Source organism: Pinus tabuliformis, chromosome 4_1, assembly GCF_031772625.1.
Source record: "Pinus tabuliformis cultivar Carrire ecotype Pingquan chromosome 4_1, CPIR1, whole genome shotgun sequence".
Classification (NCBI taxonomy): domain Eukaryota; kingdom Viridiplantae; phylum Streptophyta; class Pinopsida; order Pinales; family Pinaceae; genus Pinus; species Pinus tabuliformis.
The window spans coordinates 378955276-379027364 of NC_142303.1; the positions used below are offsets into that span (position 1 = coordinate 378955276).

Sequence of the window (72089 nt, forward strand, 5' to 3'; positions counted from 1 at the left end):
TCAGATCAAAGTGAGATATCCAAGACCCAAAAACCAAGACCAAGACTACCACAATGTCCCCAAGTCAACCCTTCTCCAAGTCAAAGTCAACAAAAGTCAATGTTGATCAATGCTCTAAACTTCTGGTCAAATCACAGAAAATTTTGGGTTTGCAATGGAGGCCAAATTTCAGCCCTATAACAATTTTGAAAAATTGTAGGAAGCTCACATGTGTGGACAGAATTAGGGCAGAAAACAAGATATTTCTCTCTCCTTTGACTTTGCTCTCTCTTTTGCATAGAAATCGATGTGATCGGTTGAGAGATCAAATGAGATCAAACTGCCTTCTATTTATACATGTCCAGAAAGTCGAATAACTGCCACTCTAGGCCGACTTGTCTAAGGAGGGCCAACTTGACTTGTGGATGACAAAACTGACTTTTTGACTCAATAAAAATTATTTTTCATTTTCTTACAAGAAGTCCAAATGGGACTTTGACTCAATTACATTTCTTTGACTCATAATAAAAAATTGACTTAATTAACCCTATATACATGAAGAACATGCTTTGATTAGAAATAAAAATAATCATAATAATAATTTATTTTTCTTCTTTTGTTTTTACAAGTACAATGATAATTATGAAGATCGAACTTCGTTATATTTTCAACACTCAGCTCAAATATTTCCAGATTCAGAGGGTTAAAATACTTTAGTGATCCAACATTTCATCCAAACACTTGTATAAGTCAAATTGATAATAGAACCCTTGCAACGACTTGCAAGTGAATGGTAGCTGTAAATCTGATGTATCTTTTGGTTCTTAACAATCTAAGTAATGCATGGATGCTCAAACCTGATGTAAAAGCTTAACATTTTGTTTCCACTGCTGGAATTTTTTGCTATATGCATCTATTTTTCGAACAATTTATTTTATTCAAGTTCTATATGCATTTAATGGTTAAATCGATGCTTCATAAGCTTGAATGAGTCACCTTAATTGCACTTCGTCATTGTTGGATATCATCTCTGCTTTAAGTTCTGAGCAGCAAGTAAACTTCGAAATTAAATGATTGTTGTGACAGCAAATCCAAACTTGACTTAATGTGGCCAAACATCATTATGGTGAACACATGTTAAGTTTGTCGTATACAGAACTTAATAAACGGTGATCACATAATTATTGAAGTTGTTTGACAATTATTTTATGAATATCATCCAAACGTGATACATGGCAATTTGGCTACTATGGGAATAATCTAGACGTGTTTATTTGTTAATCACTTAATTTTCTTTTTTCCAAAACCACTGTGGCAGCTGCTAACTTTTATAATCGTATTTATCATGGTTTACTCAAATAGGATTCTTAATCCACTGCAAATAAAACATATCTCAATTCATTTCATTAATAGCTTATGAGTTTGTTAATATAATCTTTGATTGCGTGGTGATATTGATGCCGTGTTGATTAGTAGATCTTGAAATATATATCTAAATAACTTGCAAATTCAACTTGATGTATGTAACAATCTCTTCATCGCAACAGTTGAATATTTTTTTATGGTACGTGGTGAATATATCATTTGGGTGATGAAGTAAAATCTGCTCATTTTTAGTCATTTTTCCAGCACTTTCATACACAAATACATGTTTGAATCATATTCTATTTGGAACTTGTGTTATAAATTGTTAATCATGCAAACACTTTGCATATTTGCTTTCACATTTCAAAACAATGGTGATTGTTTGATTGACAATTCATTATCAACCTAAACTATTTGACCTATCACTCCTATGTGATTAGGCTAGACTAATCTTAGGATTCCCCCTTGGACCAAGATACTTTATTTTCCTTGGTTTGAAGAGAGGGACAACACCAGTAAGGTCACAATGGCTGGCTTGCCCAAGAACTGTTTCTTGGCTCTCCTGTTGAGATTAGTACTTTCCTCCTAGTTGAGAGTTTGTAGAGTAACAAGGACAATTTATATGTAATTTATCGAACAAACTAAGCACACCTCTTCATATGCCATCTTCTATCTTCAATCCAAAATGATATGATGTTGAGTAAATAATGGAAAGGTCTCCTTGAAGTGATAGAGAGGTCATGAAAGGATTCATGGCAGCTTTATGATCCAAATTTAGAAACATCCCTTATCTAATCTGAACTTACTCAATATTCAAATGGGCAACGTGAATTTGGCACTATTGAGGATATGTCATAGGGATCCGTGCAAAGAGCTAGTATGACAGTGGTAAATGAGCATGTCCAATATCTACAAGCATTTACTATGCATTCACTCTCACAAGTAGTGAGTTCCTCATACTTCAAGAGGAATTGGAGCACTTATGGAGCATTAATTGCCATGATCAACATCATTTCTCTTCAACTTCTTATCATCCCAATGATACATATAGCTTGAGGTTCAAAACATCAACTAAATATCACCGATGGGTTTTCTTTTGAACATCTTATGAATTGTTTATGGTATTCATTCAATAAAGAGAAACCAATTGAAGCCTAAGAAAACAAAAAACTTTATTTACGTTCATAGTATTCTTCATCTTCTTAATCATAAAGCCCTAGGATATAGGAGTGGTCTTTCCAAGAAATGGGACCGATCCATAGATGATGTTATGTGTGGGTGATGAAAACCAATCAGATGGCCTTGTTGAGATAACCACAATGAAAAACCCAAAACATAAACCCCAACTTGAGAGCAATGAAAACTTGTAGAACGTTTTCACTAAGGATCTAGAAGGTGTAGAACATGAATAAGGCTTTGGCATTACGAATTGCTGACCAAATCACTGGTGATTTAGGTCTTGTGAGTAAATGTCGTTGAACATGTTCTGTAGTTATCTTTAGTCTAAAACTATGACTAAAATATTTAGGCTTGACTAAAGTATTTAGGCTTGAATCATTGATAATAGAATTTCAAAATTAAATCACGATCATCAAACTGGAAGTATGACTGTCCCATTACCATTACCATATTTTATATTGATTTATTATTTACATTTTAATTCAAAATTTTACATTTATAAATTCTTAATTTTGTATTTCACTACTTTCCTAATATATATATATATATATATATGAGTGATGCAGACTCCTCACATGCACCTGCACAGTTAAATTTCAAAGTTAACACAGCTGTACCCATATGCGCACCCACACACCCTAGCTACCTAGTCTAATAATAAGAGATAAAAAATGCATCTCTATCCCTAAATTTAATTTCAAAAAAGGATTTTACTAGCATCCTTATCTTTATGTTTTTGTTTATCCAATATTCTTAAGCTCCCTAACCCTCAGTTTGAGCAGCTAAGCAGCTAAGGCTCATTACTTTTGATTTAGTGTCTTGTAACAATGGGAAAGAGTACCTAATTCATTTGAAACGCTTGAGAGAACACAACTACATAGGTGCCAAGACAGTTGCATTCTCGTTTTGCTACAGTCATTAGAAGGTTAATGCAAAATATAAGTGGCAGTCCTTTGTAGGCTGCACATCTAAAAGTCTCCCAGACAAAGAAATGGTGCAAAAAAATTAAAAAACTGGCATTTAATGTTCGTATACAGATTAATAATATTCAATTGCAAAATCAAAATAAAGTATCAGTCATTTAAAATTTTCAGGCTGTATATTTGAAAAAGCTTTGTCATTCGATTAACTCCCAAGTATACGAAAGTTTCATAATGTTATGACAGCATAATCACCAAAAAGAAAAATTCAACATTCTTCGGGCTGCATATTTGAAAGAGATATATTTTTTAATTAAATTCAAAAATACAAAAAGTTCATACCGTGATGAAAACAGAACCACAAAAAGGCAATGCCAAAAGATTGTACGAGGAATAACTGCATGAACCCTATCACTTAAATACACTCTGTAAATACAATAGATCTGAACTTCAATGATCTAATTTCTTCAGCAACCTCCGAACTAGACGTCGAAAACTTTTATTCAACGTAAATCCCACAATAACACCAGCAGTAAAACTTGCCAGTACAAGTTTCGTGCAAGCCCCTGCTGAAACCATATACCTAGTCAAAGAATTGAGAGTAATTAAATAACAATTGTGAAGCTACTGCCCATCTAAGTCCTCTGAATTTTACAAGATGGAAAAAAAAAAGCATATAGAAACCTCCAATTTCCCTTTTTTTTCTGGTAAATGGCAACAACACCATGATACAGTCTATTGTAAGCTAATGGAACTAAAAGCATTCCTCTAGTAACCATAAAATAAGAAAAATTGATCTGATGACCACACACAAATACAGATGTTTTATCCCAGTAAAATATAGATTTGTTTAAATGCACCATATAATCAAGAAATCTGGGCCACATTTACTACATGGAAGTAAACAGCTTATAATACGAGCATTACCAAACAATCACAAGAAAATCAGAACTGTTTTAGTTAAGCAAATAGACAGATAAGCTCAGGTATCAACAGGCCAAGTAGAGTTCTGTATGAAGGCTACAGTGACTGAAATGCAGAATTTTGGCCCTTGTAAGACGATGAATTTGACAGACATAAAGACCATGTCTTAGCTTTTGAAGAATCTAATAGAAGAACTAATGCTGAATTAATTCCAGTTAAATCCCTCTTCGATTCATATTTTACAAAAAACTACCTTGTTGGAGACCTCTGTTTACACAAGAACTAATGCTGAATTAATTCCAGTTAAATCCCTCTTCAATTCATATTTTACAAAAGACTTACCTTATTGGAGACCTCTGTTTACACAAGGGCCAATAAAAGAATCGCTAGTTTGATTGGGTGCTTGATGAATCACAAGTCAACAATTAAATTTTTCACTATTTCAGCAGCCAGGTCTCTGAGCAACTTGTTCAGAACATCAATATCTGGCCAAAGATCTAGGTCTTATACGATCTGAAATGGAAAAGACCTATGGTGCGGTTGTAGTGATAGAAATAGTTGCCAAACCTACACATTGTCAGTATTTTAGTTCAAACAGTGCTATTGCGTATGTCCTTCAGAGAGGAAGGATCTGTGACAAATATTTGTAGCTTATTGTTTTAATAGAAATTTTGGAACTTAACTCTTTATTGGTTCAAATAATGAATGGATAAAGGAAATTCAAATTTAAGGAATAAAAAGAGATATCCAACTGTAAATACCACACTAAAGTTCCTTGTTATTATATGCTTTTACTCTCTCCCATTAAATATCCCCGGGAACTTGGGCCTATTAGTTCTATGTTTGATGATACGACCTCTTAACCATCAGTACGATAAGCTTCAGCTTCTACCGCAGGACACTTTGCAATCAAGAAGAGATGTTATAAAAAAACTGTCAAATGAGAAGTCAGTTTCTTGAAGTGGAACTGAAGATTGATATGAAAATCTTGAATAATCTATGGTGATCCAGATTCCGTACTCAAAAAAGAATATCTTTTGAATGCATGTTTGTGTTATCATTTTTTGCAGATTGTTTTGCTTATTTAGAAAACTGTACTGTCGTTTAGCAACTCAGATTCATTTTTCCCTTTCATATAACAGAATCAGGTTCAACTCTCCCTTTAATACAAGGAATTCTTCCCGCCTGGTTGATCTCATTCTTGTCCTTTCTCATTTCATAAATACGTAGAAGTTAGACAAGGTGTTACAAAACAAAGGCTATACCCTTTAGTCTTTTAAGCTTTTCCTTATCATGTCTTCTCTTACAAGGAGCAATTTTTATCATTAAAACACCTTGAAGATATGTTTTGTAACAATGGTAATTTCAAAACAAAGCTGGAATCAAAGCATAAAAATAGGTTTGTATCGCTAGTTTAGCTGCATCACAAGGCTGACATGCAAAATCCTAGTCACACTTGATAAGTTTAAAATACGTACAGCAACCCAAGACAGAAAAAGTACAGAGTTTGAAATAAATAAGGCAGATTGAATATTAAAAACATAAAGTGGAAATCAGTGTCCATGACATTTTACAAACAATATAGATCTGATATTTGCATCAACTTTCAATAAGTATGATAATTGGTCCCCTAACTCTTGTCTTTGTTCTTGAATGTAATGTGATCATTTATGGAGGTGAACTGTTTTGGGAGGGATATTTTTGCATTGAGAGACTCTTTGGCATTAATTGAAGTGATTTTTGTTGGAATCGTGTAAGTTTAATGTCATTTTCTTCATTTTGAATGCTATATTTCTGAAATTAGGGTTTCTATGTGTGCGATATTAGAAGGTCCAACATCCTTCCTTGAAATATTGATTCTTTATGGTATGTAAAATTTGTCTTGCAAAAATCCATCAAAGGAACTTAGTTCATGCATCCTTTGACCTTAAGATCTCCCTAAAAAGAAGTCAATAGGGTTTCTAAGAGAGGAAATGCATTCCTCCACCCTCTTCATCCAAGGACCTCTATCATTGGCCTTGCCCTAATTGACTCCATTTCCCAGAAGATGGCACTAGTCAAGTGGGTGTTGATAAAATTAAATTTCTCTTTCTTCTTTAATTCTATGGTAACTAGAGTTAGGGTTAGCTTTAGACCTGTATTTTAAGCAATTTTACGTCAATATGTTATTGCTCTATTGGGAGGGATTGCATTTAACAAATATTAAAAAGCAAAATCACGCATTAATTGCATATTTTAACCATAAAATTGTTAATTTTTTCTTAGGGCTATATTGTTCTTTGCTTTGATAATTTTATTTCTTCATTTACACATTAAATTCACCCCATAACATCATTACATTATTTAGATTTACATCATTATTCAGCAGCATATGAAACCATGTAGAAAGAACAATATCGTCATCATCATCAATGCAGCAGAACATAAAGGAACAATAGAAGAAAAGCATTCACACATAGAGATACCAGGATTGGTCAGAGAACAAGGCAAAACCAACTATGGGGAAAACACTTTCAAATTCTTCTTGTTATTAGATTGTCATCAAATGATTTAGCAACAGAGAGTACAATGATCCATATCTTCATCCATACAACTATTCAGCAAAAACAACTACACAATATCCATGAAATGAACCCAACAATGCTTATACTCAATATTATGATTCTAAAGCTTGTGATGAGCTGTCCCTATCTACAGTCAACTGCCAAACACTGTGGTCACTGAGCAAAATCTTCAAACTACTAAAATTTCATCATTTAGGTACTAGTCGCGTGGAGTCATGCATGCGACTGGGAAGGTTCCAATCGCTCCCTGGAGCCTACAAGCTAGCGTCTGCAGTCTACAACTAAGACTCAAAAACCCTAGATGTCGGTCGCATGGAGGAGGCACTGAGCGTGCGACTGAAAATCTTCAGCCACACAGATGAGTTGGTTAGCGTGCAATTGTGGTCAAGTTCTTCCTATGTCATGCCTGCGACTAAGGCCCAAAACCCTAAAACAGAGATGCAAGCTTCGGACCCTGCAATTTCGTCTTTCGAGCGAACCCATTCCTCCGCGGACATGCCTCAAACCTGTGCGAGCCAAAAACCAAGAAAGAGAATAGAAGAATGTCTCATGATGATATCCAAATGAGGTTAAGGTCACTTGAATTTATAGCCTTCCAAGGGTGTCCAATTTGCTTTAGGATTGACCATATCAAAATTGCACATGTGGGCTTTTCTTCATAAGTACACTTTCCCTTATCCGATTTGAGTGATCTTTAGGTCGATTTTGGTCCTCTCGAAAAGAGGAATTCAATGCAATCATTATCTCCATCAAATGAGTTGTCCAAAGTGGAATTTGACCATAGTTGCATATTTTAACACTCCCTCTCAACTAGGGAGAATTCCACCTGCATCATGTCATGTGTATCTTGTCATCAAATCATATCCAATCTCAAGTATCTCATCATCTCATATCATCATTGTTCATCTCAATTCATCTCTTGCTTATTCCTGCTTATCTCTTGATTGTCCCTACTCATATGTTGAATATTCTCGAATCTAAAAGAAGAAGAATTTGTCATCGAAGGGGAGCCTAACCTAACACTCTCTATTCATTGGGGAGCCATTACTACAACCTGAAATCTCCGCCAACGCGGAGCCCAATGCTACCACTCAGGAACATCGGCGGGGAGTCAGATCTACGACCTACATCAACATCGAAGAGCTTAGCTCAATCTAGAACAACATCGGAGAGCATATCATCAAGGAGCACATCTCAACCTAGAACCATATCAGGGAGCATATCTCAACCCGAAATCTCATGGGGGAGCTAAACATCTATGACCCCATATCGAGCAATAGGTGATATAGGGGAGCTACTACTCAACCCATCTTATTGCCTACCAATCTTCCCAACAATGACCCTCAAGAGTCATGTGGTAGAACACCTGCATCATAATCAACTTGGGTTGTACAACCCCAAGTACACTCTCAACCCGTTGACCAGACGAGGAGCGGTAATCCCAACAAGCCTAGCTTGTGGGTATGATGCCAACTAGGGTATACTCTATAAAGACCAAGATAGGGGAGCAACATCTCCAACCCTATAGGTAACAAATAAGGGAGCAACATCTACGACCCTATTGTCTAGAGATCCCTCAACCCCAGGAGCCCTCCATCTCAATTCCACACCTTGGGAGCTTGAACAGGGGGGAAGGGTTGTTGTAGTGTCCTCGATCAGCATGCTCTTTGTAGATCAGCAACACATCATCATGCTCATCTCTGGTAATAATCATGTCTCAATAGCAGTTGTCTCTTGTTCACACAAGACATCAAATCAAATATCATTTTAGAACAAAAAATAAAAATATCATAAAAAAGATACCATAGCCATCCTCCCTCTCAAGGATGTTGAATTTCCATGATCTTGGGTCTAAGATAGAATCTTAAAATCTCTGACGCTACCAAACCAAGAATCTCAACGATACTACTTTGCACAGTGGAATATAAACAACAGTAAATCACACATGCACAAAATATAGACAACTTTTTACATTTTCAACCCAACTTCTTTACATTAATCAACATATAATACAACAATCTAGGGCTCCCGTACCAAGGATAATGGCTCTCATACATCCACTAGTACAAGATACAAACTGGGGCTTGGTGTCAGTATATTGACAACCAATCTTCCCTCAACAAGATACTCTGACCATCTGGTTGATGAAGTCGACTCTCTCATCTCCCCTCGGTCATACTTTGTATCTGCCCCGTCCTTCGGCTCCCGATCTGTAGCTCCTGCCTCTATCAATGCTCCAAGGCCATCTGACCACTGAACCTCGACTATCAATTTGCTCTCTAGTTGTGCCTTAGTCCATCAAGGCCACAACACATCGAGACTCTTGTCGAGTTGTTCACAGTTGCACTTGTGAACAACTCTCAACTGCCCACTGTTGCTCCTCAGCTACTCAAGGACTTCAGCCCACTATGGTCTTCCTGTGCTACTTCGATGAAGACCAACATAGGGCACGAAGAGCTGCCACCAATCACTACAAGATGTACATCTCCTACAATGAACACAGGCTAGGAGGACTACCAATCTTCTAATGTAGATGTCCTTCTCCACACACAAGTCTCAGGCTACTCAAACTACTCCTGGTTGATCAGACCGTTGAGCTCATCAACTGCCACTCTAGCAACTACCTTTGTCCATCAAGGTGTTGCACACCAAGCTTCAACTTGGACACTATCACGTTGTCCTCCAGCAGACCATAAGTGCCCAATATTGTTCACACTTGATCCACTCTCACACTACCCTCTAACAATCCACGAGTGACCAAGTCCACGTTGTAGCATCTACACGTAGTTTGGGCACCCTCACACCTAGGAGACCCTTACACACGATTGCCCACAGACTTTTCATCAACAACCCTTTCCTTCTGCAATAGAGGAGCTATTGCACAAATCTAGGCTCCATCATGTCCTCACCTAGGACATCTATCTCATGAGTTGATGTGTCACCGCTGCTAAGTCTGCAATCTGGATAGGGCTTAATATCAATCCACATCAGCCCTAGATCCTTGCCTCTAGCTATGGTTTTCTTCTCACTGTAAGATGCTCCCTTTGCTGTCACCTGGGGACAGGTCTTAGGTAGCTTTGGCTCCTCCAACAACCACTACAACTTCTAACCTCTCTGCAATCATACTAGGGATCTGCTGCAAAGACAAATCCACACCAAAACTTGCACACATACGAACCCAGAATTATCGTACACTAGGACCTCATCAAATTGTCCTCTTCTAGGGCCGATCCATCTAGCAAACAATCCAATCTTCACCCAACAATATCATCATGATTGACTGTACATGTTGCTGCAATTATACTTTTGGTTAGGGCTTCCTTCTCAGTCACAAATACTGTTGTCACAACCCACCAAATTACTCCAATATACCTTCAAGAACTGCGGCCTAGTCTCCCACTCACTCATTGTCCCTTTAGGCCACCTGTGATGGTTGTTCCAGGCTTGCAACCTTCACACAACAGACCTACAGGTATGTGGCCTTGTCTACAGGGAGGAATAGGGTTGCGGCCCTCCACACAGTGGTCAAAACAATCCTTAACTCATGCACAGTCACCCAAAGACAGTCCCTAAGGCCAACGGCCTTCTTTGCTCCAACTCAACCTGCGGAAAAGGAAAGAACAACCCTGAAACAATACCTTATTCCACCCTCGATCTCTCTTCCTGAGCTGCAGCTATCTCAGAGTGAAGAATGCTATGAATTGTGCTCTTATGGATGTCAAATGAATACTCCTTCAGTTTGTATTTATACCAAATCCAAGGGCTCCACGAATTTTTTGAAGAGACATGTCTCTTGGACCAAGCCTAAATGACTTGACTGTCCATAATTAATTGTCAACTTCAAAAATTCATATCTCAAGTTCTAGAGCTCCGATTTGGGTGATTTTCCAAGTGTTGGAATCACCACGCCAAGCTCTATCACCTAAAAAATTTTCATGCTCAACTTCATCATGGTTTTGGCCCAAATCCCGATAGGTGCAAAACCCCAAGCTTGGGTTTCAAGCCCACAAACCTACTTGTGGTGCTTTGCCCTCCAATCCCTGGACACTAGGGCTCGAAGTACCTCCCAAGCTACACAAAAAACAACACTCCCTCTTAGCGAGGGGAGGTACTTCCAAGACTAGGAAGTAACCATCATCATCCGGTAACGACACTAGCCCATCTGGAATCCACCACCGCAGCATATCTTGTAGAATGAATCCAATAATCTCGGTAATGCCTCTGCCTCATCACATCCAAACCTGAAGATCCAAAACCTCCATAGGGATGCTTCCTCTGAGCCTACACGATCTCCACTGGCTCAATCCTGCAAGCACTCATCCTCCTGGATCAAATACCACTCCTGCAAATCCCACCAATCTTGGATATGAAACATCACGATACAATGAAGATTCTATCCTTCCAATTTGTAGTCCATCACATGAAGCCATCTCGATCAATATGATCTCGTCCAAGCCAAGGAAACCCTCGAGTTCTCCCAACCATCCATGGCAAATCATCTGAAGTCCATGATCAACAATCTGCCCTACAACAAATTGTTGTTCACCGGGCTCACCGTGTTAAATTATAGTATGTTCTATGCCTAGATCAATTTACTTCAATTTATTCTTATTAGCCCAATGTCAATTCTCAGTATAGCAATCACATTAACATATAAGTAAAATGTTGATAAAACGTAAATAAAATCGACAAAAGCAAGCCAAGACAAGAGACACAAGATGTGGCAGCTAGCCAGGGGCAAACCCCAATGCAGGGAAACCCTTTGATCAATTCTTCTATATTCTTCAATAATTCAGCAGAGAGAGAGAGATAGTACAATATCACAAATTTGTAATTTTATATCAACAGCAATACAACACCAACCAGCAAAATCAAAGCTGGTTAAACAACGCCAATTTGACCTTAAGTCAACCTTGAAGAACTTGGTCTTCAACAGCAAACATAGGCAGCCCAAAACAGCGCACAGTCAATGGTCAAACAGCAGTCAACGAACAGCAGCCTGTGGTCAACCCTAACCAGTCAACGCTAGTCAATGTTTGACCAACACTGGTCAACGTGGCACCCAAAATAGAAACGTGCAGATCAAATTTGGTCAACGCTGGGTCAACACATTCCTCAGCAACTCGATCAATGGTCAACATCCCTACACCTTGATCAACGTAGCCCTGAAAGTCATCGTAGCCCTGAAAGTCAACGCAACCCTGAAAAGTCAATGCAGCGCTAAAAACATAAATTCGTCCTCCTAGCACGTGTGAGAGATCAACGACTCCTACGCTTGCCCAATCAAATTAGGAGAGAGAAGATGAAGAGATGAGTGATGGTGAAATGAGGCACAATGTCCCCTTCCTTTATATGCAACGTTGAGGTTAAGTTGGGGGTGTGCCACACACTTTATCTTGCTAGCCGACCTTGACAAATTGTCAAGAAATACAAATATATTCATATCTCCATGAATACATGTCGGAATCGGATGATCGTTAGATCAATTCTACACCTCTCGACGAGAGGAATCCAAGAAAAATATTAGTTGCCATAAATAAGATGACCCACATGGAGTTTGGCCCTAGTTGCCAATTTTAACACTCCCTCTCAACTAGGGAGAACTCCATCTGTTAATCCATCTGCCTATCGGTATTATCTCTGCCATCAAATGCACTGCTCGGCTCTGCTCTACTGAACTATGAAGAAGAAGAAACGATAGAGGATGTATCATACCATCCTCTACTGACCCGAAGTCAGTCCCAGACAAAAGAGAGTGCTCAATAGTGCTCTTACTGACCCAAAGTCAATCCCAATGAAAAGAGTGTGTCATACCACTCTTACTGATCCAAGATCAGTTCCAAAAGAGAGTGAGTTATATCACTCTTACTGACCCGAAGTTAGTTCCAATTGATCCCAAATCAATGTCATCCTAGCATAGGGAATACGATAGATACATGATGCATCCATCAGTACTACTATGGTCCCTATCCTCATTTTCCTACTCATTAGCCAGATGAGAGGTACTTCCCATGAGTCCCAGACTGCATGGGTAGGATGTCTCGGCAGCAGAAGGATGAACCACTCATCCTGCCTACATGTTGCCACAGGGTATCACAAGGGAAGGCTGAACCATTCACCCTGTACACAGCGCACCACTAGGGGAGGGTGAGTCACCCTATGGTCGCTCATCACTCCAAGAAGTACCCAAGCTCCCCAGAGCTCCCAGAGCTCAATATATGCATCATATAGGATCCTCATAAGAGGGTCTCTCAACGACTCCTAGTCATTTTCAGAAAGTCAAGAATTTGACCTTTCCCAGGGGCTTCGTCAGAATGTCGGCGCCCTGCTCATCTGTACCGATATGATGGAGCCTTTTGCTCCTCGTTGTACCATATCCCAGATAAAGTGGTACCTGGTATCAATGTGCTTAGAGCGATCATGAAATACGGGATTCTCGAACAAATGAATCCCACTCTGGTTGTCGCAAAGGATCACAATAGTATCCAATGTATGTCCAAACAGCTCACTGAAGAGCTTCCTCAACCAGAGAGCCTCACAGGAGCCCATACTCGCAGCAATGTACTCTGCCTCAGCAGTGCTCAAAGCCATCAACTTCTGCTTCCTGCTCATCCAGGAGATCAAGGCAAAACACAAAGAGAAACAGCACTCGGAAGTGTTTTTTTAGTCCACCACACTCCCTTCCCAATCAGCATCAGAATATCCATGTAGCCTCACATCTCTAGCTGTGCATCTCAACCCATGAGTGATTGTGCCCCGAAGATATCTCAAAAGATTCTTAGCACCAATCCAATGTGAATGATGAGGCTCAACCATACACTGGCTCATCGTGTTGACTGCAAAACATATATCCGAACGGGAGTTCACTAAGAACATCAATGCTCCTATGAGTTGACAATACTTGGTAGCATTTCCCAAAGCAGGTCCGACAGCACTATCGCATAACTTCTTGAAGTTAAGCTCCATCGGGGTAGTCACGGACTTGCAGTCCACCATACCGAATCTCTCCAATATCTTCACCAGTACTTTCCTTGAGATAGGAAAATATCTCCTGGCTTTTGCCAGACTTCCAGCCCTAGGAAATAGTGCATCAATCCTAGGTCCTTCATCTCAAATTCGGAAGCCAACTCCCTCTTACAATTGTGAATGAGAGGGTCTACATCTTTCAGAAAGAGGTCGTCAACATACAGTACCAATATGAGAGGCCTATCATCCTCGACCTTAAAGTAAAGTTTTGGATCAGCTTCACTCCTAGTGAATCCCAGCTTCATTAAGTAGCTATTGATCCTCTCATGCCAAGCTCGGGGGGCTTCCTTCAGCCCATAGAGGGCTTTCTTCAACCTGCATACGTGAGATTCCCGATTATGAATCTCAAACCCCTCAGGTTGTTCCACATAGACTTCCTCTTTAATTGAACCATGCAAGAACGCGGTCTTGACATCCATCTGATGTAGGTTCCATCCTTGCGAAGCAGCAAGGGCTATGATCGAGCGGATGGTGGTGTATCGAGCAACAGGTGCAAATATCTCGTCATAATCTATACCTTCCTTTTGAGAGAAGCCACGAGCGACAAAGTGAGCCTTATACTTTTCAGCACTCCCATCAGCTCCATGCTTTATTTTGTAAAGCCACTTCGAGGTGACAACTGTTTTGTCCTGGGGTTTGGGGACCACATCCCAGACATCGTTCTTCATGATGGACTCGTATTCCTCATTCATAGCATCCTTCCATACTTGATGCTTCACGACTTCTTCGAACGATGAAGGCTCATTTTGAATAATGGTGCTCATAATGGTCAAGTATCCTTGATACCTGGTCGGCTTCTTACTTTCACGGAAAGTCCCTCTGGGTGCAATATGTCCTTCGGCATCATCAAGTGTCCCCCTAAGCCATGAGGGCCTCTTCCTAGAAGAGGAAGGCTCTTGTGAAGGGGGATCAATAGGATCCATAGGTTCTTCCACATCGGGCATTGTCTCATCTTCCTTCTCATCCGGCTTCCTAGTGTCAGCGTCTTTATCTTTTCTCAGAATAGGAAGATTTTCAACCTTGCTAAGAGCCATATCTTCGTCAAAGGTGACATCATGACTTATCTCGACTTCCCTTTGACCAGCCACATAGATTCTATAGCCCTTAGAAGTTTTGATATAGCCCACGAAGATTCCCTTCTTTCTAGATGCACCCAATTTGTTTCTTTTCTCTTTCGGCACATGAAAATATACAGAACATGAAGGCCACCTTGTAGCCTTTGTCTTCCATTTCCGAAATGGACACCAGGTTCTTCTTGAGATCAGGTACATAAGGACTTCTTGCAAATGAATTGTGTTCCCCTTATTCAATTGAAGAGTAACATTCCCTACACCCTTTACGGCATAGGTCGAATTGTCGCCAAGAATAATCTCCAAGTTTGTCTCCTTCTATATCAAATTAGAGAGAGCTTCCTTGTCACCAATGAAGTGCCTAGAGGCACCATTATCAATAAGCCAATTGCCCAACGAGTCCGGAGGAGAGGTACTGGAGAGGGCCGATATCAAATAATATTCATCTTGCTTATTGTTAACAACATTTGATTCATACCTGGAGTTCCTTGCTTTCTTGGAGGGTTGACAACTTCCTTGATTTCCGGCATTCCTTTTTCCTTTGCCATTGAACCTGCCATTCCTTTGATTGTGGTTGGAGTTGCCCTGGGAGTGATTTTGATCATCGTCATGAGATGTGTCCTTCCTATTTGGACACTCCCTCACATAGTGGCCAAATTTATTGCAAGCAAAGCATCTTCCCTTTCTTCCACCCTTCGATCCGGCCTTTCCTTTGAATTTAGACCCAGAATTATTTCTCCTTTTAGCATGAGAGGAGAAAGCAGTGGGGTTGCCTTTGAATGAAGGCATTTCTTGCTTTACCATCCTTGTCTTTTCTTGAATGCATCTCACCATCAATTCCTCAAATCTCGGAATTCGATCATTGTTGAGAAGAGTGGTTCTAAATACATACCATTCGGATGGGAGCCCTCCAAGAGTAGTGATAGTCAGTTCCCTGTCAGCAATGACTTCTCCAATCGATAGGAGATCATTCTTGATCTCAGTGATCCTTAAGAAGTAGGATTGAATATCCTCGTCTTTGCCCTTCTTAATATCCTTTAGCTTATTCTTGAGGAACAAAACTTGATTTGCATCACTAACTTTAAACAAGCTTACCAGTCTATCGTAGATCTCCTTGGAGGTGTTCAACTCGAAAACGTAGGCTACCAGGTGCTTGTCAATAGAGTCCCAGATGATCTTCTTCTCTTTGACTTCACCCTTAGTGCACTTGTTCCTTGTAGCAGTCGATGCATTTGATGGAGGCTCTGTAATTCTACCTCTCAAATAGTCCAACACTTCCTGCTCTTCCAATGTCAGACCAAGAGACATCTTCCATCCGTAAAATTAAGACTTATCACGGAGCTTGTCTTCGGCAAGGAAGTGTGATGAGGAACCCATGAAGTCTTTTGACATTTTCCAACAGTCTTCAGTGATTGCTCTTGCTCTTGCTCTTGCTTGGGCTTTGTCTTCACCTTAGCTCTGATACCATGTTAAATTATAGTATGTTCTATGCTTAGAGCAATTGACTTCAATTTTATCTTATTAGCCCAATGTCAATTCTCAGTATAGCAATCACATTAACATATAAGTGAAATGTTGATAGAACATAAATAAAATCGACAGAAGACAAGCCAAGACAAGAGACACAAGATGTGGCGGCTAGCCAGGGACAAACCCCAATGCAGGGAAACCCTTTGATCAATTCTTCTATATTCTTCAATAATTCAGCAGAGAGAGAGATAGTACAATATCACAAATCTATGATTTTATATCAGCAGCAATACAACACCAACCAGCAAAGTCAAAGCTGGTCAAACAGCTCCAATTTGACCTTAAGTCAACCTTGAAGAACTCGGTCTTCAACAGCAAACATAGGCAGCCCAATACAACCCTCGATCAACGGTCAAACAACAGTCAATGAACAGCGACTTGCGGTCAGCCCTAACCAGTGAACGCTGGTCAATGTGGCACCCAAAACAGAGATGTGCAAATTAGATTTGGTCAACGCATTCCTCAGCAAATCGGTCAACGATCAGCAGCCCTGCACCTTGATCCACACAGCCCTGAAAGAACACAGCCCAAAAAAGTCAATGCAGCCCAGAAAAGTCAACATAGCCCTAAAAACAAAAATTCGTCCTCCTAGCACATGTGAGAGATCAGTTGCTCCTACACTTGCCCAATCAGATTAGGAGAGAGAAGATGAAGAGATGAGTGATGGTGAAATGAGGCACAATGTCTCCTTCCTTTATATGCAACGTTGAGGTTAAGCTGGGGGTGTGCCACACACTTTATCTTGCTGGACAACCTTGACAAATTGTCAAGAAATACAAATAAATACATATCTCCATGAATGCATGTCGGAATGGGACGATCGTTAGATCAATCCTACACCTCTTGACGAGAGGAATCTAAGAAAAATATCAACTGCCATAAATAAGATGACCCACATGGAGTTTGGCCCTAGTTGCCAATTTTAACACCACCAATCCACCAGAACTCCCAACCAATATTGCTGCCAAACCAATCAAGACCACATCTCCATGTCTTCAGTTGAACCCTCTGCTCCATGATCTAGACACCGACAACTCCCTCTGAGTTGTTTCATTGTGCACACTCTGATTCACTGTCCCTCAAAGTAGCTCAAATACGCTCTAATACCATGTTGAATTTCCATGATCTTGGGTCTAGGATAGAATCTTAAAATCTTTGACGCTACCAAACCAAGAATCTCAACAATACTACTTTGCACAGTGGAATATAAACAGCAATAAATCACACATACACAAAATATAGACAACTTTTTACATTTTCAACCCAACTCCGTTATATTAATCAACATATAATACAACAGTCTAGGTCTCCCGTACTAGGGATAATGGCCCTCATACATTCACTAGTACAAGATACAAACTGGGGCTTGGTGTAAGTACATCGACAACCAATCTTCCCTCAACAAGATACTCTGACCATCTGGCTGATGAAGTCGACTCTCTCTGCTCCCCTCAATTGTACCTTGTACTTGCCCGATCCTTCGGCTCCCGATCTACAGCTCTTGCCTCTATCAATGCTCCAATTCCATTTGACCACTGAACCTTGGCTGTCAATCTGCTCTCTAGTTGTGCCTTAGTCCATCAAGGCCACAACACATCGAGACTCCTGTCGAGTTATTCACAGTTCCACTTGTCAACAACTCTCAACTGCCCATTGTCGCTCCTCAGCTACTCAGGGAGTTCAGCCCGCTATGGTCTTCCTGCGTTGCTTCGATGAAAAACAACATAAGGCACGGAGGGTTGCCACCTATCATTGCAAGATATCCATCTCCTACAATGAACAGGGGCTAGGAGGACTACCCATCTTCTAATGTAGATTTCCTTCTCCACACACAAGTCTCGGGCTACTCAAACTGATCCTGGTTAATCAGACCGTCGAGCTCATCAACTGCCACTCTAACAACTACCTTTGTCCATCAAGGTGTTGCACACCGGACTCCAACTTGGACACTATCACGCTGTCCTCTAGCAGACCATAAGTGCCCAATCTTGTTCACACTTGATCCACTCTCACGCTGCCCTCCAACAATGCATAAGTGACCAAGTCCACGTTGTAGCATCTGCACCTAGTTAGGGCATCCTCACACCTAGGAGACCCTTACACACGGCTGCCCACAGACTTCTCATCAACTTCCCTTTGCTTCTGCAATAGAGGAGCTATTGCACAAATCTAGGCTCCATCATGTCCTCACCTAGGACATCTATCTCATGAGTTGATGTGTCACTGTTGCTAAGTCTGCAATCTGGCTAGGGCTAATATCAGTCCACATCAGCCCTAGATCCTTGCCTCTAGCTGTGGTTTTCTTCTCACTGTAAGATGCTCCCTTTGCTGCCACCTGGGGACAAGTCTGAGGTGGTTTTGGCTCCTCCAACAACCACTACAACTTCTGCCCTCTCTGCAATCATACCAGGGATCTGCTGCAAACAATACTGAGACAAATCCACACCAAAACTTGCACACATACCAGCCCAGAATTGTCCTACACTAGGACCTCATCAAACTGTCCTCTTCTAGGACTGATCCATCTAGCAAACAATCCAATCTTCACCCAACAATATCATCATCACTAACTGTACATGTTGTTGTAATTATACTTTCGGTTAGGGCTTCCTTCTCAGTCACAAATATTGTTGTCACAACCCACCAAATTACTCCAGCATACCTTCAAGAACTGCGGCCTACTCTCCCACTCACTCATTGTCCCTTTAGGACACCTATGATGGTTGTTCCAGGCTTGCAACCTTCACACAACAGACCTACAGGTATGCAACCTTGTATACAAGGAGGAATAGGGTTGTGGCCTCCCACACAGTAATCAAAACTATCCTTAACTCATGCACAGTCACCCAAAGACAGTCCCTAAGGCCAGCGGCCTTCTCTGCTCCAACTCGGCCTGTGGAAAAAGAAAGAATAACCCTGAAACAATACCTTATTCCACCTTCGGTCTCTCTTCCTGAGCTGCAGCTATCTCATAGTGAAATGTTGGACGTGGAATCCCCCCCAAGGCATGTTTTGGGGCTTAAAGCCCAAGTTTTGACTAAGTCCATTGTAAAGACTCCGCGAATTGTGGGCACAAAGTGAGAAGTCGTAATAGAGTCATCGGGTTGTCTGCCCTTGTTTTTGTAATGTAATGTCGGTTTGAAAGATCTACCCATGGTCTGCGGACCATGGGATTGTATAAATAGAGCGAGGCTCTAAGAGTAGAACAAATCTAATCTAAGGAAGCATGGATGGATCTAAGGAATTGAGGAAGCATTGAGTTGAAGTGTAAGTCATGTCTTTGGGTCGTACAGTAGGAGAAGGCTCTGCAGCTGAGTGCGCAAAGGCCTAGTAGTCCGTAGCTGAGTGCGCAGACAATAACCATTGAAGCATTAATAAAAAGAAGTTTTACCATATTTCTGTGTATATTTTCCTGTTTTATGTATTATTGGGTATGAATTGCAAGTTTATTGTCCATTTATTGCGCGAACTCATATGAATGTGCTGAATAAGTGAATATAATATAAGGCATCTGTTTATGCGAAGATAATTAACGGTTATAAGAAGATAAGTAAGATCTCGGGTGTGACTTAGGGAAATAGTGCAGATCCCTGCTCCAGCAGCGCGAAAACCCCACAGCCCCTGGTTAGGGCTGCACGAAGGCGGATATATAAGGGCGCGAAGGCCCCGCAGGTCAGGGAAGTGTGCGAAGTAACCTGCACGAAGGGACTCATTGTTGGACCAAATCAACCCCTCAGACATCTCAAGGGTGCGGAAACCTGGTTCCAGCACCCCCCCATACTACTTCGAGTGAGACCTCAATCCGCGCTCCGCGGACTGTTGCCAGGAGGGCCAGTAGTACCGGGATTTGTTTGGCTAATTAACTCTGAACCTGGGCCAGGCCCCAACAAAACAACATGAAGAATGCTATGAATTTTTCTCTTATGGATGTCAAAAGAATGCTCCCTCGCCTTGTATTTATACCAAATCCAAGGGCTCCACGAATTTTTTGAAGAGACATGTCTCTTGGACCAAGCCTACATGACTTGACTATCCATAATTAATTGTCAACTTCAAAAATTCATATCTCAAGTTCTAGAGCTCCGATTCAGGTGATTTTCGAAGCGTTGGAATCGGCATGCCAAGCTCTATCGCCTCAAATTTCCTCACTCTCAAATTCATCACGGTTTTGGCCCAAATCCTGATGGGTGCCAAACCCCAAGCTTGGGTTTCAAGCCCACAAGCCTACTTGTGGCGCTTTTCCCTCCAATCCCCCAACACTAGGGCTTGGAGTACCTCCCAAGCTACACAAAAATCAATAGGTGCCAACCACAAGCCTGAGCTTGTCTCGTACAGCAGCACTGTCTCAATATATGAAGGTATCTCAGTCCTAGCTATATATGGGATTTTCTACCAATTGGATCCACTCGTTATTATCACAATGTATCCCTGTCATATTCAAAACTTGCCTAAACAACTTTCTAAGGAACCTTTTTTTATCTTGCCTCACAATTGATCATGTTAGCTACATCGTAGACAATCTCAGTCGTACTTAAGGCTATGAACTTCTCATCCAAAACATCATGGCAGATCTCATACTAAGGTAGCATTTGAATGTGCTCGACAATAACGATCCCAATCATCATCAATACATCCATGCAGTCACATATCACAAGAAGAATATCTCAGATCAGAAATTGTTCATCCCATGCAAATATCTCGAAGGGTGCTCGGCGACAACTCAATGCGTATGAAGCGGCTCAATCATGAATTCACTCAGGTTCTATGCTCAACATATGCGGACGGGTGTTCAAACGGAACATCAATGCTTCAATCAACTGTCAGTTGCCAAGTCAAGTTCAACAATACCTTTTCATAACTTCTTGAAATTCAATCGAAGTGTCCAAGGATTTGCATTTCCACTTTCCAACAATTCTTTAATAGCTTCACAATATAGATTTTCTTTTCCCAATTTCAGAAATCGATTCATCATGTCATGATTCATTATTTCGAGCTTCAGAAGCCAACTCCCTCTTACTTTGATCATCAGAGGCTCATTACCTGTCAAGAGTAGACCATCAGTATATAAAATCAAAATCAAAGTTGTACCTTGGACCACTTTTGAAGTAGAGGTTTGGATCGACACATCATCTTGGCTTCACCAGATAACTGTCAATGCGGACATATCAGGATCAGGGATCTTGCTTCATATAATGCTTTCTACAATCATAACACTTGACCAAAGCAATATGTTTAGCCTTACACAAATCAATATTGTGCAATCAAATCAACTACGTCAGCTTATCAAAGTTTAGATGCCAGATCAGAACTAATATCAAAATCATCAATATCACAGTATCAATTATTTAGACCAAGTGACAAGTAGAGGTTTCATTTTTTATCATGTCAAAAAAATGTCATCAAGTTAACCTCATGATCATAATATAAGTCACTAGATGCAAATGCATACACCAAGAATAAGTCATGCAAGTTCCATCCATTTATTGTGAGATTGCTTCATACTAAATCACAATTATTTATACTTCAACCAATGTGTCACAACTAATGATGTCAACATAGAATACCAATATGGATCACTAAAAGTCATTATGCCCATATAGCATTGTCATCAAGGCAAATCATTAGTCACCAACTTACTTATCAGGTCAAATCCTACATTTGCTATCACAATGAGATCTATAGACGAAAACATATCTCAACATCAAGTCAAAGTTCTAAATTATTATCAATCATCATGTCAAATACTGCTTATCTATATCAATCAGCCAAAATCATAATGACATATTGATATGCATATCCTGGTCACCTGCAAACACAAGTTTAGTCAACATATTCACATTATAGTAAGTCAAACATTTAATCTTCCTTGCTCATAGAACTTTCTGTTGTCTGCTCCATGTCTGTAGGACTGACATCCTTCAGGTGTACTTCTGATTTTATGCACAAAGCTTCATTCTTGTGTCCTATAGGCATAGTCGCACCCATAGGCCTGTTGAAGAATCTAGGGCAAATAGGATTAGTAAGATTCTTCTAGTCTTGATAACAATGTGTGAAGTGTTGTTACAATTTATCTTTAACTTGATCTTCTTCATATTATAAGAGAGTGTGTTTATTTCATCAAATTGCTACCAAAAATAAAGAGACAAGAACACACGATGTTGGCATTCTGCCAGGGCCAAATCCTCTCCCTCTTGGAGAGGAAAACCCTTCAATCTCTTCTTATAGATATCTAATTGACAAATACCAAGACCCTTAACAAAATTGCTTGACCCAGACTTACTTCCAAGACACTTGTCACTATCTCATAGATTTTGCACAGTCATTCTTCTTGCATACCTCGAAGATCCTTCTCCTTCTAGCTATTGTAGTACTAGAGAATCTCGACCTCTAAAACCTTAACACTGTCCTGTTCTCCTCCTTCGCAATATATCCCACAGTTCAATATTCTCGCTTGACAAGAATGCTCTATCTTCGGTCTTCTTTATCACTGCAATCATGCTTTATATATCTCCTTGTATGGATATTGTCCTAAGACAGTGGCTGGTTCATTTGTACACGTGATGAGACAGAGTATACTCGAAACTGTGATGAAAATCTTCTTCGTAGTGATGAAACAGAGGTTGCCTTAACCCGAGACAAAGATATATATATTTCATAGTTTACTTCATATCACTGTGATGAAACAGAGATTACTTTAACCCGAAACATGTGATAGATATGGTTCATATTCGATTGCCTTCGCATTACTTGTGAGATTCGTAGAGATATTGAATTCTTCTTCTTTTCCTTTTGGAGCGAGATTACTTACATACTTATAGTGGCTCATGCGATAACTTGTAGGCCAACATAAGATCCTTGGGTTGGGCCGACATATCCATATGGAGACTATTTTGTTCGTTTAGCTGAGAGAGATAGTGACAGCGTCTTGGAGTATGGGTTTTACTTGTGTAACATAACATTTTGTAATTATATTCATAAATCCTAAAGACATCAAGAAGAAGTCTTTGACCTAAGTAAAACACTTCTTGCTCATGAAACCCATGATGCAAGGAATACAATAAACATTTGTTTCTTCTTTATAAAATCATAATTACCACTTTTTTGAAAACCAAACCTAGTTACACTTTCTTCAACACTCCCTGTTAACTAGGGAGGTTTTCATACATGGTACATGTTTATTCTCAATATAGAAGAGACCTATCAAGAAGAGTTGGACTAGTAATACATTTGTATAGCATCATATAACCAACATTGTCACATAGCAAGGCCTTGACTAACAGCGCTATCTCTCAATAGATCAGAGCACAATGTTGGCGAGACCAATGACTTATAGACACCTTAGTCATTGTCTCTCAAGGTACATACCCACCCGGGTGTTCACTGAGTATGACCTTTTAGGACTATTCTTGTCTTGGGTTCCCAACCCTCAAAGAATATCGGTCCTCTTGCCAATTCTTGTCTTGGATGCCCTACACATCCTCAAAGAGTATCGGATGCCAAATGATTACCTAATCCTCCCATTCTTTCTTCCCGAGTGAAGACAAGAGTGTTGTGTCTATCATGTGCCCTCATTTCCATCCATGGCCTTCACCTAGACTTACGACATAGTCCTGGTCTAGTGCATGTCACATGAAATAGAAAAACACAACTGTCACTCCTTTGTAGTCGGGGGTGATCTAATCCAATCTCCCTCTTGATCAGGGACTTGTCAGAACTCCCTCTTAGCTAGGGACTTTTCTATACATCAGCAACTTCTTCTTCGTGGGTCCTTCAGCTACTAGATCAATTTTTTCTCCTTGATGTCATGAAAATTAGTTGACCTTTCTTGTAGGGCAACAGTCATCGATCACTTTCCTCCTTAGTTCGCCATGTCATTCCTTTCTTCATGGAAAGTGGCCTTCTTCATATCTGGAACCTTCGTCATATGACTACTTTCTCATCATGCTTCTTCCATTCATCACATGAATGCTAGTTGTACTTGTAAGTAGCCCTACATGAACTTATCCGAATATTATTTAAGAAATCAAAATATATCATTAAATCAAATCGTACCTTTTGAGATGGCTCTTTATCATGACATCCTTTTAGTAAGTATCAGCATCTTGCATACATGTTGACACATTTCCCAAAGATATCTGTTGTCAAGGGTCTCCATCTTTTTTAGACTTTCATCAAAGTCTTCATACCTTTTCGGGAGATTTCCTGGTCAACTCTTCTTGGTCTTTTGGATGTTGATCGTCTTCATCATGGTTGCATAGTTTACAATCTCTTCCTTCCTCACACATTCCATTCTCGGGGGTTTCTAATCAAAGTTTTGTAATCATAATCAACCACCTCATACTTCATATGAGGACATATTATGTTGATTTCATGTAGTGTGACTTATGCCTTTCTGCATCCTTTCAGAGGAGGAGATCCTTTTCCCTTGATCATGCTTCTTAAGATAGAAGTGATGATCTATATTACCTGCAACCATATGACATGACATTATAAAAATTAAATACAAGCATACATACCTCATTTTATCTTTAGGTCATCTAGGCTTCTTCCAACAGCTTCCCTAATTGAAGTGTCTTCAATCCCTTGATCTGCTTCATCTCTTATGACATCATACCATCATCCCATAAATTCCATAAGTTCGAGTTACTGATGAAACATTTGCTTCCTCTCTTGATTAGTGAATCCTCTGACTATGATTCTATCAGAGAATTTTGCGGATCTTGTATATCCTCATACGGTAAATGTTTCCCTTTGACTTGATGTATGATGAGACCTGTCATGGATGACTTCTTCCTTTGTTTCAATGTCCAATGAGGGTCCCAAGAGTTATGTCCTTAATGTTTGACTGTCATGGATTTTGTTTTCCATGATTTCCATGGTGATGACACGAGCTCTTGCTTCTAATGCTTTCATGATGCCACAATGCATCTTAATATCATGGCCATATCTAAAGATTTAGGAGCTTATGATAGGACCCTTTTTGTGAGGGATACTATCTTACTCATAGGAGAGATTTGTTACTCCCTCTTTCCTTGGCCCTTTTCTTCAGCTTCCTCCATCTTTCAGTGGTATGAGCTTCCAAAATATTTCTATAGCATTTAATCTTAGCTATACTTATTCTTTCTTGCTTTGCTTGAGGACTAAGCTTTTGAGTTGGTCTAAGTGATGTGACCTTCTTTACTATAATTTTAGAGAATATATCTTCTAGAATTTCATATATCCCTCTTTATGTCTCCTCTTTTTAGCATGTGAGGACCTTTGAGTGATTTCATATGATTCCTACAAGTCTCTTGATACATTCAACTTTCAAGCAATGTTTGACCTTCAGAGACCTTTCCATAGACATCAATGATTTTTCTTTTCTATGAGGGTTATGACAATCCTCCTTATTTTATGCAAGGACCCTTTTCATGAGGATTATGACTATCCTTCAATATTTCTATTTCCTTGCAAAACAAAGTTATTAAACCAAAAACATGAAAGATACTTACTTGGCATGTGAGGAGGAGATCTTCACCATATTGCTTCTTTTGCTTAAGCTTCCCATCATGAACCACTGGTATCCTTTTACCAAAACTTCTTTAGAGACCTTCAGGCATCATGACTTTAGTGATCTTGTCATCACTGAAACTGCTTTATGATCTTGAAATCATCTTGATTCCTAATTCATCTTCTTGGTTCTTTTGACTCCTTCTATACTGAACACATTGTTGACATGCTCGTGATACTGCCACCCCACAAGTGGACCTTATTATACTTCAGCATTAGCAAATTCATGCTCTGATCCAAGCATCATGCTACAAGATTCGGAACTGTGACAAGTACATCGCTGTAATACTGCACCGAGACAGTGATGTCTTATGAGTTTTGTTCATTCGAATTGTGCATTGTGTTGTGAGCCCGAACTTGTCACCGAATTCATCACTGTGACTTTATTGAGATGTGTATTGGAGATCCGCCTTTTGAACTATCGAGATCATGACTGTCTCTTCATAGTTTTTACTAAGATCATAACCTATGTTAGGATCATGACCGCTCCTTGACCAAGAATGCAATTGTGTTTATCATCGAGATCTTACTTGTCATGGCTATGCGGAGAATATATATATATATATATATATATATATATATATATTACTGTAGTATTGCTAAGTTTCTTATTCGACAGTGAGTATGAGACTGTTCACTATTGTGGGATTACGATGATTCTTTCCATCGAAACTGAGTGGTGTTATAGGATCTTTGAAACCATCATTCTTATGCTGAGAGATTACCGAGACAGAGATACCGAGACTTGTTAGTATCTCTTCATCATGAGCATGCTAATAATATATTACATGGTGACATCATTTTGTATATTGAGGATTGTGATTATGAGGAGGTCGAGACAGTGATTATATTGTAATCACACGAATGCTGAGATATCATACTTCGTTGTGCTCATTGAGACTGATGGAGGAGAACTTCATCACCAAGGTCATGTACCTGTTTGTACCATCTGAAGATTGTTAGGGTTTGATCCTGCAATGTAGATCTTGATATCCTTTCAGCTTGCTTTGATGCTCTGCTAGAAACTTGGTCCTTGAAATGTCTCTTTTCTGCCCTTCCTTTAACTGCAACCATAGCTCTGATACCATGTTGAAGAATCTAGGGAAAATAGGATTAGTAAGATTCTTCTAGTCTTGATAACAATTTGTGAAGTGTTGTTACAATTTATCTTAGCTTGATCTTCTTCTTATTATTAGAGAGTGTGTTTATTTCATCAAATTGCTACCAAAAATAAAGAGACAAGAACACACGATGTTGGCATTCTGCCAGGGCCAAAACCTCTCCCTCTTGGAGAGGAAAACCCTTCAATCTCTTCTTATAGATATCTAATTGACGAATACCAAGACCCTTAACAAAACTGCTTGACCCAGGCTTACTTCCAAGACACTTGTCACTATCTCATAGATTTTGCACAGTCATTCTTCTTGCATACCTCTGAGATCCTTCTCCTTCTAGTTGTCGTAGTACTGGAGAATCTCGACCTCTGAAACCTTAACACTGTCCTATTCTCCTCCTTCGCAATATATCCCACAGTTCAGTATTCTCGCTTGACAAGAATGCTCTATCTTCAGTCTTCTTTATCACAGCATCATGCTTTATATATCTCCTTGTATGGATATTGTCTTAAGACAGTGGTTGGTTCATTTGTACGCGTGATGAGACAGAGTATACCCGAAACTGTGATGAAAATCTTCTTGGTAGTGATGAAAGAGACGTTGCCTTAACCCGAGACAGAGATATATATATTTCATAGTTTACTTCATATCACTGTGATGAAGCAGAGATTACTTTAACCCAAAACATGTGATAGATATGGTTCATATTCGATTGCCTTCGCATTACTTGTGAGATTTGTAGAGATATCGAATTCTTCTTCTTTTCCTTTTGGAGCGAGATTACTTACATACTTATAGTGGCTCATGTGATAACTTGTAGGCCGACATAAGATCCTTGGGTTGGGCTGACATATCCATATGGAGACTATTTTGTTCATTTAGCTAAGAGAGATAGTGACAACATCTTGGAGTATGGGTTTTACTTGTGTAACATAACATTTTGTAATTATATTCATAAATCCTAAAGACATCAAGAAGAAGTCTTTGACCTAAGTAAAACACTTCTTGCTCATGAAACCCATGATGCAAGGAATACAATAAACATTTGTTTCTTCTTTATAAAATCATAATTACAACTTGTGGTGAAAACCAAACCTAGTTACACGTTCTTCAACAAGGCCTTCCTCCGAACGATTGAGAGGCTACAATCGCACCCTTAAGCTTGCTTCCATGCGACTGAGGCTTAAAGTAAGGAAAAACTCTCTCTTCTCAGGTCATAACTTCGCTACAGACCAACAATATCAGATATTTGTCTATTCATGTCCATAAATCATACTTCAACGGTAAAGAATATACATATAATGCAAATGATAATGGGAGTAAGAATGTTATGGAGAGATTCTCCCTCTGAATGGAAGTCCACTTCAGTCATCTTCATTCATGCCATCAACCTGCCTATAATTCTATTTAGATCATAAAGTCAAACTATATCATATATTTATCATGATCATATCATGTTAGCATCAACTAATTCACCATTACATCATGACATCAATCTTTCATCAAGGATTAGTGTCAAATAGCTAATAGGAGTATACTTCAAGAGTCATGATCACAACATTACTTCTTTGTCACATAACTCAATCCATCAAGTCAGGGCATTCAATTTTACCATATGAAATAATTACTAAACACATCAAAACATAACCATGGTCAACAAAAGATCCTGAATACAAATCTCATTGTTATACTTCTATCATCATGGCTACCATGATTTTCACAAACAATATCAATAGTGTCAAGTTGCCATTTACTAGAATCAAGGTGCTAACCTTCTTTATGGGATCAAGATAGATGTTAGCCAAACATCAAATATAACACTATATCAAATATCAATATTTAATAGCTTCAAAGAATCAAGAAGTTCACCATATCTAAAAGGTAAGATACTTGTTTACTACCAAGTGCAACATTTCATTATAAGAACAATGAATTCAAATCACTTTCATATGCATGAACCATTTTTGAAGGAGACATTCTCATCATACCTTAGGGTTTACCTTGTCATCAATATTGCAGCTGAAACATAACACCATACATACCTTGTAAAGTTTAGATATTTTTTCACCTTTTCATTAGGTGCCTCTTTACTTTTTCCAACGCTAGTTCTTCTCTTCCTACACTAGCCATGATCCTCAAGAAGGATCCACTTATCACAACTCATCCGGAGGTTAGAAGCATCCAAATACTCAAATATACACGAAGGAAGCATAAGTAATAATCAGATCAATAAGTCTAAACAAAAGTAAGGACATAAAGTAGCATCAAAATCGAAAAATACTTATCTTCAATGAGAGGTGATCATCTCTCTTTTGAACCAGCCTTCAAGAGTCATTACTATCCATTGTGTTAAATTTTAGGTATGTTCTATGCTAGAGCAATTTATTTCAATTTTCATAGTTAGCTCTATGTCTTTAGCAATCACATCAGCATAAAGTAAACTGCAGATAGAACATAAATATAAATCGCAGAAGACAAGCCAAGACAAGAGGACACAAGATGTGGCGCTAGCCAAGGACAAACCCCACAATGTGGGGAAACCCTTGATCAATTCTTCTTTTATGTTTTTCAAAGTTCAGCAGAGAAAGAGAGAGAGAGATAGTACATTTACAATAGAAGTCAACACTTTGACTTTTGATATCTGCATGAGATCAGTTGAAGATATATTGCTTCAACTGATTCTCTAAGGTGACTTCTTCACCTATCATAGTGTTGCATCTCGTCCATTTGTTACACCTTACCGTGTAGCACCATCATGTTGCATCATGCATCATCATGCTGCTCATGATCACTATGCTGCCCATACATCATGCTGTCCATGATCTCATACATCATGCTACCCATGCATCACGCTGCCCATGATCTCATCTATCATGTTGCCCATGATCATTATGCTTCATGCTGCCCATGATCTCATCTATCATGTTGCCCATGATCATTATGCTTCATGTTGCCCATGCATCATGTTGCCCATGATCTCATCTATCATGCTGCCCATTCATCATGCTGCCCATAATCTCATACATCATGCTGCCCATGCATCATGCTGCCCAGATCATGATAATGTTGCTGAAGGATTTCATAGATCCTCTTTGCCACAGGAATACATTGATGATACATAAGCCAAGGATCTCCTCATCAAATCCTTATGTCATCATCGAGTTATAGCAAATCAGTAATCCATTTGACTGTGACTTTGCTTGACTACGGTTTCATGCCTTTACTGCGGCTCTATGCATTGAATGAAGCTTCATGTATTGACCTAATTCATAGATCACAGCTACGTCTTTATCCTATTGAATATGATTGTACCTAATACGTCTTCTTTGCCTGCATATAAGGTATCTTCATTTACCAGTGTATATGTCTCTGTTTACTGTGAATAAGGTGTCTACATTTACCTGCGCATATGTCTCCATTTACAGCGGAATAAGTGTCTACATATACCTGCGTATATGTCTCCATTTACATCGGAATATCCTCATGATGAACAGCGTGTATTTTCTCTTCATGAGCTGTATATAGGTCTTTATGATTAGCGTAAGAATGTTCCATTTACTGCGGATAAGGTGACTCCATTACAACATGTATATATCTCTATTGCTGTGAATATATATATCTGCATATGGACAGGTGTTCCATTACAACATATAAATTCCTTCCTTAATTGCGTGTAAGGTTTATGCCCTGCGTATGATAGTCTTCAAGACAGTGAGAGCGTGATAAGTGTTTCCATGCCATGCGTATATATATATGCGTATGTACAGGTGTTTCATTACAGTGTATAAATTCCTTCTTGAATTGCTTGTAAGGTCTATGTTGATCTGCATTGAAGGAGTCTTCATTGACTGCGTCGAAGGAGTCTCCTTGTCCCTGTGTTGGATCAGCATATGTTGGCTAGGGCATCACTGCAACTAGGGCTCCTTCTACGCCAACATATTCTTTAGTTCTCTCCTTCTCCAAAAACCCAAGACATGGAGAGGAGATCACCTCAAGAATACCTATGTAAAATGACTTCAAGTCCTCACCAATTTATACTAAAACGTGGATGATGAATAGACACGTCTATTGGACTTCTGAGCCTACTCAAGTTGCTGGCCAACTTGACAATTTGATTTATAAATTCATAACTTCATAAATACTTATCTGAATCGGATGATCTTTAGATCAATCCTACACCTCTCGATGAGTGGGATCCAATAAAAATATCAGCTGCCATAAATAAGATGACCCACATGGAGTTTGGCCCTAGTTGCCAATTTTAACACTCCCTCTCAACTAGGGAGGACTCCATCCGCTGATCCATATGTCCGACTGTACTATCTCTGCCATCAGTGCCCTGCACTGCTCTGCTCAGCTCTTGTTGGCTCTGCTCATCTCTGCTAGCTCTGCTCAACTTTGCTAGCTCTGCTCAGCTCTGCTGGCTCTGCTCTACTTTGCTCAGCTCTGCTCTGCTCTGCTCAACTCTGCTTAGCTTTGTTGGCTCTGCTCTGATCTGCTTAGCTTTGCTGAACTATGAAGAAGAAGAATTGATCGAGAATGTCTCATACCATTCTCCACTGACCCGAAGTCAGTCTCAGAGTGTGTACCACTGGTCCCAGACCAGTTTCAACCGACCCAAAGTCAGCGTCATAGTGGGTACCACTCCTACTACTGGTCCCAGACCAGAATCATCAGTCTCAAAGAGTGTACCACTGGTCCCAGAGCAGTCTCAACTGACCCGAAGTCAGCGTCATAGTATGTACCACTCTCACTGGTCCCAAACCAGTCCTCCACTGACCCAAAGTCAGTCTCAGAGTATGTACCACTGGTCCCAGACCAGTCTCAACCGACCCGAAGTCAGCGTCATAGTGGGTACAACTCCTACAACTGGTCCGAGACCAATATCATTGATCCCAGAGCAATGAAGGTCATCCTAGCATAGGGAGTACGGTAGATACAGCGATGCGTCCATCAGTACTACTACGGTCTCTATCCTCATTTCCCTGCTCATTGATCAGATGAGAGGTACTTCCCATGAGTCCCAGACTGCATGGGTAGGATGCCTTGACAGGAGAACTAATCAATTCTATCTTCATAGGAGAACTAATCATCTTGCTACACAATCGTCATGGAGAACACATCATCCAGACCTCACAGGAGAACTAATCATCCTGCTACACAAGAGAGCAAATCATCCTGTCCCACAAGAGAGCGAATCATCTTGTTCACAGGAGAGCGAATCATCCTATCCACAGGAGAGCAAATCATCCTGTCCCACAAGAGAGCAAATCATCTTGTCCCAGTGTGCACCACCAGGGGAGGGTGAGTCACCCTATGGTCGTATGTTGCTCCAGTAAGAACCGCAAGCCCCCAGAGCTCCCAGAGCTCAATGTATGCAACATGCAGGACCCTTTTACAAGGGTCTCTCGACGACTCCAAGTCGTTCGGGAAAATCACAAATTTGATCTTTCCCCGGGGCTCTGACAAAGTGTAGCGACCTGTACATCATCTCAGTGCGATGGAGCCTCCTTACTCATCAACTTACCATATCCCAGATAAGGCAGTATCTGATGTCTATTTGCTGGAGCAATCATTGAATACGGGATTCCTCAATAATCGAATCCCACCTCTAGTTGTCATAGAGAATCACAGTGGTATTCATCATGTGTACTCACTGAAGAGTTTCCACAACCAGGAAACTTCATACGAGGTCATACTCGTAGTTATGTATCTGGTCTCGACGATACTTATAACAATCGACTTCTGCTTCCTGCTCATCCATGATATCGAAGCAGAATCCAAAAAGAACCAACACTGAAAAGTGCTCTATTGATCCTCCACACTGCCTGCCTAGTGAGCATTCGAATAATCATGCAGTTTTCATATTTCCGGCAGTGTATCTCAATCCATGAGGGATTGTGCCCCAAAGATATCTCAGAAGATTCTTGGCACCAATCCAGTGAGGCTCAACCAAATATGAGCTCACCATGCTAACTGCAAAACATATGTCCGAAATCCAACTCCCTCTTACTTATGCAAGTGAGGGTCTGCATATGTCGTCCTCATAAGGTGCTAGTATGAGAGGTCTATCATCCACAACCTTCGGATGGTTTGGATCTGTTTCACTCCTAGTGAATCTCAGCTTTATCAGACAGCTATCGATCCTCTCATACTATGCCCAGGGTGTTTTGCTTCAAGCCATAGAGGGCTTTCTTCCACCTGCATATGCGAGATTCCTGATTATCAATCTCAAACTCCTCGAGTTGTTCCAAACCTATGGACCTGCTGTATGAGGGGAATGGTCCCCTTATAATATTTTCCTTCGGTACATCTCAGACATGTACCTTCATGCTCTTTTTGAATCCAGGCATCCCTGTCACCATCTGACTCACGGGCCTGATGGTCCCCAGTGGATTTCCTGCAACTTGATACAACCCTGGACTCAAAAACATCTTTTGAAAATCTATTTTCAGACACGTACCTTTCCATTGATGAGTGCCATCCTGAAACCTTTGACTTCCATTTTCGAGATGAACACCAGGTTATTTTTGCGATCAGGTACATAAAAGAGATTCTGAGGTTCCTTGCTTTCTGTGAAGAGTCGACCATTTCCTTGATGACCTGCATTATCAGTCATGTCCCTGGAATGATTGTTATCTTCATTAAGAGATGCGTCTCTGCCATTCGGACACTCCTTTGCATGATGGCCGAACTTATTGCAACCAAGGCATCCGCCTTTACTTCCACCCTTAGATCCGAACTTCCCAATGAAGTGATCTTTAGATGGGCCGTCAGAAACTTTTTCTACGCCATTCTGATAATATGCTCGGCTTCGACTTCACCCTTTGTGAACTTAGAATAGGGATGTGGAACCCATTGATCCTTTTGTCTTGTCCCTATTGTCTTTGGTGATTGCTCTTTCACTCTTGCTTGGGCATTGTCTTCACCTCACCTCTGATACCATGTTAAATTTTAGGTATGTTCTATGCTAGAGCAATTTATTTCAATTTTCATAGTTAGCTCTATGTCTTTAGCAATCACATCAGCATAAAGTAAACTGCAGATAGAACATAAATATAAATCGCAAAAAACAAGCCAAGACAAGAGGACACAAGATGTGGCGCTAGCCAGGGACAAACCCCATAATGTGGGGAAACCCTTGATCAATTCTTCTTTTATGTTTTGCAAATTTCAGCAGAGAAAGAGAGAGAGAGATAGTACGTTTACAATAAAAGTCAACGCTTTGACTTTTGATATCTGCATGAGATCAGTTTAAAACATATTGCTTCAACTGATTCTCTAAGGTGACTTCTTCACCTATCATAGTGTTGCATCTCGTCCATTTGTTGCACCTTACCGTGTAGCACCATCATGCTGCATCATGCATCATCATGCTGCTCATGATCACTATGCTGCCCATACATCATGTTGTCCATGATCTCATACATCATGCTACCCATGATCTCATCTATCATGCTGCCCATGATCATTATGCTTCATGCTGCCCATGATCTCATCTATCATGCTACCCATTCATCATGCTGCCCATGATCTCATCTATCATGCTACCCATTCATCATGCTGCCCATGATCTCATCTATCATGCTGCCCATGATCATTATGCTTCATGCTACCCATGCATCATGTTGCGCATGATCTCATCTATCATGCTGCCCATGATCATTATGCTTCATGCTACCCATGCATCATGCTGCCCATGATCTCATCTATCATGCTACCCATTCATCATGCTGCCCATGATCTCATACATCATGCTGCCCATGATCTCATACATCATGCTGCCCATGCATCATGCTGCCCCAGATCATGATAATGTTGTTGAAGGACTGAAGGATTTCATAGATCCTCTTTGCCACAGGAACACGTTGATGATACATAAGCCAAGGATCTCCTCATTGAATCCTTATCTCATCATCGAGTTATAGCAAGTCAGTAATCCATTTGACTGTGACTTTGCTTGACTGCGGTTTCATGCCTTTACTGCGGCTCTATGCATTGAACGTAGCTTCACGTATTGACCTAATTCATAGATCACAGTTGCGTATTTATCCTATTGAATATGATTGTACCTAATACGTCTTCTTTGCCTGCGTAGTGTCTCCTGCGTATAAGGTATCTTCATTTACCAGCGTATATGTCTTCGTTTACTGTGAATAAGGTATCTACATTTACCTATGCATATGTCTCCATTTACAGCAGAATAGGTGTGTGTATATACCTGCGTATATGTCTCCATTTACAGCGAAACATCCTCATGATGAACAGTGTGTATTTTCTCTTCATGAACTGTATATAGGTCTTTATGATTAGCGTAAGAATGTTCCATTTACTGCGGATAAGGTGACTCCATTACAGCATGTATATATCTCTATTGTTGTGAATATATATATCTGCGTATGTACAGGTGTTCCATTACATCATATAAATTCCTTCCTTAATTGCGTGTAAGGTCTATGCCCTGTGTATGATAGTCTTCAAGACAGTGAGAGCGTGATAAGTGTTTTCATGCCATGCGTATATATATCTGCGTATGTACAAGTGTTTCATTACAACATATAAATTCCTTCCTGAATTGCATGTAAGGTCTATGTTGATCTGCATTGAAGGAGTCTTCATTAACTGCGTTGAAGGAGTCTCCTTGTCCCTGTGTTGGATCAGCATACGTTGGCTAGGGCATCATCTGCAACTAGGGCTCCTTCTAGGCCAGCATATTCTTTAGTTCTCTCCTTCTCCAAAAACCCAAGGCGTGGAGAGGAGATCACCTCAAGAATACCTATGTAAAATGACTTCAAGTCCTCACCAATTTATACTAAAACGTGGATGATGAATAGACACATCTATTGGGCTTCTGAGCCTACTCAAGTTGTTGGCCGACTTGACAATTTGATTTATAAATTCATAACTTCATAAATACTTATCGGAATCGGATGATCTTTAGATCAATCCTACACCTCTCGATGAGAGGGATCCAATAAAAATATCAGCTGCCATAAATAAGATGACCCACATGGAGTTTGGCCCTAGTTGCCAATTTTAACACATTGTCCATATGACAATATTGTCTTTACTATTTCAACCAACTTTATCAACAACCAGGCCTAATAGAGACTATCCCATCTAGGGCTTCATCAATTCTGACACAAGTGCTTGAGCATCTTCACATTGACCCTGCTAGGGTTTCTAGATTTCATATCTCAAATATTTGCCATAAACCAGGGTTTCTCTCAAACCCTTCTAATATCCGTCAAACCCTAATACAAAAATTGCCTAGGGTTTCCTTCAAACCCTAAAATTCTTTTAGGTCTCCTCCATCCTCTCTTGCTTCCATCAATGGTGTCATCATAGAGTGATCTTCATGACTTTTCTTCAACCCAACTCTGATTCCATGTTAATCGTTTTCCTAGGGCTATATTGTTCTTTGCTTTGATAATTGCATTTCTTCATTTACACATTAAATTCACTCCATAACATCATTACATTATTTAGATTTACATCATTATTCAGCAGCATATGCAACTATGTAGAAAGAACAATATCATCATCATCATCAATGTAACAGAACATAAAGGAACAATAGAAAAAAAGCATTCACACATAGAGACACCAGGATTGGTCGAAGACCAGGGAAAAACCCACTATGGGGAAAACCCTTTCAAATTCTTATTCTTATTATCTTTTCACCGAATGATTCAGCAAAAGAGAGTACAATGATCCATATCTTCATCCATACAACTATCCAGCAAAAACTACACAACATCCATGAAATGAACCCAACAATGCTTATACTCAAAATTATGATTCTGAAGCCTGTAATGAACTATCCCTGTCTACGGTCAACTGTCGAACACTGTGGTCACTAAGCGAAATCTTTGGACAACTGAAATTTCATCATTTAGATCTTGATCGCACGGAGAAAGAGTCATGCATGCGACTGGGAAGGTTTCAGTCGCTCCCTGGAGCCTACAAGCTAGCGACAGCAGTCTGCAACTGAGACTCAGAAACCCTAGATGTTGGACACATGGAGGAGGCTCTGAGCGTGCGACTGAAGCACATGAGCTAGTTAGCGTGCAACTAAAGCAGATGAGCTAGTTAGCGTGCAACTGTGGTCGAGTTCTTCCTATGTCATGCCTGCGACTGAGGGCCAAAACCCTAAAACAAAGATGTGAGCTTCGGACCCTGCAATTTCGTCTTCGAGCGAACCCATTCCTCCGCGGACGTGCCTTAGACCTGTGCGAGCCAAAAACCAAGAAAGAGAATAGAAAAATGTCTCGTGATGATATCCAAATGACGTTGAGGTCACTTATATTTATAGCCTTCCAAGGGTGTCCAATTTGCTTTAGGGCCAACCTTATTAAATATGTAAATGTGGGCTTTTCTTCATAAGTACACTTTCCCTTATCCGATTTGAGTGATTTTTAGGTTGATTTTGGTCCTCTCGAAATGAGGAATTCAATACAATCATTATCTCCATCAAATAACCTGTCCAAAGTGGAATTTGACTGCAGTTGCATATTTTAACAAAAATTAGCGCTGACATGTCGATTTTTTAGGGATCTTCTAAACTGATAATTACTTATGATTTTCTTAAGTCAATATTTTATTTCATTCACATTCATCATAACACAATTACACAGAAGATCTCAACGGTATAAATAAAATGCTAGTAGGAAAACAAGAGACAGAATTTATCCTAGGAAAACCCTAATGGGGAAAAAACCAAACAACCTTTTTCTTAGAGAAATCATTAAGTTCAACAAAGATACATCAAGTCAAATTGACAGCCTTGGCCAAACTTCCCAAAATTCGATCCTCTAACCAAGAACTCATTTGCCTCAGAGATTCGGTTTGCTCATCAGATGACTATTTTATGCCTTAGATATTTCAGTCTTCCTTAGATTTCGTCTTCTCTATTTAGCCTCAGATTTTGTCATTCATCTTTTACTCAGATGATCTAAATTGCCTTTGTGCAGATGATGATTGAATTGCCATTTTGGAGGAGGTTGAAGCCTCTATATATACTTGGCTAGGAGGCTGAATGGGTGTGACCAAAGGGGCAAGCTGACCTGACTTCTTGGAGAGTCGAATTTTTGTTTTGGGTCCAAAAATTCAATATTATAAATTCAAAATTTCTCTCTTTTGCAACCGACATGAAGAACATGTCTTATATTAATTCAAGGGTTGGAATATTAATTATGAAAACCGACCTTAGCTACAAAATTCAACACTCCCTCTTAGCTAGGGAGGTATTCATAACAACTATCTAGATGTTCTCTTGTTAACAAATTTCTCTAAGAAAAGGTTATAACAATGTATCATCAGCATCAACATCATTCAATTATCATAATCCTGGTCAACAACTTTGACACATGGTAAATCAACAGCATCAACAAGTTACCATAATTTTGGTCGGTACCTTTGACCTATGGTGTATCCTCACCATAATCCTGGTCGGTACTACTCCTGACACATGGTACATCATTAGCATCAACTAGTCACCATAATTTCGGTCTATCTGACACATGGTATACTGACTAGTCTTGGTTCACCATCATTCCAGTCAATATCTTTGACACATGGTGAATCTCCAAAGGCCACACTCTACCTGAGTAATTTCGAGCTTGATGCTAAATGAGCTCACTCAACCTATCTAGAGAGTTCTGAGCTTGATGTTGAAAGGCACCCACTCAACTGAGTGATCCTGGGCCTCTAGGATCATTCTTCCTAATTTTGGTCAACATACTTGACACAAGAATAATGGTTGTCCTCTATTGTACCATTCTCTCTAAATTCCGGTCAACACACTTGACACAGGGAGAATGTTTGTCCCTGATGCTATCAATACTTTGGACCATTTTGTCCCAGGGGGGCAGCTCAATTGGTGATCGAAGTAATGTGAAATCTATGAAAACTGAGAGTTCCTAGTTTCAAATCCCCCCGATTGTGACCCGATTTACAGAGAGGACAGGCCATAGACCCCCAAAGGCTTACTTGTAGCTACGTGTCAGGCGGGCTGCTGGGTTCCTCTGGGATACCCAAAAAAAATTATATATATATATACTTCGGACCATTTTCCCCAATCCTGGTCAACCTCCCAGGTGTTGAGAAATCCATTATGGTGACAACTTAGGATTTTATTTTAATTGATTTCTCTTATTATGACATTATCTTGTCATATTTCATTATTAGTTTTTCCAATTTTATCTTTTGCTTATCATCAAGACTAATGCCAATCAATAAACAAAGGAGGACACAAGATGTAGGCACACAACTAGGGCAAAACCCTTAGGTAGGGGAAAACCCAGTCAACAACTCTTCCTTCAGTAGACTCAAATCAAAGTGAGACAACCTAGACACATGATCTCCTTTACTCCATCAAGTCAACCTTCCATAATCAAGTCATCATTCTTTTTGCAATCTTCAGTCCCCTGTATATTTTCGGTCCTTATTATACATCAAATAAACTTGGTACCTGTAGAACTTTAGTCCCTGTAATACATAAGATAAACTTGGTTCCTATAAAACTTCAGTGCCTATAGTATATAAGAAAACTTCAGTCTCTATAGTATATAAGAAAAACTTCGGTCCCCATTAATACATCAAAAGAATTCGGTCCTTGTAATCAATCCTTTATTTATTGGCTTCTCAATGGTGCATTGGATAGGTTCTTTCTTCAGTTCGTATCTTAGTTTAGAATTGCAGATAGAATGCCTGCCACTGCTCATAGGATGAATACACTTGTGTATTTGTAGTAGTTTGAGTCTCCAACATGAGGCCGACATGGTCAACTTGATTGAGGCCGACTTTGTCAACTTAATTGAGGTCGACTTGAAGGATTAGGAAGTCGACTTGATGGAGAAGGAGAATATACATAATAATATTCTTTCATGACACAAAGCAACAATGGTCTATATAATGATAATGACTCGAAATATAATCCTAGAAGCCTTCAATGGATGCTTTAACCTAGAAAACAATGACCCAAGCATCAAACCCATGCTTTAATAAGTCATTTTCTTTAATAGTAAAATTTCTTAACAAGTACAATTATGAAGACCGACACTAATTACATTCTTCAACATTCCCTCTTAACTAGGGAGGTGTTCATAATTACATACAAATAGAGTGCATTGAAGATCTCAAAATGAAATGAACTATGAAGAGTTCCAGCACACTCAGTGCTACGAACTAGATACTTGACCAGGGTATTCTATTCGAGGGGGACTAAGGGGACTCAAGCTTTAGCCAATTCTAGGTACCATCAAGTTTTTACGCTTTACCACCAACCTAGGGATCTAAGTGCGTATCCAAGGTTGCATCTCCATGATCAACGACACCCTCCCTCTTCGGGATCTAGACATCAACACATAGGCTGGCCAGATGTCCTCCCAAGCATCTTGCCATTAGATGCTTCATCGCTCCCTAATAAACTAAATCAGATATATCCATTTGTCCAAGCATGCTTCCAAAGTGTTTAATCTTCTTAACGAGAGATTTACTTATACAAACACAACCCCAATCAATAATAAACTTTCAAATATACATACAAGTAAACACAAACCTTCGGAGTCCTCATTCATTCAAATGTTGCTAATATCATCATCAAGTTATCCATATATAATTTGTCAAAAGATTTCTTCTTCTTTCACTTTTTCAGCGACACCAAATACATCCTTAGATTTTCTAACTATATGAAACATTCATCTCTAGTACTTTTACTTACTTCAAAGTATTCACTATCATAATATGCCCTCCCTCTCAACAGGTAAGATATACCCTTTCTTCTATCCAAGCTCCCTCTCAACTTAGGGAAATCAACAGCTTCATAACATCTGAGAAACTTCATTCTTCAAGGCTTTATTTCTTTCTTACGGTATCAAGGTCATCTTGATCATCATCATTCTTATAGCATCATTCATCATGCTTACCAATATTATCAAGTCATTTTTACTTATGAACATCTTCAACATATTGAAGATTATGTACCTGCAACATTTTAATAACAGGATAACCAAAAAAGACAAATGAAGTTAACTACGTCAATTACAATACAATCAACTCATTCATGCTTTTAGACATCGAATACCTAAACCTAGTTAGGTTCATACTCAGCGAGGGTCATATCTTTTATTTTCTAAATTTCTTGCTAGGGTTTTGTCATAAACCCTAGACTCCACCTTGAGACACACAACTTTAGATATCGACAATTCAATCAAATATCAATCCAATCACAGAACTATACATCTAAAGTTTCAACAATTTATTTTATAACATACTCTACTAGGGTTTGTTCCAAACCCTAGATTCTTCATCATAAAAATCTTATCAATAATATCATCAAGTCCTAGAATATCAATTTCTACTAAGGTTTTATCACAGGCCTTAGAATTCCACAAACTAAAACATGAGTATAACCAATTAGGTCAACATACTTGCATATACAATTCTAGGATTTCATTATCACGTAACTAGCAATTTATATCAATATCCATATATACTAGCTAGACCCATGACACAAACATCAATACATCAAAGTCAGATATACAACAATTTTTCTCCAAGCTAGGGTTTCGATCAAACGAATATACACGTAGGGTTTCATTCCTAGGATCTTACTTACAAGGGTTTTGTTCACAAACCCTAAAAATCTAGGACTTCAATACATAGCTTAGATATTAACAACAAACCCTAAAGAACTAGGGCTTCTATCATAACAATACCAAAACCCTAAACATCAAAAGAATAGAATTTCTAGACTTCATCAACAAACCTAAGTAGGCTATGGTTTCATAATTAATATTGGCATACCCTTAGCAACAAGAGGCTAGCGTTTTATAATGAACCCTAAAGATTAGGGTTTCACAAAAATGATCAAAATGATAGAATGACGAGGGTAGATTTAATCTAATGATTAATCACCCTAACAAGAATCTTTATGATTCAAAGATTTAGACATGAGAGAGTTAGTGGTCCCAAGCAAATTTTCAAAATGATCGTACTCTTTTAATGTAAAGAGGATTAACTACAAATCATGTGTTCTTAGACATACCTGAAGTTGCTTCTCTTACAAACCTTATAGGGTTTCCTTTATTGAAGTGATCCCTTTGAATTATGACAATCTCTTCCAAAGCACCAACTTGATTTATACCTACAATGTTTATTAACAAGCACATCCAAAATATACAAGTATAATAGCATAATGACCATCTAGGGTTTCTGTTACTTTGAATGAATTTCAAGAGATTTTGAGTACTAACCCTTAATTAGCTATTGAGTCAAAATCTAAACATTATTCAAATTTATTTTTCATAATGAATTGTCATATATCTTCAAGCCCTAAATATTATGAGTTAGGAACAAGAGTATATGTTCTATTTTTGTCACAAAGAAAACTTCACAAATTCTAGAAGTAACTAAACTTTAAAACTTAGACAAATAATCATGCCATACAAACCTCAAATCTTACATATCTTTGTCTTTTATGCTTGATAGTCCATTAAGCTCATTTCCCTTTTTCTTGCAAACTAAAGAAAAATTGTTAGTTAACATAAGGAGCAATGTTAGTACTTACTTGTATTTGGATGAGGACCTCTTGACTTATTTCACAAACTGAAGAGGAACAATTTCTTTACTGCTTCACAAAGAACCTTCCATCATGATTTTTGTATCCTTCTTTGATTCTTAAACAGAATAATGGAGAAGTTGCTACAGGTTCCAAAAGATTTCTCCTCACACTGATACAGGTTGCTTTCTTTCTTGATACGAAGAAATTAAGTTTATTCAATGACTTCTTTCTTTCTTCGATGATAGGCTATGTATTGAATTCCCTTTTCGCTATTTTTCTTGAAGTATCAAGGCAAACTTTGATATGTCCTCTGATTCTTGGAGTTGACTATATTGGAATTGATGACGCTTGGACCTCTTATATACATATACTCAGATTCTCGTCCTTTATCACATTGATCTCATCTCCATTGGTTTTGGGGTGATTGTAACTTGTAGTAAGATCTTCCAATGATTGTTGAGAATGCCTTTATGTTGCTTGGTCTTGTTTTCACATAAACTTGTATTTTGTACTCTCTAAGGTGCCACCAAAAATTCAGATGACCACGGATTTCTTTGGATGAATAATGACTTTAGATGGCTTCTTCCACTGTAGCTTTGGATGGCTCTTTCTTGGTCCTTATACTAAAGAATTTATTTTGTGATAGTAATACACCTTCAGACCTTCTTTGTACCTTCAGATTCCTGTACCTTGAACTCGAATTCTTGTAATATACCTTCGGATTCTTGTACCTTGAACTCGCAACATAGGGTCTGTAGTTTTTAAATGACTATGATGACTGTGCAATCTAGACCACGATCATAAGTCAGTGTTTTTGCTAGCTTCCTTCAACATAAACCTTAGCTCTGATACCATGTTGAGAAATCCATTAGGGCCGCAACTTAGGATTTTATTTTAAATGATTTCTCTTATTATGACATTATCTTGTGATATTTCATTATTAGTTCTTCTTCCAATTTTATCTTGTTCTTATCATCAAGACTAATGCCAATCAATAAACAAAGGAGGACACAAGATGTAGGCACACAGCCAGGGAAAAACCCCTAGGTAGGGGAAAACCCAGTCAAGAACTCTTCCTTCAATAGATTCAAATCAAAGTGAGACAACCTAGACACATGATCTCCTTTACTCCATCAAGTCAACCTTCCATAATTAAGTCGTCGTTCTTTCTGCAATCTCCAATCTCTTGTATATATTCGGTCCCTGTAATACATCAAATAAACTCGGTTTCTGTAGAACTTCGATCCCTGTAATACATAAGATAAACTTGGTTCCTATAAAACTTTGGTCCTTGTAGTATATAAGAAAACTTCAATCTCTGTAGTATAAAAGAAAAACTTCGGTCCCCTGTAATACATCAGAAGAATTCAGACCTTGTAATCAATCCTTTATTTATTGGCTTCTCTACGGTGCATTGGATAGGTTCTTTCTTCCGTTCATATCTTACTTCAGAATTGCAGATCGAATGCTTGCCACTGCTCATAGGTCGTATACATGTGTATTTATAGTAGTTTGAGTCTCCAAAGTGAGGCCGACTTTGCCAACTTGATTGAGGCCGACTTTGTCAACTTAATTGAGGCTGACTTGAAGGATTAGGAAGTCGACTTGATGGAGAAGGAGAATATACATAATAATTTTCTTTCATGACACAAAGATCCCAAGAATGGTCTATATAATGGTAATGACCCAAAATATAATCCTAGAAGCCTTCAATGGAGGCTTTAACCTAGAAAACAATGACCCAAGCATGAAACCCATGCTTTAATAAGTCATTTTCTTTAACAATAAAATTTCTTTTGACAAGTACAATTATGAAGATCGACACTAGTTACATTCTTCAACGCTAGGGAGAATGACTGACATTGATGATGCAAATTTCATCACTCCCTTATGCTGAGAGAGACATGCTCAATCACTCCAAGCTTGTCCTCAAAGTATACAGACTTCATCCTGGGACAGAGGCTTTATCAACAATATGCTTGACTACAAAATAGTACTGAAGCACCAATGCTTCCTTTTGTACCATGATACTAGATCTCACTGTGCTTCGACTTGTCATCATGATCGTCAACTAAACCTGATCAAGACAATCTTGCAAGTAACCTCTGAAGCCATATTGCTTCTCAACTTACCAACCAAGTTGCAATGTACTTGACCTCTGCAATACTAAGTGTCATAGATGTCTACTTTCTGCTCATCCAAGAAATCATAATGGAGCTAGAACTAAAGCAACATCCTAAAGAACCCTTTCTGTCTTCTATACTCTGCCTAATCAAAATCTGTGAATCTCTACAATTGTACTTCATTGTCTGAGACATATATCAAACCATAATTGGTTGTCCCATGACCAACTGTACCATATTGGTACCTCAACACATGTTGAGCCACATGCCTCGGTTCAACCATAAACCGATCGACTGTGTCCATCATCATGGCTACTTTCTGGTTATACCCTAATTGGGTGCTCTTTCTAAAACAAATTCTGTTGTGGAAATCATGGTTGCTCCCTTAGCTTGACACTCCATCATTTTGAACTCAGAGTCCAACTCCCTTTGAAGCTAAAACAAGTCTCCCTGACTGCTTCCTATATTACAGAAGCAAATCTTTCTACCACAACTACTCCTTCTAACACATGAGTCCTTCTGCTTCCATCATTAAAAAATCATATAATAACAAGATCAATAAAGACTCATCAAATATCCATCAATCCAAGAATACCAAGCCTATCGTGTCTGCTTGTGATCGTACAAAGCATTCTTCAATCACGAGACTTATTATCATGTACCTCAAAGCCCTAAGGTAGCTCTATGTCTACTTCTTCCTCCTCAATTACTTCATTGAGAAAAACGATATTTGCATCCAACTAGTGCAATTTTCAAAGAAATGATAATAGTTTTAAGGCAGTTGAATCCCAAAAAAAATGATATGGACCTCACAACTAGAGCAAATGTCTTGTCATGATCCTCTCGCTCTTTCTAGGAGAACCTTCTCTATGTTGCCATCTACTACACGCTAGATCCTATAAATCTATTTGGAAGTCACCATTGACTTCTATTCGGCAAAATCAAGTATACTTTAAACCTCTTGATCTGCCTGCTCCCTCTGAGCTCGGATCTCATCTAATACAATATCTCTCAACACAAATCATTGATTCTGGGAGAGTCCTCTTGTCACGATTTACTTCGTTCTTCCACTACTTCCATCCGCTGCCAGAGCCTTGGCAACCTTCACTATGTACCTACAATCCTCACTAGGAGGTCATGGAATAACGATTACAACCCAGCAAAAGAAACAATGAAAAGAGGTTGATAGTGAAACAACAACAATAATAGTCAAAGAAGAGAGATATAAAGTACTTATCTTTTTGAGGATTATTGGGAAATGTCAGCTCCCTCTTGATCTTGCCCTTCTTGCATCCATCTTGTAAATTTATCAACCCCATCCTCATTATTAACATAATGTGATTCCTTCCATGCATGAGCTAGGGTTTCTTATTTCAGCGGAAACATTAATATAGGTCCATCTCTAGAGTTTTAGCCACAAAACCTAGGGCTTTCTTATCCAGACCTTCTAGTTGGTTAGGGTTTACAAACCCTAAAACTTCCAAATACCCTTTGTAACAAACTTTGTAATGTATTGAATTAATTTGTTGCTTTAAGGTCAAGAACCCTCTTTCCTCTGGCTCAATCATCAAGGACCAAGCAATGGTACCCTAGTACCAGCAATATATCTTAGCCAATCATAACTTCAACAGTATGATACTAGCAGTGTGTGCAAGACATCTTCTGCATTCATGACAAGGTCCTTTGGTCAAGTGAATTATAAGGCTTTTGGCCACTAATTCTATATGGATAATCTTCAATTCTAGAATTGACTTAGCCTTTCAAGTTATCTTGTCCTCTTCAAAATTATTGCAACAACAATAATACGTTGTCCTTGTTCTTCAAGAAAATTTCAATGTGCAAGATTGATGAGGAACTCAGCCTCTTTTGCACTGTCAATGTCCTTTTTTGTCAATTTTTGGTATGTTCTATGCTAGAGCAATTTATTTCAATTTCTTTTCCATTTTAGCAATCGCATCAGCATAAAGTAAACTGCAGATAAAACATAAATATAAAACGCAGAAGACAAGCCAAGACAAGAGGACACAAGATGTGGTGCTAGCCAGGGACAAACCCCAATGTGGGGAAACCCTTGATCAATTCTTCTTTTATGTTCTTCAAAGTTCAGCACAGAGAGAGAGATAGTACATTTACAATAGAAGTCAACATTTTGACTTTTGATATCGCATGAGATCAGTTGAAGACATATTGCTTCAACTGATTCTCTAAGGTGACTCCTTCACCTATCATAGTGTTGTCTTTCATCCATATGTTGCACATAATCGTGTGACACCATGCAGTACTGTCATAGTGTTGATCCTTAATGACTGAGTTGCTCTCATCTGCTCTTGTCATCATGCAGCTCATTATGCTGCATCTTCCATCATCATGCTGCCCATTATGCTGCATCTTCCATCATCATGTTGCCCATTATGCTGCATCTTCTCATTATACTGAGATTATCTAACATGAGATTAGGACCATATCTCTGCTTCCATTGAGATAGTAACCAAGTTTATTATTACACGGAGAGCTGAAGTGGTTATGTATAGCATCAAGACACATAAACATATGCCGAGACTATTAGATAACAGGTCTGAATATCCTTCACTGTAATACCGAGATCATCTTTATGGCATGACTGTCTTACTGTTCCATCTCCATCCGAAGTTCTGTAGCTATAGGAGTATGATGTGAAGAGCCACTCAAGACTGCTCTTATTCATACGAGATTAGCCCAACACTGGAACGCTGAGATTGTCTATATGCTCCAGTTATCCAAGGTCTTGACTGCGATTGCACCTAATACCCAATCGAGGTGCAGTCAAGCCCTAGATTTGGATCTGCTCCTTCATTCCAAATACCCTCATATCTTGACTACAGCTTCAAGCTTTGACTACGGCTCTTGACTGCGATTATGACTGTGTGAACAGCATATCAAGGTATCACATGAACAGCACTGTGCTTCTATGCCTGCGGCTTCACTTCATGACTGCGGCCAACTGTGCTTCGGCTTCACTTCATGACTACAGCCGACTGTGCTTCTATGCCTGCAGCTTCACTTCATGACTGTGGCCAACTGTGCTTCTATGCCTGCGGCTTCACTTCATGACTGCGGCCAACTGTGCTTCAGCTTCACTTCATGACTGCAGCCAACTGTGCTTCTATGCCTGCAGCTTCACTTCATGACTACGGCCAACTGTGCTTCTATGCCTGCGGTTCTTACGTGCTTCACTACGTTACCACTGCGGCTACCATGTATGCCTGCGGCTCTATCTCATGCTTGCTCTCTCTACTGCAGCTACCCTTTATGACTGTGGCTACCCTTTATGACCTGCGTATTAGGGCCTGCGTATATGAGCTTCTTTAGTCAACGTATAAGGCTTCTTGGACAGCGTATTAGGGCATCACTTGACAGCAAGTTAGGGCATCACGTGACTATGTATTGGAGCTCCTTTGGACAGTGAATAGGAGCCTTCCCTTGACTGCAACTAGGGCACATCTGAACTGCGGCTAGGGCATCATACACTTCGCCTAGCATATTCTTAAGTGTCTCTCCTTCTCCAAAAACCCAAGACGTGGCAAGGAGATCACATGAAGACTGTCTTGCAAATGATTTCAAGTCCTCTATATTTATACTAAAACGTAGATGATGAATACACACGACTATTGGGCTTATGAGCCTACACAAGTTGCTGGCCGACTAGACAATTTGTCTTATAACATAAATAAATTCATAACTCCATGAATACTTATTGGAATCGGATAATCTTTAGATCAATCCTACACCTCTCGATGAGAGGGATCCAATATAAATATCAGCTACCATAAATAAGATGACCCACATGGATTTTGGCCCTAGTTGCAATTTTAACATTTTTCCCAAAACTAGATTTTATCCCTTTCAATGTTCAATGACTTAACAAAGGATCTTCTTGGCTGTGTTAAAAGCCAAAATTTTCAAGGTTGAATAATTTCTTTAAAAAAATCATCATAGAAACAATTCGACTCAGGCAACCTGTTGTAGCGGCTGCAACACCCTCCAAAATTTTGGCCTACACTCGAATTTTGGAGCCTATTGTGGATCTTGTGATTGATCGTTCCTTAGTCACTTATTGGTCAGTTGATGATTTCAAGCCCCCTTCTCGGATATCAAGTGTCGTTCACGATTTTATCTTTATATAGCAAGTGTCGTCTTCGAGCATGGGAATTATCGCTTGTCATGCAAAGGGGAGTTTTGGTTTGCATCAAGGGGCAATCTTTGTGAAAATGAGTTGTTCTCATCATATAGACATGTTTCGCACTCATTTCCAAGGTTTCACACACCATTACACAAGTGTCATCATTATCCTCACAAAGTCCATCGACGGGGCCGCACTTGTCGTAAGTTTCCACAAAGGTTGTTGCATTAAGCGAAGTATGCTTTCATATGTTCTGGATGATCTACGTTGTATCACCAAGTATCCAAGTGTGTGGTCACAGTCAAGTTCTATCACTGTTCACATCGGTTCCACTGATCCCACACTTAGCCAAATTCCGGAGGATTCCTGGCAACCTAGCCTCATCCAGCCTTCCTAAACTGCGCACTTCACATCTGCAACCCTCAAGCTTTTTCCTTGCCTATTGGAACTACGCAATGCACAGAAAGCCCAACCTCCCTTGGCCTCCAAAACTGCGCAGATGCTTCCTCCAATGTCCTTCCCTCAGCCGGAGCTCACTGCCTTCAGAAAATGCACAGTTCTGTCTCTCAAGCCTCTCAGCTGCCCAGTCCCCCTTGCCTCCTGAAACTGCGCAATTTGTCCTCCCAGGGCCCCATCCCACAGCAGCCACTGCCTGATTCATTGAACTGCACAATTCCATCCCTCAGTGAGCACTGCGCAAATTTTTCCCTCAGTGAGGAGTGTGCAAAAATTTCCCTCAATCTGGCATGTGTTGCGCACTGCACCATTCTTAGTGATCAAGCTCAACCCTTAGCTGCTTGAATTGCGCAATTACGCAGTCACTAGGCCTTCTCCCCTGACCTGTCACTCAATCCCGGACCAATTCATGAATCCAAGTGCTCTACCTTAGGCTAGGGGTTTATCAGACTGATGTCATCTTGTCATGAGTGGATTGCAGATACAGGAATTCTACCATGCTATGGCAACATGATGAAGAAGGAGGACATGTTAAATGACACTTAAGGGGTTGAGGAGAAAAGATAATCATCAGATCAAAAGACCAAGGAACCCTGAGGTATGATAGAAGATCAGAGATCAGGACCGCATGAAGACTCCATCTGATTCACAACCCTTTGGAGGGTAGGTACGAAAAACAAAGCACATCTTTCATGAAGTTGAAATGCACCCCTCAGTGTAGCATGAAGGACATTTTATCATTGTCATATCATTTTGTCTTCAATGACATGTATGGTCGCAAACACTGAAAGTCATTCCATGTGTTTCCGCTAAGTGTTTCGCTCCCTTTCACAAGATAGGCAAGATGTCGTCTTTTTGCATGTTGGTTGTCGCACTTTATGCATAAGCTCATTCTAGTGGTTCCAAGGGCTCATCTTTGTGTTTATGAGTTTTCCTAACCATGTAAACACCTGTTGCACTCATTCACAAAGTTTTGAGCGTTGTCGCACAAGTGTCATCACAGTCATCATAAAGTCTATCTTAGGTGTCGCACTTGTCATAACTGGTCATGAAGCAGTCACACACAAGTGAAAGTGTTGTTCATGTGTCATGGGTGATCAATGTTGTTGAGTCGTCAAGTATTCTAAGTGTTAGGACACAATCGAAGCTTCATCACTTCACCTATCGGTCTCACTGGTCCAGCACTTGGCCTTTTCCGAAGAAGCTCCCCGACCCTTCAACTTGGCTTCACCCAGCCTGCCTGGACTGCGCATTGCGCAGTTCTAGTCAGCAAGTTGTGACCTTGACCCTTGGATCTGCACAATGCACAGTTCCTGTCCCCCAGGACTGCTGCATTGCGCAATTCCTAAGCCCAAGACCCAGCCTTCCCTTCCAAAATTGCACAATCTTTTCAGTCAGCCTTCCCTTCCAGAACTGCGCAGAGGCTACCTTCAGTAGTCCTCCCCTCATCCTGACCCACTGTCTCCCAGAACTACGCAGAAGTCAGTCAGCCTTCCTCTCCAAAACTACACAGAAATCTTCCACAGTGGCCCCTCCTTCAGCCAGACTCACTGTCTCTCAAAACTGCGCAGAGATTGTCCCTCAGCCCAGCCTGGACTGCGCATTGCGCAGTTCCAGGCCTCAAGCCTCAACCTTGGCTGTTGGGACTGCGCTAAGCCTCCCTCTTCGACCTGCAACTCAATTCCGACTTAGTCTTTGAAGTTGAATGCACCATCTTAGGCTAGGAGGTTTTCAAGTTGATGTCGTCTCGTCATGAGTGAATTGTAGATACAGGAACCTGGCAGGATGATGAAGAACGAGATGAAGGTGGAAGACATGCAAAGGACATTCTTGTAGTTGAGCATGCAAGCTGATCCATCAAGGCAAAGCAAAGGGACACCAACTCGCGACCACAACCCAAGACTTGAGATCATTGAAGATTCTTGTCACCAAGCCATGAGGAGGTGGAAGACAAGAGTATTCTCAAGAAGACATCACTCACAGTAGCAGCAGTGGCTTGACACTGCCACAACATCCAAGCAGTTTACATCAGCAGTGCCATGTCATGTCTTGTCATGAGCTGTCATATGCCACATCATCATTGTGGACCATGTATATTATATTCAAATGTATTGTAAAGTGGAAGTCCAAAGGACACACATGAATATGGAGAGTCATGTAAGTTGAAAAGTCATAGGAAGTTGAACAGTCATGAGGGTAGTCAAAGAGTCACAAAGGGGAAGCATCACCCCTTGGTTATATATACCCCCTCATTGTATGAGCAAAGGAATTTTTCACCTTGGCTCCTCCACAAGGCATTAGAGAGATTAGTTAGTTCTTTGAGGAGCAAGGAGTGGCTCGGACGTCCCACTACTATGGCTAGTGATGTACAATGTAAATATGTGTCTTGGAACTTTTGCTTAATAACAGAAGCCTTTTCAGGCCAGCACGTTCTTCATGCATGAACTATGAATGTTTGTAAGACTATTATGTGGACGTTTGTATTTCATGTTTGCTTTCACATGTACTAAGATATTTGAACTATTTCGATTATTTTAGTGCTTATGTTGTTGAGAATGGGTTGTAATGGTTGTTATTGTTGTCTCATCCTTGTGGACTATTCCGCAGGAAAATAGACAGATCTTTCCTTGTTATTGGTTATAAAGACTGTCGCATCTGCTATGGACTATTCCGCTAGATGTTAGACGGATCTTCCCTTGTTTGTTGGTTGTAACAAGTGTCACATCTGTTGTGGACTATTCCGATGGATGTTGGACAGGTCTTTTTGGTTCATGTGTGTCTCTTCCTGAGCGATACTATTACCTCTCACTTAGAGGCTCACTTTTCTCTCACCCTTTGCAGTAGAAGAAGCTTGACACAATTGCACTGCACACTCCCCTTGCTTTTCGAAGACACCATTGCATCACTCTCTTGTGCTGACAGCTAGAACCAAGGCAAATCTTTAAGGATTTGGCAACCGGGCCTTTATACCAAATGGGGCTCCTACACCAAATGATGTGAGGTCTGATTGGGACTTAATATCGGGGAGATCCCCTTGGTTGACAGATTTCCAGCACCGTCAACAAAAAAGGCACTAGGAGGGCCAACCGACAGTTTGTGCGCATTGAGTCTGGTTTGAATACCTTATTTAAAATGGCTCTTCCCCAAATCATAATCCCGGGATGTTTTTCTAAAGAGCTTAATTGTACCATCCCTGCAGAAGTTATTCATAACCTATCCGAATTTAAGTTCAATGGTGAGGGTGAATCAACTTTTCATGAACATCTATTTCAAGTTGTTCGTCTTTGTCTTTCTCACAGAATATGTTCCAAAGATGTCATGGCTAGATTACTCACCCTCACATTTGAAGGTCGTGTTAATCGATGGTGTCATACATTACCCACTACTTTTGTCCATTCATTTGACCAGCTTGCCAAGGAGCTTCATAAAGCCTTTGATAAGTATAACTACCAAGGTGTTTGTGGAAGAAACAATCTTTTAAGAATGAAGCCTAACGAATCAGTTGAGGGATTTTTTGATCGATTCCTTCACCTCTATTATGAAATTCCTAAAAAACATTTGAACTGGGATTTCTTGAAACAAGAGTTTGAGCGCTCGGTTCTTTCCTCTTCATACGGTGAACTTGAACCTCCTAATTTTTCTGCTTCCCCAACTCTTGCAAATCATGAGGCACCTCAAATTTCAGAGGAGAAGCTTATTGCCCCTTCTGTTCTTTATCCTCCTCCTTTTCCAGTCCCGATGCAGGTGCCTCCTTGAGGTGGTTGTAAAATTGGGAAATCTGCGAATCAAATCTCCAGTCCATTTTCTCATTCTTCTTCCGCTTTGCATGATTCAGATTTAATGGAGGAAAGTCCACAATGGCTCATGAAGCCTACGACGACGACTAACTCCTCTGTTTCGCAAGATGTTGTCACTGTTCACAACTCTAGTCTCAAAGCTAATCCAGATTTTTGTTATCCTCTATCATCTACATGTCCTCACTCTTTTACCAATCTACTCCACCAACTGGTTCATCACATTCTCTTAATTCTCAAGTTTCTGGTTCAAATTGTGCTCAGGTACAAAGCAGTCACATTACCCACATAGAGGAGCAGAAAGGTGAAGAGGGTTTCCATCTTTCCTCTCCTTTTCAAGATGTTCCATGTCAAGAAATTGCGTTTCCAGTTTTGAACGATTCTCAATTTGCTAATCTCGGTAGAGAATCCAATGCAATCAATTCTTTCAATCAACCCCCAGCCTTGGGCAGTGATCATTCCAATGATGATAACTCTATTTCCGTATGTCGCGACGAATGCCCAAGCACATCATATGATCTTTCGGTTTCTCATGAAGATTTTAATTTAGATCTAGAATCTGCTTCAGTCAAAGAAGATGTTCATATTGAAACTTCCTCTTCACCTCACTATCCCTTGTGTCCTACTGTTTACAATACATCTACTTGTGACGAAGATACCTCATGCTCTTCAATTTCTTCATCTAATGAGTTATCCCCTCAATTGACACAAGGCAGTGAGGTTGTCCATGATGAAATTGAAAACAATCAAATCAGAGAACCCTTCCCACCCCTCATCATCTCTTCTCTTGCATGAGGACAACTCTTCAAATCAGCTTGCTCATGAGATCTCACCAATTCATTTATCTTTGAATTTGCGATCAAAAGAGTCTTCCGATTTGAGCAATCTGGTTGTTGAAGTTGAAAAATCCGGTAAAATCTGTGACAGAGATGGTTGTATCCGATGAGCAATGGTCTTACTGAAACCAGAAATAACAGTTATCCTCAAACCATGCATGATTTGGTTCAAGCTTCAAAATATGATTCTACAATCCTGGGAAGTTTCGAGACCTGCCAGGGAGTCGAGGCACTTCAACTTCCGTTGATGGTTATGTCAAGGATCTTGCAACTCTGGTAAGCCCCTGAAAAAAGTCAAATCTAGTTTCTCTCGCACAATCCGTCTCTTTGCATGGTTTCACTCGATGTAAATTTCCTTGTGAAAATTGTTTGGTATTCCGGGTGTGACCTTTCAAATTTTCAAGATTTTACTTCTGACTGAATTCAAGAATCTGTTACAATTCATTCATCTTCATGCAAATCTCTCGCATCAAACTCGGGTTGGGAATATGCATCTCTCATAGAGTCATGGAATTATGAAGTTGATCATTCCAAGGACTATCTTTTCCCGAAGGAATCATACTTATCGAATTTATCCCTTAATGGTCAGCTCCTGGGTCTTCTTGCGAATTTTATATTGCAAATTTGTCCTCTCATCGCACCAGAAATCCTCTTGAGTGATAATGAATGCACAAGTTGTCACACAAATCAAGTTCTTCTCCGTTCACCATGTCCCACCTAGTCTCATGCATTTGGGGTGCTATTTGTCACCAATTGTAGGGAAAACAAGCCTATTCGCTTATTAAGTCTCTAAAGCATTCCCTGACATATGTTGGATATTCCAACATAATGGCTTATGTTCCCCATTCAGTAGTCAAAGATATTTTGACTAAACAAGATTGCTTAGGAGTCAAAGGTAAATGGGTGGCAAGGATACAACCATAAAAGAGTATGATTTGGAACTCAAGCCATTTATAATAAAGGGGCAAGGGTTGGCAAAGATGCTAATTTAAGGAAATGAAATTGCTCTCAGTATGGATGGTGAAAATAATTTCAATATCTCCACGATGCTTGATAAATTGGAGCAACATGAATGGTATGCGGATATATTAGTCTTAAGAACCTTATATGTCCAGATCATCTAGTAGATTACAAGAGAAAAGCATTAAGGTCAAACATCTCAATTTTGCTTAATTCATCAAGGATTGGATTGCAGAAACCCAAAAGAATTGATTCTCATATGTGTGGACCTAGAATAATCAAAGAGACTCATGGAAAAGATACATGGAGGATTCTATGGTAGGCATTACACAGCGCAGACAACTCATACAATTTTAAGGGTTGGTTATCATTGGCCAACTATGAGTTGATATCCATAGTTTTTTTTAGCTCTTGTCAAATTAGCCACAAGGTTAGCCACTTTGCCTTTGCAACCAATCATAGTAAAAGCACCCTTCCAATAATGGGATCTTGATTTTATAGTTGAGTTTGAGGACAGTTCAAGTAATGGTTTTCCACGGATTCTTATGGCTACCAATTACTTCACCAGATGGGTTGAAGCTATACCTACCAAAAAGCCAATTGACACAGTGGTGCTAGAGTTTTCAGAAGATAAGATCAACACAAGATTTGGTGTTCCAGCGAAGATCACCGTCAGAGACGCCAAAGCCTTTAGTTCAATGGAAATGTCAACATTTAGTTTCATCCATAGCATTGTCTTATCCCATTCCTCCAACTATTATCCCAAGAAATGGTCTTGCAAAATCAATAACAATAATTTGATAACCATCATCAAGAAAATAGTCGGAGATAACAAGAAAAGTTAGGATACTAAAATAAATATAGTCGGGAATAACAAGAAGGGATACTTCGACTCAGATAGGCAAGCGAATCAGTGAGGTGAGAGAGTAAGAGTTCGACTGGGACTCAGAAAAAACTAGGCTCATTTGAATGACCAGCAATACCAACTCAGCTCATATAAGTCGTGAGTTTAGGCCAAGCCCAGAAAGTCCTGCTACCAAGCCAACATTGTCCTTTAACTTGTAATCAGTAAAACATGTAGTTTATGGAAAAACTGTATCTGGTGTGACTACAAAACATTTCAGTGATTCTCAGGGTGTTTGGGCTTACTAAATAGACAATCCAGACACAGCTGGAATAAAGCAGGATACAATTTCTAGGAATGTGAATTTTGTCATAACATGAGTCAACCAGTTTCAATGGAAAATAGAAAGTCAAATTTGACCTGAGAAATTATTCTTCTCCTGCAACGCTTACACCAAGGGAGGCCATGAAGACACAGAGACTAAACTCGGGTGTTTAGTTTACATAATAATTTCAAGGCCCTCTGAACCATAGTAGCAAGATTCGGCTGCAGTGACCTTTGCCTTACGGAAAGTCGGCACTAATACGAAATTAAGTGAATATCTGATATAGTATGAATAGTACGGATATAGTGAAAGTCAACTTATACTTGATTTATTTGATATTATTTTCATAGGTATTCGATCCCGTACATTCATAAACCCAAAAATTATAGACCAAAACCCTAAAAATATTTGAAGAAACCTTCAATACATTTATAAATATAAAATACCAGCAAAATTTTCCAGAAATGGAGTATTTTTTCTGCCTTATTGAATGTTCTCGAGCTAACACAAAAAAAAAATTTGGAAGAACATACATATTTTGTATCAGAGACATTCTGGATTTTTTAGGTTACATGTCGAATCAAATTCGAATTCGTATATGAATATTGTTACTATGCTCTGAACCCTTCTGTTAGGAATGGAGGAAGCCATGTGTATGAACAATTAAACCCGGGCGATCTTTCATTCCCGAGCACAAAAGTGATACCTAGAATCTTCTAGAAGTTTCTGGAAGTTCTTGATTTCTTGAAATTTTGTGTTTTTCTAGAAATGTAGAAGGTTTCTACTAGCAAAAATATAATCATGTTCCATGAACCAACTTCTTTGGAATGAAAATCAACTATTGAAATGAAATCAATGGGAAAAATATATTACCTGGGCTGACTGCGAGCTATTATATCGGACGAACCGTCCATGGCTGTTTTACCTCCTTGTATATAGTCAAAACCGTCTTGCACGGCCGCAGAAAATCCCCCTGGACTGCCTGTCTTCCTGAATGACGGAGGCATGTCTCTCTCCTATTTGTTTTTTTACTTTTTCTATGAATGTCTTAATGTGGCTGAACAAATTTATAAATAAATTTCTCCTACGTTTTTCGAAAAAAGGATTATTATTTTTTCGTTTTATGTTTGTTTTCACTCTGTGTTGTGTTGTGGTGAAAAAAAATCATTTTATATAAAATTTATATTATAATGTTATTTTTTTAATATTTTAAATGATAAAAATTATTCTTAATTGATGATAAGAATAATTTTTTTAAATACTCATTTACATAAATAAATTAAAAAATAAATAAATAAAATCGATGATATGGAAAAGGGCAACTTTCTTTCTTATTATATATTTTTAAATTAAGAAAATGAATCCATTGGACTGAAATTCAAATTTTATATTTTTTTGGCGGGCTTAATAAATAAATAATAAATATAGAAAAAATAAAAAATTTAGTTTACAATTAATTATTTAGATTTTAGTAGTCAAACTTGTGCTTAGAAGCTTTTTTTTGTTTCACAAAATAGAAGCTTTTATAGAGGTATAAATTTAACGAGCACCCCTAACCATTAAGTAAATTTTGTAAGGCGGGTTTTTGCCAATGCAAACCCTATTAGTTTAGCACTGACCAATATAACTTATAATGTTTAACTTTGGAAAATAAATAAATATTTTTCAATATTATTAAAAAAATTATTAGTCCCTGCCTCACTACGAACTATTGCATTCGTCTCACAGTCAAAATGCATTGACTATGCATTTTTAGTTCTATTTTTGCAATTTTAGATGGAGTTCTGGGAAAATGTTGAATATTTCTATTTTCCTATAAATTCGAAAATATTTTTCTAATTTCTGGAAACCTTATTTCTATTTTTTGATTGCCTGAGAGAGTTGTGATGGGACATAATTCCCCTTGTGGAGGGCGTTTTATTTTTCGTATTTGTCAATGCTTGACAAATCATTTTAAAATAACAAAAGGTGAATTTTGTGAGCAGTCATTCTATCAGTGAGTGCTCTAACACTAACACTGACACTGCTATTGCTCTACACTAATGGGGTTCCAGGGCCTTTATGTAAGCGAGGGATGGTGGGGAGGGGGTTGAACAAATCTCCATAATTGTGTGGAATGTGGAGGTGTGGAGGTGTTGAACAACTTCTTATACAACTTCGCACTCCGTACAATGTATTAACGTTTCGAGGGACAGAAGTCTCGGTTGTACGTTAAAGGACAACTATTTCCAGGTAAGCTCCACCAAAGGAAATTTTTGGATAGTATGGTGAGTAATAGTTTCAATGGTTCGTAGGCTTGGTTCATGAGCGTTAAGAATAGAGAGCCCAAAGTGGAAATACAGAGCTAAGATTTGGTAGCCTTTTCAGTGTCCATCAGCAAGAGTCGACTGCAAGAAGACTATGTCAACAGTCGTCAAAAGTGTAATAATAATAAACTACAAGACAATGGCAGGGGTTTGAAGCACAAGGTCTAGGAAACGAGGAGAAAATTTGTTTTTGTTGAGTCACGATCACTAAGCAAGGTCGAGCATGAAGGGAAAATGGGGAGCGTTCCTCGGCTGGTTGGAGGAAAAGATCGTCACAAAGAAAGGACTTCGTCATAGTGGAAATGTGAAAGCAACTGCGAGAAAAAAGGTTAAAACAACGCCTAAAGCAGATTAACTGAAGCAAGTTCTTTGGGGCAACTTTAAGAAACAATGGAAACAAGCTTACTTGCCTTTAACCTTAATGCATTAATAGGATGTTGCATGAAATTGATAAGTTCATATATGTGACATTTGAGGGATTTTAGATTTATACATGGAAGTAAGGTGGCATGCACCCCAACTTTCCACATTTCGTGCACAATAAATTATGGTTGAATCTAAGGCACTGGTGTGCAAGGCAGCTATAGATGAGCTCTCCATACTGGAAGTGAAAAAAGGTTTTTGTTTATGTAGGTCACATGGTTCAAGTGATTTTAGTCACAAAGTAGGTTCAACAAGTTGGATTTTGTGAAGGCCTTCTTGATACCGCAGAAGAGACATCGTTTATCTTTAAGACATAAATACATATTAGACAAATGCAGAGGAAGCTCATTGTGCGGGGTGCGAAGCTCTGCACTCTCACACAATGAACATCCTCTGCACCCTTCAATTTCTAAAAATATATATTAACCACGTGTACAGATTTCCCATAACATAAGGCAACACTATTATGTGGGAGTGCGAAGCTCTGCATAATGAACTTAGCTCATTGTGCGGAGCTTCGCACTCTCGCACAATGAACTTAGCTCATTATGTAGAGCTTCACACTTCCGCACAATCAACAATTGGTTCTTAGTGTATGACCACATTTTATATTACAAAATTCCACTGCCCTATGACGTGAATCAATGGATTTTCACTGAGCATGCTACACGTTGAATAATATGAGTCGTTGCAATCTCAAGTTCGTTTTTCCAAAAAAAATTGTCCAAACCTAAAAATTTCGAGTGCCATAGTGTCAAAGATTGTAGGTGGATATTAACTTCTGAATTAAATGCAAAGGGATGGACAGGTCCTCTCACCTGTATTTTCGTTTGTCCACACATGAACTTTTCTACATTGTTGACTCAAATGCTTGGACTTTGTCGCATTGAAGGTGCTAAAGTCAAAAGTGGGAATTGTGACATAACCTCAAGAACAGATTTACCATGTCTAATTTCTAATTTGCAATTATGGAGATGCGACTTTAATTTTTGTGGAGAATTCGATACACAACTATATAAAGTGACATAAGAGTTGTTGGTTTGTTTGTCCTTCCAGAGAAATGAAATGAAATGAACTAAATTTTAATGTCCGCGAGACTAGAAATAGTCTATGGGACCACTAGCGCCCCATTCAATCCTTTTATTACTCAAATTAATGATGAGCTAACCCAACCTTCTAACAGTCCCCTCACTGAAAACACAATGCCACGGAACCGATTTTAACATATTGTTGTAATTATCTCTGATGTCTCTAAAAGCATCACATTCCAAAATGAAATGTTTTTCCAATACCACTACCCCATAAGTGCAAAAAGTACACACCTGTTCTTCCCAAGCTTCTTTAGGTCTTTTCCACCGACTCGTTTTGCACCGAAGTTGATGTGATTTATTTGTTAATTGAGCAATAAGAATCTTTGATCTCCATGGAATGCTAGCTCCAATGTACTCTTTTTGTTGGAGATCACAAGTGAGGTTGAATTCTTGAACATAGTACTTCTTCTTTCTACCCAGCTATTTTCCCCATATACGCTTACGAAACTTCTCCATAACAAAATTCTTTAACTCCTTGCTATTTGCGGGGCATGCATTGAGGTAAATATTCCATTTTTGCATCCATTTGTTGTTTTGTCTCATCCATGATTTCTTTCTTTCATTCATTCTTTCATTGAAGATAACTTTATGCCATCTACCTTCTCCCATTTGCTCAATTCTTTTTAGGTACCTTATGAGATGCACTGTAGCAATTGCTTCGATGGGAGTTGATCTTGTTTCACTCAACATTATCTCATAAGGAACCAAACTTTTTATTTTAAACTTGCTCATGATCAAGCGTTTTTAGATTTTCTCAATTTGCTTCCAGTTTGAGAAAGGGATGTTGCTAGCCCACAGTTCACACATATATAATTTCACGGGACAGACTAGGAGCCCAAAAAGCTCTTTAATCCATTTTCCAATCCCATAACTCTGCTTCTCTACATCTATTTTTAAGAGCATATAATGCTTTCCACCCTCCTAAAACTATATTCTTTCTGCAGTGCTCCCAATTAAGCTTGTTGTTGAAATCAATCCCGAGGTACTTGTATTCATTTACTTCTTAAAGAATGTTACCTTCAAAGAAGAAAGTATGTTATCTTTGCTTCTTTTTATTTGAGAAAATCGTTATTTTTGTCTTGTTGGTATTGACTTGCTTCCCCACTGCTTTACAAAAATGCTCAAGCATATAGGTGCATTTGCAATCCCTGGGCCGATTTAGCAATCAATACAAGGTCATCAACATATAAAAGAAGCTTTATCACAAACTCCCCTAGCTGAACACCATCCCCACCTTGCAGATTTAGCCACTCTTCCATTTATCAATATATAAACCAAAAAGAGTAGGAGATAAAGGGCAACCTTGCTTGACTCCGATGTCACTTTTAAAGCTTTCTGAAATGCCTGTTGAAGTTCTAATTTTGACTTCCACCTCTTCATAAAGTCTATGGACAATAATTCTATAATGCAAAGGAATTTCAAGTTCTTCCATTCTACTCCACAACTTATCTCTATGGACTGTGTCAAATGCCTTTTTGAAGTCAACAAAGCAACAAAATACTTCTTCTTTGCCCCCCCAAACCTTTTCAATAATGTGTCTCAATGTGATACCATGATCTACTCTAAAATGTTTTGGCCTAAACCTGCTTGCCCTTTTGCCCTCTTTTCTTTTACTTCTGCCCACTTACTCATTATATTTTCTACCATGTCGTTGAAGAGCTTTGCAAACAAAGGATTGATCATAATGGTTCTACAGTTGGAAGGATTATTAATGTTGGTGAACACCAGTATTGCAACAACAATGCTGCAACCCCTGGGCTTCCTACTTTACTTTTATCAACCCGGTAGTTCGTAACAAACTTGGAAGCGACGGTGTTGTATGCACAAATACTAGTTTTTACTGCAGGCTGTCACTTGGTCAGCTGGCGCAAGATCACTAGGAGCTCAAGCCAACTTCTATGGATTCCAGAAAAAGCTCTGTATGTGATGAAAGAAAGGAAAGCTTACTCTACAGAGGCTACTCTATTTGCAGAAAGGAAAAGAAGACTGAAATGTAAAGTAAACCTAGCAAACCCTAATTAACCGACTAATCCTACTTTTGCAGAAAGAGAGATGAAAAACCATAAAATGAATGCCATTACCTACTTAGAAAGTAAACAACATCTACTCAAGCTATTTCTAGAAGGAAATGAGAAAAAAAACATCTTTTTGGATTTTTATGTATTTTCAGGTGGAATTGTCATGCATGTAATTTATTTGTTTGTGAATGTGGCAGCGATTAGGCGGTGATGGAGGATGACTTTGGAGTTTGCAGAGGTGTAGGAAGGTGTGGATGGGTCCTAGGAGGTCCCAGGTGGCCTTCTAGAGGCTTTTCCTGCAATCGAACTTCAAAAAGACACCTACAGGAAAATCTACAGGAGGCTACAGGGGATCTACAGGAGGTCTACAAGAGGTCTACAGGAGGATGCCGAGAGTAGTTTTGGAGGTTTTGAAGGTGGGAAAGCGGGTGGAAAGGGTAGCTAAAGGCTAGGGTGATGTGTTAAGGTGTCTAGGGTTCATCAAGAAGGATCAGGAAAGAGAAAGATGGTTGGACTTGTTCAAGGAAAGAGAGGAAAGTTCATGAGAAAAGTGCAGAAAACTAAGGCAAATTTGTGAGGGATTTTGGGTGACCTGTGGAACATAGATCAAAGAGAAATGGTGATGGCTGATTGGCTGACTTATTGTGAGAAGAGGATTTGCTGCCAGATAACTGAAAATCCATCATGAGATTAAGCAAGCAAGGAAACTAGCTACATCAAAAACGGAATTTTGCATCAAGCTAGTCTAAATTATGATCTAGGAAAGTAAATGCTGAAAAATGCTACATGGAAAGAAAGCATGGAAGGAAATTTGTTGCAAAGACAAAAATTGTTAGGATATTCTGACACATAGGAAATAGTTAAGTTCAACTTGGTCTAGTATAGAGTTAGGTAAAGTGTGTTTCTTTACCGTTGTACATTTTGTAACTTACAATCCGATGGTCACGATATGTAGTGATCCGACGGTTCACTCTCTCCTCGGTATTACCGACACTTGATCCGTGGCTTGACACCCGATTGGTCCATGAATTCTATTTAAAGCGCATGGAGGGTCATTGTTCGGGTAATCCATCGATGAGAGAAAGCTTATGTAAATTTTCATTCTTTGATTAATAAATTGCCTGAAGTGGCCACGTTGGCTCAAGTCGTGGACTGTTTCCCTCTTTGAGGGTTTTAACCACGTCAAAAATACTGGTGTATTGATTTGAGATCTGGTTGTGAGCGGTGTCCTTTTGGTGTTCTTTCTGAGGAACTTACCCTGTAAATTCCTACATGGTATCAGAGCTATTTGAGGGCCGCGTCCGTTGGTGATCCAAATCTAAAGCCGGTAGAACTGCATGCGGCTGTCGTTTCCTAGATCTACTGTTTCTGACTGCTTTCGGGCCGAGAGGACTGCTCTGTTGTGTTCGGAGCATCTGTTCCAGTGAGGAACCCCTTTCGTTTCACGCGAAAAGGTTTCTGGTAGCCCTATCTGCGTCATTTTTAAGATCTGGAGGTATACAGTGTTTATCTGCAGTTTACTGTTATTTTCTCTCTGGTTATTTCGGTTTCTTTTTATTTAGCCTTTTTTATTACCGGATCTATACCTTTCATTTCTGCGTATGCTCTTTGCCCTGCGACTCTGTGCGATCTGGGCAAATCAGAAACAGAAAAGAAGTTTTTTTTCTCATGCGTATGCTCTTTTCCCTGCACCTTAGTGTGATCTTGGAAAATCAGAAACATTGAGAAAAATATTTAGTTTCCGGCTAAAGCTAACTTCGAGCCGTAAGGTTCATTTTTCGATGCATATTCGTGTTGGGTTTTGTGTTTTTGTTTTGTAGGAAAAAAGAGCTTTCTCAAGGCAAGCACGCAACCCAAGGCCCCCCCCCCCCCCCTCTCTCTCTCTCTCTCTCTCTCAAATTTTTTGTATAGCTCAATTGGTTCAAAGCTATTTTAAGAGAGTAGAGGTCTTGGGTTCAAATCTCCATTTTGTGGGGGCGTTTTTTTCATTCCCGCACATTCGCGCACTTTGCCGGCAACTTCAACAATTTTTTTCAAAAAGCCATAACTTCTTCATCCGGAAGCCTTTTTTAGAGCCGTTTTTTTTAAAACAGCCTAATTTTTCGAGATCTATCCATTGGAACACTTACTTTCAGCATCTTCAGCTTCAGTTTTTTTTTTTAAATGGAAAGTCCATGCCAAGTCATTCTTGACAGCACTAACTACTTCCAATGGATATCCTACATGGAAGATTTACTTAGAAGTAAAGGTCTCTACAGAATAGCCACAGGCCAAGAGAAGAAACCAAAAGATGAAGACAAGGCTGCAAAATGGGAAAATAGACAAGATCAAGCACGTGGTTTGATAGGGATGTCTATTTCTCCTGATCTTAGATTCCATATTGCAGAACTTGATACTCCTCATGAAGCATTGGAACAAATCACTAAAGTTTTTGGGATTAAAAATGAAATTAGAGCTCATCAACTTGAAAATGAGTTGCTTACATTGGATCCTAATAATTTTTCTTGCATTGAAGATTTCTTGTCCAAATTCAAGACCCTTAGATATCTCTTGGAAGGTGTTAAGGTTAAGAAAGAAGATAGTAACCTTATTTATTCCATTCTTACTAAGTTGGGACCAGCCTACTCTGTATTTGTTTCCACCTTCCATTCTACAAGGGAAGCTTTCATTTGTCAAGGAAAAGACTACAAGGCCCCTTCCTTTGACTCTTTTTGTGATTCTTTAATAAGAGAACAAGAAAAATTCTTACACCTTGGTCTTCTTAATCTTGGAAACTCTTCCAAGAAAGCGTTAACCGCCCAGCAGCAACCAAATTCAAAGAATCCTAAGAAGTCATATCCTAAAAAGAATGGTCCTAAACCAAACAAGGGTCCTAAGCAAACTCAGCCTCAAAATGAAAGATCATTTCAGCAAAATGATAAGACCAATAAAAACAAATGGAAGAAGACTGATAGACATTGTAACTTTTGTAATCGAGATGGCCACTTAGAATCTAAATGCTTTAAGAAGATGGAAGCCTTGGAAGCCGCAATGAAGAAACATATCCATGTGGAGCATTCTTCAACTTCAACTTCAACTTCATCTTCAGGAATGGCACTTTCTGCATGTCGTTGTCAATCATCTCAGTCTGGTTATGCATTAAATGTATCTTCTTCTTCTCATTCTCATGAGTGGTTCATTGATTCTGGAGCCTCTTATCACATGGCCAAAAGCAAAGCCATGTTTTCTTCTTTAAATGATTGTAACACCAAAAATATATATGTTGGTGATGATAGATCTCTTAATGTTGTAGGGACTAGAACTGTTCATCTAGACAATGGTCAGTTTAATGATGTACTATGTGTTCCAACCTTATCCTGCAACCTTCTATCTGTATATCAGATAACTCATTCAGGTGAAGGTAAAATTGTTGAATTTTCACCTCATGATGTTGTAATCAAGGATCTAAGAGATCCTAAACAGATTCTAGCTACTGGTATTGCTGATGATTCCACAAGGTTGTATAAGTTTCACAACTTTGGGTCATCAAATCTTCCCTCAGTATTTGTTGCTCATAATGATGAAGTGAGCAAACTTTGGCATGAGCGATTTGGTCACTTAAACTATCGCTCCCTTCAGCATCTATGTAAAGAAAATATGGTGACAGGTCTTCCTATGGTATCTTGCAGAGATGGTGTTTGTTCCGGATGTGTACTCGGAAAACATCATCGGGACAGTTTTGAAAAACGTGCCTCTTGGCACGCCTCAGCCCCTTTACAGCTTGTGCACAGTGATTTATGTAGTCCACTTCCTGTTGCTTCATTCTCTGGCTGCAAGTATTTCTTAACTTTTATTGATGATTTCTCCAGACGCACTTGGGTATACTTCTTAAAACTCAAGAGCGAAGTATTTAACACATTTTTGGCCTTCAAAGCCTTTGTTGAAAAACAATCTGGACATCAAATTCTTAAGCTAAGAACTGATAATGGTGGAGAATATGTTAAAAACACATTCATCAACTTTTGCACCGAAAATGGAATTCAAATGCAACATACTGTTCCATACACTCCACAACAAAATGGTGTAGCTGAAAGGAAAAATCGCACCTTAAAGGAAATGGCTAATTGTATGCTGCAATCTAAAGGACTCAGTTTTAGTTTTTGGGCCGAAGCAATTAATTGTGCAAATTATATAATAAATCGCACTCCTACTAAGGTTCTAAAGAATATCACTCCAGAAGAAGCTTGGAGTTCCATTAAACCAGATGTAAGTCACTTTCGTGTTTTTGGAAGTGAAGCATGGGCCCATATTCCAGATGAAAAGCATAAAGCTTTAGAACCTAAGAGTGAGAAATGTACTTTTGTTGGATATTCTGAAGATGTAAAAGGTTATAGACTTATTCCATTTAAGTCCAAAAATGTTATCATTAGAAGAGATGTAAAATTTGATGAAAATAAATCGGCCTGCGAGCCTAGTCCGGCGGATGTGCCACCTCTTCCTATCTCTTCTACTTTTGAAAACATTTCTTCTTCAGATGATGAAAGTGAGGATGACAATCCTCCCCCACCTTCTCAGGATCCTCAACTTCCACGATGGGTCCGTGCTACTCGGGATGCAGCAGGTGATCTTGCCGGTGATCCTACAGATCAACGACGTACACGTTCTCAGTTTGAAAGAGCTTCTTCTTTACTGGCTCAAGCTCCAGTAAATCATGATCCTGACACTTTTGCAGAAGCTTCAGGCCATCCACATTGGGAAGCAGCTATGAATGAAGAATATCATTCATTGTTGGCGAATGATACATGGGATCTTGTTCCTCTACCAAAGGGACGCAAACTTGTTAGATGTAAATGGGTTTACAGAACCAAGTATGGACCAGATGGGAAAGTTGATAAACATAAAGCTCGTCTTGTTGCTAAGGGCTTTTCATAGGTTGAAGGCATTGACTCCACTGAAACCTTCTCCCCTGTTGCCAAAATGAAGTCTATCCGCCTTGTTCTTTCCCTTGCTGCCTCTTTAAAATGGGAAGTCCATCAGATGGATGTTAAATCTGCCTTCTTGCATGGGGACTTGCATGAAGAAATCTATATGGAACAACCCATTGGCTTCATCCAAACAGACTCCAGCCTTGTATGTCGACTTAAGAAATCTCTTTATGGTCTCAAGCAAGCTCCTCGGGCTTGGTATGCCAAAATGGATAGCTTTCTTTTAGAATCTGGCTTTTCTAGGTGTTATTCTGACAATACTGTCTACACCAAGAAAGTGGGCAACTCTCTTATCATCCTTGTTCTTTATGTTGATGATCTTATTCTTACTGGTAGTGATCCCAACCTTATAAACCATGTGAAGTCCAGCCTTAAAAAGAAATTTGAAATGACAGACTTAGGACACTTACACTATTTTCTCGGTCTTCAAGTCTTGCAATCCAAGGAGGGTATTTCCCTTTCCCAGTCCAAATATGCTTGTGATATTCTTCGTCATTTTCACATGGAAGACTGTAAGCCAGCCCCTTCTCCCTTTCAGTCTGGAGTCAAACTTTCAGTCTCTTGTACTTCTCCTGAAGTTGATGCTACCTTATACCATCAACTTGTAGGAAAACTCTTGTATTTAACCCATACTCGTCCTGACCTTTCCTTTGCTGTTGGCCTTGTTGCTCGTTTTATGCAAAACCCCCGTGAAAGTCATTGGAAAGCAGCTAAAAGAATATTTCGTTATGTTCGAGGTACAGTACAGTTTGGGATTCATTACAGTGCCAAAGCAGCTCCTCTATTAGTTGGTTTCACTGATTCTGATTGGGCTGGTGACCCTGATGATCAGAAGTCTACTGCCGGTTATGTCTTCAATCTTGGTTCAGGACCTATTACATGGGCTTGTAAGAAACAGGCTGCCATTTCTCTTTCATCAGCAGAAGCAGAGTATCGTGGTGCCATGGAAGCTAGTAAGGAAGCCTTGTGGCTTCGTCAGATCCTATCAGAGTTTGGCTTTGAGCAGCAGCATCCAACCACACTTTGGTGTGATAATCAAAGTACCATTCAGCTATGCAAAGATCCAGTCCAGCATCAGCGCAGCAAACACATTGAACTACACATACACTTCATCAGAAAGCTCATTCATGACCATGTTCTTGAAGTGCAATATTGTTCAACAGATGATCAGGTTGCAGACATCTTCACAAAGGCTCTCACAGAGGCGAAGTTCACTAAACTTCGATATATGCTTAGAGTTCAGGAAGTTGTCACTAAGGGGGGATAGGCTCTAGTGCCTCCTTCCTTCTCCTATTGTGTCATATTTGTAAATCCTTCAATCCTATCCCAAGTTGTTCTTAAGGGGGGATGTTAGGATATTCTGACACGTAGGAAATAGTTAAGTTCAACTTGGTCTAGTATAGAGTTAGGTAAAGTGTGTTTCTTTACCGTTGTACATTTTGTAACTTACAATCCGACGGTCACGATATGTAGTGATCCGACAGTTCACTCTCTCCTCGGTATTACCGACACTTGATCCGTGGCTTGACACCCGATTGGTCCATGAGTTCTATTTAAAGCGCATGGAGGGTCATTGTTCAGGTAATCCGTCGATGAGAGAAAGCTTATGTAAATTTTCATTCTTTGATTAATAAATTGCCTAAAGTGGCCACGTTGGCTCAGGCCGTGGACTGTTTCCCTCTTTGAGGGTTTTAACCACGTCAAAAATACTGGTGTATTGATTTGAGATCTGGTTGTGAGCGTCCTTTTGGTGTTCTTTCTGAGGAACTTACCCTGTAAATTCCTATAGAAATGAGCATTGTGAAAGAGATCTACAGCAAAGCATTAACCTTCTAACAAACTCCAACACTAGAAATCCTATGGAAAATGCAAATCTGTGTTTTTTGTGGCAGAAAGAGGGTCTTGGCCTCAGTTCATGGTCCCAAAGGAAGGAAGGGAGGCCAAGGCTCTGTTGGTGGCCTTTTTGTATCTTTTTCCTATCACTGTTCAACCTGCTATAGAAAACTGAAATGAAAACGACCTTTGAAATCACCAAAAGCAACCTATTCTTAACCAAGAAAGAAATTTATCTAGCAACAACTAATTTATAAACTGAAACAAAACATATAAATGCAAACAAGAGGAGCTTGGCTACTTGGATTGGGCCCTAACCCAATAGCTTCAACCCTCTGAGGTAACTCAATGCTAGCTTGGAAAGGACTTCATCTTTATTATCCAAATAATAATAGTATTACATGAAACTATCAACAAAAGTAAGCTCGAAGTTGAGCAGAGCAAAGGTGCAAAAAAATTTGAAAATTTGACTAACTTCCAACCCCTAATGAGGCCCTAGGCCTCTCTACTTATACAATTGAAGCTCCCAACAGCTTCCTTAAAATCAGGGAGGCTTGGCTCCCAAAACTTGAGATAAACATAAGTTATCCTCCACTTGCTCGTCTGCCTCTTTAGTGCATTGATGTGGCTGCTTGTGCTTCGAGCTGCATGATGGAGAATTCGAAGTGGGGAGTCATAAATGAGGGGGATACCATCCTATAAATCCTCTCCCTTGTCTACTTCGAATTATTGCTGCCAATTTTCCATTAAATCTTTGACTTTATCTCCAAAATTGACCAAAAATCTGCATTAAACACACATTAGACTCCATGGCATAATGACCAACCCAACTCACTCTATTAGCATAAATATAATAAAAAAACATGCAATAATCTAAGAGAATGGTGGATTAAGCTAATTTAGGAGGCAAAATGATCCCATATAATTACCTATTTATGGGGCTAATCAAATGTCTCCACTTTTAAAAAGGGGTATTGCTAGACTAGTTGTCAATTCTCTTGGGAATCCTTGCCAATTGACGTTGTTGAATATTTCCATGATGTGCGATGCAAGAATGTTCATTCCCCACTTTAGATATTCTGCTTGAAGTTCAACCAAGTCCTTTGCCTTTCCTGTTTTCAACTTCTTAATTCCTATCTCCACTTCTTGTAATGTGAAAAGCTTTATAGTTGTGTTCATCCTGGGAAGAGGCTCATCCTCTAATTATTTCTCATATGTTGTCTTGCACAGTCATACCATTGATTGGATGAAATATTGTTTTCAATTTGCTTCTTCCTTGGTTGAAGTTCCTGCCAAAAAAAGATTTGGGTTATTCTTGCCTAGATATATTAACTCTTCTTGCCTTGTTTGCATGAACTCACTTTTTTTCTTTTTAAAGTCTGCTTATATAACTTTGCATTCATCTTCTTCGTGCCTGCCTTTTTCAAGGTTTTCCTTTCTATTATGCATTCCTCATCAAACCAAGCATTTACAGGAAAACAATTTGATTCAGATTTCTTATCTTTTGCTTTTGTGCACTTCTCAAGTGCACTTTAAATTATATTTGTTAATTCATGACTATTGAGGCTTTGGGAACCACTCTTCCCCTTTTGAATTGATATCTCTAACATTGTTTTAAAGATAGTGCAATTTTCTTGTGTTAGAAGAATTTTGCCCCTTGATATCGATTGTCGAGAACATTGACTTTTCCTCCTAGGTTGTCCTTCTTCTAACCAATATAGTTTTATATAAATTGGGTCATGGTCTGATTTTAAGTCCCACATATGCTCTCCAATCTTAACTTCATATATCCTTTCTATTAAGCTTTGTGAACAAATAACGTAGTCAACAACACTTGCCCCATTGTATGTGTTGCAAGTGAACTTCCCATACCTTTTCCACATATCTAGACCATTGTAGATAATTAAGTTGAAAGCACCACACAACGTGAGCAACTCCTCTCCAAAATGATTGCTAACTTTGTCATCTTCTAAACATCTCAACCATTCAGGATTCTCCTCTCAATGAGCCAGATAGGATTGTGGTCCTCTTTGCAACAAAAAATACTAGTTTGTTGATTTTTTGTTCTAGCATTTAAATCTCCCACTAAAAGAATGTATCCTTGCTGAGAATATACAACAATATCTTGCTTTAAAGCTACATATGGGTCTTTGTTATCTAGTCCCTTATTTTTGTAAGTTTTTTAGATTTGAGGTGTGAAATAACATGTTGCAATTCTTACGTGGTTCTCATTCTCTGATATTTTGAACGATAAATATTGTTTATTTGTATCTTCTTTCACTAACTGAATGTGACAACCTTCTTTTTCTTTCACTAAAACTAGTATTCCTCCGTACCCTTTGTCATTTTCTGTTGCCTCATTCCAAACTGCTAATTTCAAATAACCATCAAACATAGGAGTTTTACAACCATCATGTTCATGAGTCTACGCGAGACAAATTATGTATCTACCTTCTGCAATAGGCCCTATCCTAGGTCCCCTCCTCCAAGGGTAACCTCTACAATTCCAACAAACTAGACTTAGGTAGACCTGGGTAGGATTTGATTGCTATGCAGCTTGGCACACAAGACTCAAATTTGAGTCTTCACCCCTTTTCATCCATGTTGATCCTGTTGTTTTCCTCCCTATTGTAGAATTAACTGTTTTTTCTTTACTACCAGCTTGTTGCATTGCTTTGTCATGAGACCCAAATGTGCAATAACCACTTTACCATTGTACAACCATGCTCTTTTCCCTTCATTTCTTGCTGCTCTAATTTTCTCCACTTCTCTTCTCTCCTCTTGTTGTTTGCTAGTTAGATCTTCATCAAAGAAGAAGTGTGAGTATTTCAAGAGTTTCTTTTTGGTTAATAGACAGTGTTTGTCTTGCACACTTACCATGATGACTTTTATGGGTCGAGGTCTCTCTTCACATATCTTTCCCACCCTCCTTGGCTTGGCAAATTTGCCCTCCCCAATGTAATTTCTCTTTCAAAAAGTCTCTTGTCAAATTGAGAGTGCTTTCATTCTTTCCATAGTCTCCTATTACTCTTATAATAAATTTTGTTTCTCTATCTTTTATGTCTGTGAGTTCTCTTTCCTATGCTCTACGAACACTTACATCTTCTTTTTCCTCCATCCTTATGTAACAATTAGTGTCCTTGGCTTTGGTTTTGATTTATTTTGGAATGT

The 72089-nt window shown here is 39.3% G+C and overlaps 1 long non-coding RNA gene across 1 annotated transcript; it reads right to left on the minus strand.

The window, feature by feature from the left end:
- Positions 1-3733: 3733 nt before the first annotated feature.
- LOC149175880 (uncharacterized) lies at positions 3734-57369 on the minus strand. Its single transcript, XR_016258579.1, has 2 exons — positions 57157-57369; positions 3734-4026 (listed from the first exon to the last, which is right to left on the minus strand). It is a non-coding gene; the product is annotated as an uncharacterized LOC149175880 (long non-coding RNA).
- Positions 57370-72089: the final 14720 nt, after the last annotated feature.